This window comes from Scomber japonicus, chromosome 7 (genome assembly GCF_027409825.1).
Source record: "Scomber japonicus isolate fScoJap1 chromosome 7, fScoJap1.pri, whole genome shotgun sequence".
Lineage (NCBI taxonomy): Eukaryota > Metazoa > Chordata > Actinopteri > Scombriformes > Scombridae > Scomber > Scomber japonicus.
Window position 1 is genome coordinate 30,234,849 of NC_070584.1, and position 72,089 is coordinate 30,306,937.

At 42.3% G+C, this 72,089-nt stretch overlaps 2 protein-coding genes across 2 annotated transcripts; one reads left to right on the plus strand and one right to left on the minus strand.

Moving 5' to 3' along the window:
- Positions 1-15,210: 15,210 nt before the first annotated feature.
- LOC128361512 (insulin-like growth factor-binding protein 3) lies at positions 15,211-38,455 on the plus strand. The gene is made up of 4 exons (XM_053322001.1): positions 15,211-15,574; positions 18,248-18,498; positions 24,405-24,524; positions 38,296-38,455. Exons 1-4 carry the CDS (start codon positions 15,211-15,213, stop codon positions 38,419-38,421), a joined length of 861 nt encoding a protein of 286 aa, XP_053177976.1. The 3' UTR covers positions 38,422-38,455.
- Positions 38,456-42,828: 4,373 nt separating this feature from the next.
- LOC128361513 (insulin-like growth factor-binding protein 1) lies at positions 42,829-45,768 on the minus strand. The gene is made up of 4 exons (XM_053322002.1): positions 45,223-45,768; positions 44,869-45,038; positions 44,386-44,514; positions 42,829-43,954 (listed from the first exon to the last, which is right to left on the minus strand). The coding sequence occupies exons 1-4, from the start codon at positions 45,602-45,604 to the stop codon at positions 43,844-43,846; spliced, it is 792 nt and encodes a 263-aa protein (XP_053177977.1). The 5' UTR covers positions 45,605-45,768; the 3' UTR covers positions 42,829-43,843.
- Between the last annotated feature and the right edge of the window lie 26,321 nt (positions 45,769-72,089).

Genomic DNA, 72,089 nt, shown 5'->3' on the forward strand with positions numbered 1-72,089 from the left:
TCCAAGCATGTTACATTAACCCTTGTGTTGTCCTCCCGGGTCAAATTGACCCCATCTCTTTTGACTGTTCCTTCTTTCTTTCCTTCCTTCCTTCCTCCCTCCCTCTCTCTTTCTTTAATGTTTCCTTTGTTCATCCCCTCCTTCCCTCTTTCTTTGCTCCCTCACTTCTTTCCTCACTTCCTACCTTCCTTCCTTCCTCTTTTCCTCCCTCCTTCCTTCCTTTCTTCCCCATTCCTTCCTCCCTTCCTCTTTTCCTCCCTCCTTCCTTTCTTCCTTCCTTCCTTCCTCCCTTCCTCCCTCCCTTGACCTGAGGACAACAGGAGGGTTAATGAGATATCAGAATTGGAAAGTATAAGCAGGATGTTTTGTAGAGTCACATATCTTGTCCCACTTGATTTGCAATACAAGCACTTTTGAACATTTTGGGACCTTTGCACTTCAATATGCAATACCTAACTGTTCATCTCTTCTTCTTGGGAGTATCAGTGTACAACTCCCCTGTCAGCAGCTCTGCAGTCTTATAATGCAGAGCAGGTGGCATTGAAACACAACCGACATGAGGCAGCTCTTCAGAGAGATGTTAGCCCAGACGCTGATATTGCTTTCACTCCCGGCATCTTTATTATTGCTCTTCCACCCCCCTCACACTCCCTTACAAATCAAATGATATGATGCATGCGCTAAGCCCTTCTTCCCGTCTTCCCCCTGTCATCCCTTCCCGCCCCGGACTCCCACACAGGCTTCCCGACAGTGTAAGAGGACCGAGATGTGACCGTGCATGAGTTACACAAGATTAATCTGCCGTTTGATGGGAAACGTGTTGTTGTCAAGGTCTTGCAGGGGGAAGACAGATTTAAAAGCTGGAGTGAGATTACATTTTCATTCTTCTCTCTTTTTCCACTGCTGACAGAGGAGTATGGTGTATTTACTTTACCAACCTTTTACTGCCACTCACCCCGCCTCAACACACCACCACCGCCTCACTCAGCTCCTCAGCTAAGCGATAAGCTGGGGGGAGCCATTAATTTCTCCCCCCACACACCGTCACTCTCTCTTCACTTAAACAATCTGCAGAGCTGATTGTGCCCTCCACAGAATCACTGATAGAAGGAACACAGTTACGTGTGTGCATATAGTGCAGTGTTTGTAAGCACACGTACAAATCTAAGTCTCTTTTAAAAAAAGAACAGATTAAAAACTTGCTTGGCCATCAAACACTCAACAAAAGGTAGCTTTGAAAAATATATTTTGGATGGGCGGCAATTACAACCGACTCAAGAGACATCATAATTTCATGGTAATGGTGATACAAGTAAGAAAATCTATGTAAAAACTTGGCAAACCACTCCTGCATCATAACATATGTCTCCTCTGTAGATTTGCATGTTGACTTAAGGTTAACATACAACACTCCAGAGTTTGGACACACTTTTAGCTAGTAGCACCCATTTATTGTAGCTTGTTGGGCTGTTCGGCCTAGTTTTGAGCCAACAGCTAAACAGCTAATCACACTAATAGTTAACAGCAGTATATCAAACATATGAAGATATATTAGAAATTGTTTGCTAAATATGCATCTTTGTTACCAAAGCAAGCATATTTGCAATAGACAGACTTATAAGCTCTGCTAGCCACATTAGCGACAAAGCGTAAGCTGTGTATTTAGCCATATTTTGGCACCAATATGAGGAGAAATGTCTAATCTTACAGACTGATCTATTCCTGCTCCTGATTTTCCCACTTTGTGTAGACTGAATCCATTGTTAATGTAGTGAATCCAAACTGCCACTACTCTATAAATACTTTAGAGACTCTTTCTGAAGCCTATAAAGTGTGAGTGTTTGACACTCAAAACATGTGCTGTTGCTCTCTTCTCAACTCTGAGTTTTCTGCTATTCTCTGTTTTAATTGTAAATTGAATAGTGTACCATTGTTTGGAGGAAAAAAGCCATTGGAAAACGCCATCTTGGCCCAAGGAAGGCCTTCCACCACTGAAATGTTATAAATTACACAATTACTCGAAAAAAAGCGATAGGTCAATCAACATTAAAGTCCAACTCAAACCGTTTTAGGTGTAGTTTCCCTTTCACGGCATAGAATCTGATAAAGTAGGGGTCTGAGAGGGAGCTCCATACATCATCTCATATGTTGAACATTATAACCATCCATTAGGCAACAGCTAGGTGCTGCTCGGAGCAGCTGTTAGTTGCCTGAGTGCAGCAGCTAAGACGTGTCGTGGTGGAAGGACTCCACATCACGACCTAATCAGTCACCCGCAATCCAAACAGCACGTCAGTCGCACAGGTTGAGCAGACGGCCGGGTTCAGCCAGAACAACTCTGCAGCTGGTATGCAGGACTTGTTCCCTTTTAGTCCATTCTGGCACACATCTGCTCAGTGTCAGGTCAGGCTCCAAAATGTGTCCAAATATACAGGGGTTGGGAGTGTTACATTCATACATGATGTGCTGCACTGTGACCTTTGCAATGCTTTCTCTGCACACCTGTTCCTTTATCAGACAGAAAAGACAGAAAAGTATTGGTTTCTGTTCCTCATTTCCATTAACTGCTTTTACTTTTAATGACATTTAAAAGTTTCAGTTCACCCAAATGCCCACAAAATGTATTGGTGAGTCCAAGTCGCAAATCTTTAAGTACAAATTGCTAGTTAGATGCAAGTCTTTCAGGTTTTTTTAATGGTGATCATTAAAATTACACAAGTTTTTATTTCAAATGTGTTTTTAATATGTGTTTACCAGAGAAGGATGTCCTGTGCAAACATCTGATGATTTAACACAAAACTTGAGACTTAAACTCTTGGACACAGTCTGTGTAAGAGTACGATATATATCAGTTTGAGGCATGTCACATTGTGTGCTGAATACAGGGATGATCATAGGTCTACGATGTAAATATAAAAAAGCAAATGAAAGCAGAGACATATCACACAAAGTCACAATCTACACAACAATTCTGTTTCACTTCCAACGTTTTGGTTTTTGTGTGTCATGGATGATTAAGGAGAATGAGAATTTCCCCCCCTAAAACTTGATTATAAAAACAGCACTTACAAAATATCATGCTGGCCAGTAAATTCTTTGTCATTTAATGTTGTATCCTGATTGGTTTGTTTGTGGACGTGGGTAGCAGCAGTCACATTGTGAGAATCTCTTAAGTCTTAAATTTCAGAAATTTGCCTCAGGGTGTCTTTGGTCGCCAATGCTCCAAATCGATCGTTTGTGGTCATGTCTCACAACGCGATCTAGGAGCACTTCTTTGGATTGATGACCGAAGATTTCAACATATTTCTCTCATGACTGTCATCTTTTGTTTCAGACAGACCAAAATCACACAGTGTAAAACTCTGCCAAGACTTTATGGTGACAAATCTCAAGTAGGTCAAAGTCTTGTAACAGTCAGATCCAAGTACAAAAACTTGGACTCAACATACGTCTTCTACATATCTGCTATCTAGCTTAACACTGGAGTAATAGCCTCTGTACCCGCTGAAAACGTGTCATATCTTGGGTATAAAAAAACCCCCCAAACTATCTGTATGGATAGATAACGCCAAATAAGAGTGACAAAATATTGTTTTACGTTATTTTGGGTGAACCAATCCCTCTGTGCCCTGTTTCTTTCATCCATCTTTACTCCACCAATTGTCCATTCACAGATTCCTCAAAAGGATCTATTGACTTGAAACACATGCAAAGGCTCTCCGGAGGTGACATCAGTACATGTGACACGCTCTGTGCGGCTTCGGCACACCAAGATCCATGATCCAAGATTACCTCTCTCTGTGTCTCTCCCCCACTGTGCCATACTTTTCTTCTGTCTGCTCCTCATCCTCTTGTCTTTCCACTCTCAATTCCAATGCATCTCCTTTAAAAATCTATTATTTTCTACTCTATTCTACTCTGTTTGAACACAGAGTTGGTGAGTATGTATTGGCCTTTGCTTGCTGCCTACCAGACTTTGTGAGAGTTAAGTTTAAGATCTCAATCCTCTTAGTGAGGGCTTTGTCTTTGCAGTGAAACACTCTCTGATCCCATCCATGCTGCAGGGTAGCATGGCTTTTAAGAAAGCATAGAGGAGTGTTGGAAGCGTTTATGCCTGGTGAGCAGCGGGCCTGAAAACTTCTGAGTGGCGCTGGCTGGGTATGTGTATCAGGACAGGAAGGGGAAACTGATCCTCTTAGCAGCCTGGAATTGGCCCACTCTCAGGAAAGTGTCACTTGAGTTGGTCAACCTGAGAGCGCCAGGCGAGATTGTGTAGCCTTGTATCTTCTTCCCACAGCAGCCTCCGCCTCCTCCTCCGCCCGGCCGCCCGTGGGAGGACTGCTGACCTAAAGACAGCCAGTGACGGCGAGCACATGACTGTGATCTTTCCTCAGTATGCTGCTAAGTATGCCATACCTGGCCTCCAGGCATGAGTTCAATCCAAGGTGCCACACTGCCTCTTTGACCAATTAGAGTGAGCCTCTGCTGGGCAGGACTCAGACCTCCTGCCGAGAGCTGCCAGGCATATCTAACTGCAGCCCAAACAAACTGCACAGACTTCACCACAAACACATCATTACACACGCTCGAACCCTAACCTCGTCGTCTTCTTGTTTCTCCCACATGCAGCTGCCTTGATTAAAAACCTACAGCTAGTTAGCTTCTTTTTTCTTTTTTTTAGTTTGAATGCGAAATTTCTTCTGTCTTCACCTTTGTAGCTCCATGCATTCCTCCTCTTGCCTCCAGATGTTTCTCTAACCATGTCAGGCAGACAGTGACAGAGAGAAGTCAGGCCATGTTCATTCCATCAAATTATTGAAAACAGATATTACAGGAAGTGTTCATTCCTGTAGAGCAGCCCCCATTACAGCAATCAATGAATAACGGCTGGTTTTAAAAAAGCATGCGTGGCATTTAATAGATTTCAATAAAAACTACAGAATTATCTTTAGAAAAAGGGTGCCATTGTGTTACAGCAGCACAAACTTGTGTCATAAAAGTCACAAATGTTATAATGAGAGCACTTATAATTTCTGGAACATTTACTCAAATGTCAGCCCAGCACTCTCCAAAACAGTACATACCCAAGTCACTTTGGCAGCCAATGTGGAAAATGTGATAACTTGTGAGATTATCCAAGGAAAACACATAAAAACAAAACAGGATTATGTTGACACAGTTATTTACCTGCTTTCTATCCACTTAAAAATCTTAATGGAAATTCTAACTATTTCAGATACAGTTACAACACAAACTAGAGGCCCTGAACTCTCTGGAAAATGATTCAAATGTGAGTCCTAACCTCAAAACTGCAAAATTAATGAGGTCTGAGGACGGCGGTTAACATAGGCAGCCTACCACCCAAGTTTGCATCCAACACACTATAACATCTCATCCTCTTTTGCTTCACTGAAGTCGAAAGACAGTTGACAAGCATTAGATGGCAACGCTACAGTAGACGTCAATTTTAATTATGATGGAATATGTGTGACTTCCACTAAGTAGTCTGTACATTTTTGTACTTCGAGTTTACCAGATTTTACCACATAATGTACAACTTTCATTAAATGCTCTAAAAACATCCCAGATGCAACTATCCGCCTGCAGATATGAACTCGGCTTCATTAGCAGATCTTCATATCCCCCCATGACGGACGAGGCCTGTCTTCACTGTCAGCACCCCGGCTGAGTTAAGGAGCACCAAATGATTTTCCTCAACACGAAGTTGGCAGCGCACATTATTTATGCTTTTTCCCTCTAACCCACAGTCAACATCATTCAACAAAATTACATCTTAATCATTCTCCTGATGGGAAAGCAACCCAACTGTGTGCACAAAAAAAGAAGGTAAGATTGAAAGTGGCTGTGTTGGCTGAAGCAGCAAAACAAAGCAAAAAAAAAAAAGAAGTGCAACACAAAGCAAACATTTGGGTTGCGTTATGTGTGTGTTTACCAAGTTGGAATGGATTGTGTTGATAAGAAAGGTTGCTTAAAGGAATGCTTAATTAATTTCAACTCTGTTAGTCTCCTGGAATGTGCTGAATCCTGTAAGAAAATGTTTTAAAAAGAAAACTTGAAACAGGAGTAGGGAACGTTTGGGGACATTTCAGTGACATATTCTTGTTCTCACTGTGGTTTGAATTCCTTTTAGAGAGTAACACACGGCCAAATTAAAAATGTTAAAAGTGCATTAAAAATGAGTCGGGTTGCAGCCAACAAATAGTTTCATTGTTGATTCATCTGTCTAATTATTTTTCTGATTGAGTGATTAAGTGATAATTCCATTTTATTATTGTTTTGGGCATTTCTATCAATTATGGTAGCAATATTCATGCTGATACAAGAAAGAAGTCCTATGGGGTGAAGAAACAATTCAATACCAAACAAGCCCCATGGTTAGTCAGACATACTTGGAAGAGAAAACAAAGGTAAACCCAATTATTACCCATCTGTCAAAGCTTACAGACTCACTTGTACTACCATGATCACATATGGTGCTTTTCCACTACACAGTTCCAGCACTACTCGGCTCGGCTCGGCTTGACACGGTTCCAGGAACGACCTTTTCCATTACAAAAAGGTACCTACTCAACGTGGGCGGGGTTGTCATAGCAACGGCTCCGCGAAACTGCAGTGACTTCGTTTTATACGCGACGCAAACACAAACAATGGAGGCGATGGTGTAGGAAGGAAGGAAGGAAGGAAAGGACTAAGGAGGAAAAGCGGAAGGAAGGAAGGAAAGGAGTAAGGAGGAAAAGAGGAAGGAAGGAAGGAAGGAGGGAGGGAGGTAGGAAAAGAGGAAGGAAGGGAGGAAAGGACTAAGGAGGAAAAGCGGAAGGAAGGAAGGAAAGGAGTAAGGAGGAAAAGAGGAAGGAAGGAAGGAAGGAAGGAGGGAGGGAGGTAGGAAAAGAGGAAGGAAGGGAGGAAAGTGGGCTGGATTGGACCATGGAGGCGATGGTGTACTGCTGCTGTATGTGGCTTTCTGTCACACCGTATGGCTTGTGTAGGACGGCTCATGACTCTTCCAGCGACAACTCTTCTGACCAATCAGCAGCCAGCAGTCTGTCGACATCACATTTTAGTATCGGCTCGGCTCACTTGGAACCTCAGCAGAGCAGCTACTAAAAAAGTACCAGGTACCAAGTACTATCCCTATTGGAAACGCAAAAAAAAAAAAACGAGTCGAGTCGAGCTGGAACTGTGTAGTGGAAAAGCACCAATAGATGTATGCACACAACTTTCCTTACCTTACACTTTCAGTACTGTTCATACCTTTTTTTTGCCTATTTTGTACAATATAAATGGGTTAACATGCCGCAAAAGTTCCAATCTGGACTCCAACTGTTGACATTGCAATCACATGGTCAGCATCTTCTATAAAACCATCAAGAGGCCATCAAATGTGCAGATTTATCTCCAAATAAAGTGGAAAATAATGTGGCTCAAATCTTGCAGCAATGTTACAAGAAACCCACCCAAAATGTCAGTAATAGTCCGACATCTCACAGAACAACAACAACAAAGACAGCATGTCAAAGTTGAACCTGGAAGTTCAATATGATGCATGTTTACAACGTAGTTTGGGTTATAATTTGACTTTAAACTCCTGTTTTCTCTTACAAATAAGTTTGGATTTACCCATGTTTGACTCTGTTTGAATTGGAGTCCTGGCTCACCTGGAAGTGACAACATTTCCAGTTTGGGGGGTTTTGAACTAACTAACTTTTCCAATGCCGCAATGAATGATATAAGAAATACATAAAATCTGAAGTCCTGTCTTGATGAGCACAATCTTATCCTAACTGATAGAAAGTTATCATTTAATTGCTTAGTCTATATAAATATAACAATTGAAGTTTTCAAATTTAATAAAAATGTATAGAAATATGAAGCATCATATTAATACATATATCAATATAGTCAATCTTAATACATTTAAACTCCCCATTGTCCTTAATTTCATCATCTAAAGAAGTATATCAGATGATTCCCAAAGCTTACTATCTTGCTCTGTGATCACAAGTCGCACTCCTTATCTCAACTAGCGTCTTAATTGCTTAGTCTATATAAATATAACAATTGAAGTTTTCATTCTTACAAAATTAATGTGTCCAATTAGTGATAATAGGAGATTATCCTTCAATTAGGGGGCCAAATTTTCCTCAAATTACCTTTTATATAAAAGTATAACCTTGATGCCCACATAGGTTGTAGAGCAGGGGTCTCAAACATGCGGCCTGTGGGCCAGATCCGGCCCACTGAGGGGTCTGTTCTGGCCCACTTTCCTTATTCCTCCCTTCCTTCTTTCATGTCTTCCTTTTCTTCCTTCCTTCCTGTCTTATTTTCCTTCCTTCCTTCCTTCCATTTTTCATTCCTGTCTACTTTTCCTTCTCCACCTTCTTTTCCTTCCTTTCTTCCTTCTATCTATCCTTCCTCCCTTTCTTCCTTCCATCATTCCTTCCTTCCTTCCGTCTTTCATTCCTGTCTACTCTTCCTTCTCCTCCTTCTATCTGTCCTTCCTCCCTTCCTTCCATCCTTTCCTCCCTTCCTTCCTTCCTTCTATCCTTTCCTTCCTTCCTTCCTTCTATCCTTTCCTTCCTTCCTTCCATATTTTTAATGATCCGGCCCACGTGAGATTAAATTGGGCAGTATGTGGCCGTTTAAATGAAAATGAGTTTGACACCCCTGTTGTAGAGTAAAACATCATCGGCATATAGCAACACTTTATGGTTTTTGCTTACCCATTGGAATCTCCCAACCTTGTCATCTGCTTATCGTTCAATAGATATCACAACCAGGAGAAAAGAGCGGGAAAGCCCTGTCTTGTTCCATGACGGAGTGGGAAACAGGGAGAGTGCAAAGTATTTGGTATAACAAAAGCCAACTGTATAAACAAAATACATTTTTGAGCAAAACCAAATTTATCGAGGGTGTAACACAAGTAATCACACTCCATCTGGTTGAAAGCTTTTTCAGCATCGAGCCATGAAGCAGTCTCGGGATTGGAGTAAGAATAAATGCCTGAATAGATTGAAGAAGCCATGCCTACCCTTCAAAAATCCTGTTTGATCTGAAGAAATCATGGAAGGCATTTCTGATAAAAGTGGGAACGAGATTTCACTAAATACTTGACTGGAAAGCCATCTGGAGACTTTTTCACCTTGCATTGATTTGATGGACATTTAATTTCTTCTAAGGCAATTTGCTCTTCTAGCTGATCCTTATCATGCGGGTCTGAAGTAGGAACTGGCAATTTATCAAAAGATTCGTCAAATAACTCGGTCAGATTTATAAGGATTAGATTAGAAAAATTGAAAACTCATTTATCTTGTTAGGATCTTTGGTAATATATTCCAATTAGGTTTTTATTTCAGTGAATATATGGCTAGATTTTGAATTATGTAGCCTGTGGGGTTGAAAATCTTGGAAACTCTTCTCCATGTTCATACCAAGATCATCTAGACTTAATCATCTGTTCACATTCTTAGCTGAGAGTAAATTAAATTCTGTTAGTGAATTTAGTCCTTGTTTGTGGAGATCTGGAAAAGGAGTGGCTTGAATGTTGTCGATCCAACTGCATCAGTAGTATATTTGTTTTCAGAAATATGTCAATCTGTTTTGAATGTCCTGGATAGATCCTTTCCATTTCCATCGTAAGAGAGGGTTATATAGGGTTATATATTTTATTAAAGCCCAAATTACGAACATATATCCAAATTAAGCATAATTATGCCCCTTAATCTTATGCTAAAGCAAACTTATCAAGAAATCAAAGATCCTTAGTGGCTCAGCTGAGAACAGGAATCCTTCCCCTGAACCTTGAAGTCGGTAGATTTAAAAATATGTTGGAAGATGAAAGGTTATGTGAATTATGTGAACTCAATGAAGTTGAAAATGAATCACACTTTCTATTATACTGTCCCTTGTATGATGAATTAAGAACTCCAATATTTACTGAAATGTCTGTTTAAAAACCCAGAAATGTTTTGGTGCTCTGCTGATGATGACAGAATAGACTAGTTATTTAACTGTAATGTTTTTAAGTTTGCTAAATATGTATCTGAAGCCTGGAAAAAGCATCAGGACGGTCTATGTGTTTAGTTGCTATAATGCCCGTTACCTGGTTTTCATTTGTTATTATGTGTTCTTTTCTTTTGTTTCAGTGTCTTGTAAGCCCATTTGGTCTAGGCACTTTTGGTGCAAGACACGTTAATCAAAGAAATCAATCAATATATATTACGAGATGATTAAGATGACTATGATGGGATATTAAACTACTATTATGTGTGCACTTTGACATTGGATAGTACCTTTTTATCAACAAAGAAGTAGTCAACAGATGAGTATGTTTGACACAACGGAGACAAAAATTAGTATTATGTGGTCGATGGGAAAAGAAATCGCCAAGCATCAACAGTTGACATGACTCATATCATTGAATTTGATCCATGCGGTCAGATAACATTTGGAAAGTCAAGTAGAACCACACGATTAAATGATTTCATCCCCATTCAAGTTAACAGAGGGCTAACCGGAAGTGAGGCAGTTTAGCTAGAGGAAATCTCTGGGCGAACGTTCAAATAACCAGAGCAGGATTGTCCCGCCCAACATGAGATCTAAAATCTCTCTATAGTGTAAAATACAGAGAGATTTATCTGGTGGTGATAGACTTAATCACTGTTGAGTGAACTCATTTGGCAAAGACTTGAATGTAAGTAGGGCTGTAGGCTGTTACATCAGAGGCAATAAATGGAGTAGATTTCTGAACAAGGATTGCAGCACCCCTATCTTTACTACTGAATTTAGGATTGAACTGGATTTGTCTGACCACATTTTTCTCAATTGTGGGGTGGTCTGTATTTTCTAGGTGTATTTCCTGTGTTTCTAGGTGAACTTAACATGCCAGCTGATAGCGTTTATGTGGCAACCCTAACCCTCAAATCCAAATTTATAGAAATATGAAGCATCATATTAATGCATATATCAATATAGTCAACCTTAATACATTTAAACTCCCCATTGTCCTTAATTTCATCATCTAAAGAAGTATATCAGATGATTCCCAAAGCTTACTATCTTGCTCTGTGATCACAAGTCGCACTCCTTATCTCAACTAGCGTCCTTTTAATAAGTAGGCTTTTTGAACTGTTATCAATCAATGATTCAATTCACTGATAAAGTAAAAAGAAAGAAGCACATTTACTTTATAATGACCATCAGAACCTACAAGAGAGTGCCTGTCTTGATCACAGCAACGAAGTCAATCGTAATTCAAGTCGGCGTAAACATCACCCAACTTTACCGCCCAGAGAAAAAAACCCAGTTGCCCTTTAACCCCATGGCTTCAGTTTGTTATCATAGAAAAAGAAAAGTCATCACTTGCTGTGTCGAGGCTTAACAACTATCTTAATAAGCATGTAATCAATAGCACAGAAGCACAGCCTTTGAGAACATGAATGAAATCGGAAGTACACATTTCCCCTCCACAGTTAAATCCAGTTGAATGGGTCTTTGTTTCATGACCAAATAGTTTGTTTAACACAGTCAAACAAAAATCAGCAACGTTAGTCATATTATTTTACGGTACATTTTAAACTTATTTTTTCCCCTCAAACTGAGTCTGGACAGATTTTTAGTCATGATGAAGTCCTTCACTGCCGAACATCACTAATGGCACTTTTCCACTACACAGTTCCAGCACTACTCGGCTCGACTCGACTCGACACGGTTCCAGGAACGTCCTTTTCAATTACAAAAAGGTACGTACTCAACGTGGGCGGGGTCGTCATAGCAACGTCTCAGCAAAACTGCTGTGACTTCGTTTTATACGCAACACAAACACATAAACAATGGAGGACATGGCGGCAGTGGTGTACTTGCTGCTGTATGTGGCTTTCTGTCACACACAAAGCAAGACAAGAGAAACATATGACTGTTATGCTGTTGCCAGTATTTAAAAATGCCGGGTTTGATTCTTGTGTGGGACGGCTCATGACTCTTCCAGCGACAACTCTTCTGACCAATCAGCGGCCGGCAGTCTGTTGATGTCACATTTTAGTATCGGCTCGGCTCGCTTGGAACCTCAGCAGAGCAGGTACTAAAAAAGTAGCAGGTACGAGGTACTATCCCTAGTGGAAACACAAAAAAACCTGAGTCGAGGCGAGTCGAGTCGTGCTGGAACTGTGTAGTGGAAAAGCGCCATAACTGTCCATTGAAGGAGACCCAGACACGAGATGGATATAGAAGACCATACCGGACCCGCTCTTCTTACTGGAGCAGTCCTTTCACCTCATTGAATGTCGCTCTATGTCTGCCTATGTCAACACCGTAATCTGGGAAGATGAGGATCTACTTTCCTTGGAACCAAGAAGAAGTCTTCTCCATCTGCCCTTGTTGACTATAGACTGATTTCCTGAACACCACACATCATGTAAGTTGGGAGGTTTTTTTTTTTGACCTAAATATCTTTCCAAAAACTAAAATACTATGCACAAAAGTTGGGAACCTGTGGTTTACATGTCTACTCCATGACGCCAAATATCATTTTTTAACTAGAAAAAAAAAGAAGAAAAAAGATATCGTCACATTTGATAGAGTGGAAATGGAACCAGTGAATGCTTGAAATTTTTGATCCATGAATGACTTAAACATCATTTATCAATCAACTAACTGTTTCAGCATTACTCCGCAGATGAAAAACACCACAGCAGCCACAATCAAGATCCACTCAATGCATACTGTAGACCAACTGTAGCGCGCTGCAATGAACTTGAAAGTCGTCCAACTGACGAAACACTAAATAACAGTGCTGTCAACATGATCCATGGAGCGTAGCATGTAAAATGCCTGTTTTTTGTATGAAGTGATATGCAGGTCATAATGTGGTCAGCGAGTACGGCGCGTGGTGATGGTATAGCTCATATGCGAAGACAGCATATGTTGACAGGAAGAAAATTTGCTGCTCGAATCACTCGTGGAGGAAGGAAACAAATAAATCTGTCCAGATCTTTTCGTTCCCACAAACCTCAAATTATAAAGTGCATTGTGCCAGTGTTACTGAGGACCGTCACAGACTTTGTGCTTCCAATTAATGATTTATGGCCTGAAATGTGCTGCATTGTGGGAATGTAATGCAGAGGAATGTTGACTGGAGCAGAGACACTATAAGGAAGGGGAGATTAATAACGAGAGAATATCAGATTCCTTGAGGTGGAGAAGACAGAGAGGGTGAAGACAAAGACGCAGAAGCAAAATGAAGACAAGATCATTGAGTAAGATAAAAAGTATCTTATATTGCAGTTTGCCGAAACTGCAAGACGGTTTTAACATATGGTTTGGGGAAATGAGACCTGCAGGTTTGTGCCAGCAGTTATCTGAATTCATTTGATCTTTTTATTACACTCCCAACTGTCACGAGGCACGTTACAACATATTCCATAGCTATGGAAATGAAGTTCTGAAGTTTCAGTCTTGAAATTCATGCTATTTCTCATGTGCGGCATGATCAAGCAAAAAAAATCATAAACTTGAGAATGTTATCAATTTAGGGTCCTTACATACTGTCTGAAGACCAGTTTAGCAGCTATGTTCAGCCAAAGAAACAATAATGGCCCATCAGACTGAACACTGTCACTTGTAAGATAAGATAAATCCAACTGTATTCACACCAAGGGAGCACAAATTCCCAAAAAGGTGATTTTGCTGAATGAGTTTAAACTGAAAGAAAGAAAAAAGGGCGCTTTAGGAAAATCACACCCTGGACGGACGAGCAGACAATAAACAAGCCAAAGGTCAGAAGCTGAATACTTCAGACATGAAAAAATGCAGAAAGAGAGAAAAAAAAGTCAAGTAATAAGAAAACTAATCTTAGCCGGAGACGTTTTCTTGCTATTCCGGGGGTGTTTCCTTACTCTCTGCTTGTTTTTCATAATGCAGTCTCAACACTTTTTCTGCTTCTGTGGTGGAAATCACACAATGGCCAATACTGATTGCTTTATTTTCTCAGTGTGTACCCCCCTCTCGCGTTTGTTATTGCAGAACAGGAGGATATGCCGGACAGGGGGGCGATGCTGAGCCTGCAGAATCTGAACATTTTCTTTCTAATAATTTGAAATCCTGTGGGGTCGTGGGGGTGGGGGGGGGGCATACAGGAGGGAAGGTGCAGGGGGCCTGGATGCTTGCCGGTGGGGCTCATAGGAGATGGGTGTGGGGGGTGGGCATTGCAAAGTGCCAGATCACCAGGTCTGCTCAGGGTATGTGAAAGGTGAGCACTGCTTCTGAAACTATTTGGGCAAAAGGGTCAAGTATGCAGTCTGGTCTGCACGTGCTCGCTGGTGGCTGGTGTTCGGACTGACATGTGCACACTGCAACCGAATGCAGCAGGTTCTACAACCCAGAACAGTAAAGCAATACTTCTTTGGCTGCACCCACCACTGAGCATGTGGTCACACAGACACACACACACACACACAGATGATATATGCAAAGAAATTATTGTTTTAGTGAGTTAGTATGGAGGCCACCTACACACCTGCCCAGAGAAATGTTTTATCAGTATTGCATGTGGGGGGTATCACCAATGGCATTCACTCACATACCATTGATGCCAGCAGGGGATGTGGCCAGTGGTGTGGAAACCTCCAGAGGTTTGGGAACAGTCAACAGAAGGAAGCTTCACTGGTGCAGCTTATTTACTCTCAGAGCTCTTCTGGTGGAAATCTGCAGATGAGTATCTTATCTGTGACAAGAAAAGTATTTATCTTACTGAACAGTGAAGAGAAATGCAACACGTTAAAGCTACATGCCATCTGAATCATGTTACTTGCCTGTCTTGACACAAGAGGCCACATTTCCAGATGGAAACAAACACCTTTGCTTTTTTTCCCCCCCTGAACAGAGTGAGCATGAAAGCGCAGCAGATGAACAGACCTCAGTAAATGATTATAATGGATTAAAAGAGTTGAATGTTTGAGCAGCTCTCTCCTCAGACTGGATGCAGCGGTCCCTCATATCGGGGCTCTCCGTTTACATTATTCATACGGAGGAGGGTGTGACTTGTTGGCTCTTTTTTCCGCCTGTATAAAACGAGAAGTTCGCGTAAAAGAAAATACAGATGGAGAAGGCTAGCCGGCTCGCTGTGTCACAGAGAGTCCCCTTAAGCCTACGTGACAACTCACATACTGTCCCTTTGTGACCAGCTTAATCGGCAGAATGCCCGGTGTCTGTGTGCTTTGTCTCGCCGCCGCGCTGGCTGTGTTCACCCGGCTCGCCGACACCGTGGGGCCGGTGGTCCGATGCGAGCCGTGCGACGCCGGGGCGCTTCTCCAGTGCAAGCCGCTGCCGAAGGACTGCCCGGAGCGGGTGAGGGAGCCCGGCTGCGGCTGCTGCATGACGTGCGCCCTCGGCGAGGGACAGGCGTGTGGAGTGTACACGGCGCGCTGTGGCTCCGGCTTGACCTGCCAGCACCAGCCGGGGGAGAGCCGACCCCTGCAAGCTCTGCTGGAGGGACGGGGAGTGTGCTCCAGCGCTGCGTCCAAAAAACTCAACAGCATACTCGTACCGACGCAAAAACAAGGTAGGCAGCGGTCATTTTATTTGCGCTTTTCACGGTTTGCTGATACCTTGTTGCTTTTTTTTGTTATTCAGTGGCTTTGACAGGCGCTCTCTCATGAAGTGTTGCTCTCTGCTGAGCAGCTCTGGGGTATCCCTTGCTCATGAAAACACAAATTAAGTGCGTTTTATTGATAGTGGATGAGTTAAAGATGCTCAGATTGATCTACTTAAGGTATAAAAAATAATTCCCTGGTCTGTTATGCACCGTGCCACAATAGAAAACACCATTCCTGTCCGTGAGGTTTTAGAGGGGAGGTTTGACATTGCACAGTGATGTGTTCCACTGGGTAAAACTAATCCCATAGGCTCCTGAAAGTTTGAGTGGACAACACCAGCAATGGGGTTGGAGGTTTACGCAGCAATTAATCGTTGCTTCCACCCACACACCCCCCAGGCGGCCACTTTTTCCGTGTGCGCACTGCATTGGATCATCATGCGTAAAATGCAAAATAACATGTAAGAAATTAAAAGATTGTCGTTTGAGGTTTGCAGATTGTTTGTTTTAAGGAAGGACAACACTGCTCTCTCTCAGTTTCTCCTTCACATACACTCATACACACAACCTGGCTCCCTCAAACCAATACTTAAGGAATGCCACATACATACTGTAAGTATACAGTGGCTGAGCGCAGACCATGTCCTTGTCTTCTGTAATGTCCTTATTTTCCTACAAGTAAAGCTCATGGATTTTTGTACACAGCTTGAAAATATGTCCTGCAGCTTTCATGGTCCAGGATGTGGGCCAAAACATCTCGGGTGTGTACCAGAGGGGGGATCATTTCTCTGGGTTCCCTATAAGCAACCACCACACACCCACAACCCCATTATCAATAGGTCCAGACTGCACATTTCCCCTCTGCATGCTAGAATGACATTGAGAGACCTTATATGTATGGTGTTTTGTGTGAATGGATTCATGCTGCTCACACTGGTGAAACGGCACACATGCCACCTCCATGTGAATACACACTGCTGTGTGTTTAGGCACTGCTGACGTCAGGCCTCCAGGAGCCTCTGTGTGTGTTTTCTTCTTCCTGGTTATTTGGTTTGGCCACAGTAATGTGTGGTGTGCAAGCACTCAGCAGCCACATTGTCATACACGCACACACTTATGCATCCACCATCGTCAACTTGTCCAAACTGTTTCACTGTTCACTTGTTCTTTCATTGGCTGATATGAGTATCTATCTTTTTCTGTTATTGTCTGCCCCTGATGGTTACAGGTTTCTGATTTAAGGGACAACATATTATTTTAATGTGGAATAAAACAATTCATCTTCTTGCACTGTGAGCCACACAACAAGTGACAGCAGAAACACAGATATCAGTGCATGCTTATTTCCTGTAGCCTATCTTTTCTGCTGGAGATGCGGGAAAAAAAGGTGGGAAATGATCCTAAGCGCCTCTGTTGGTCAGAGTATGTAAGTGCAGCCTGGTGGTTTCTACCACCATCAGTCCCCAGCTCCAGAACAGCCTCTCCTCCCAGACATTAACAAGCTCTCCTCACCGCAGTTTGTGCTGTTTACCCCTGTGCCATTATACAAACAAATTGCGTAATGTGTTTATCTTAATCGCCCCAGACTTCCTAGAAAGGTTATATAAACGTTTATATTGACAATAAAAAATTATGCTTGCAGGAATCAGGGGCTCAATATTTTTGTCCTTGGTACTAAACATTTATGTGGAGACTGTATCAGGTTAAAAAAAACGTCTGCTGTCTTTTGACTGTGTTGTTGCAGTTAATTCTGCTGTTGACATCCCATGTTGTTATTCTAAGCTCTGGTTAGCCTGGGAGTCTGTGGAGCCCCACCACGTCACTAATTGATCAGGTGGTCACAGAGAAAGGGTGGGCTGCCAGCCTGCCTGCCCACATGAGCTACACCCCTACATGCCCGTCCGCCGCCCTCACCGCAGCGCTCAAACACAAAATCTGCTTTGAGTTAACGGTTTAAAACTGTGTTTGGGACTGTGTGAGCCGCTCCATGTGTGTTCCCATCGTCCCTCCGTTTCTTGGGGACGTTTCTGAGCTCAGTTAGCTCCCTAGACTGTGGCCTTAGGGTGGTGTGAAGTTTGGTCCTCTCCTATATTAGGGAGGAGTGTTTGGTGCCCCCCTCCTCTCTTCCTCTCGGTCAGATCGTCCCTGCACCGTTCTGTGTTTAACGATTTGACAGGAATCTTTGCCAGCACCACAGGCTATTAATATATCTGCTCCCTCATCTCCCGCTTTACCTCTTACTGCCCTAACCACCTCCTCCTCTTTTAACCCCCTTTTCCCCACCCTAGCATACACCCACATAAACAGCATTTTTCTTCTCAGCGTCCTTAAAAAGTCTTGTTTACACTCTGCTCATCTTTGTGACGCTATCTCTTGGTCTGCATTCTGTGGAAATTTGTGGATATGAAATCATCATGTTTCTGTTTATTACTTGGCTTCATCTCTGGCTCCAAACAGCCCACAAGGCAATGGGCTAACTTTATTTTGTAAGTTTTAAACAGGCCTCTTTAGGACAGTCAAGAATTCTCTGCTGGCTTGAGTGTAGCGAAGTGTTTTATTAGAGCTGTAAACTAAAACAACTTTGTCAATATAAAACATTTCAAACATTTTCTTTTTGACAACTTACCTTTCCCCACACAGAGAACGCTGGAAATCAGGTAGACGAGGGCTGTGCCAACGTGACCGCAACGATGACGGTGTTGCCCGGTGTGGTGACTGTGAAGGGCGGACACAGTCGGGGGTCAATGGACACCAGGCCTCCACTGCACAACAAACTGATCCAGAAAGATATGAACAGGAAGACTCAGAGCTACAAGGTGGAATCAGTGTCAGGAGGAGCCAATATGGACATTCACAACTTCTCCCTGGAGAGCAAGAGGGAGACTGAGTATGTAAGTCACACCCAGAGGCAATGAAAATCTGGAGGGAAAAAAGAAATGGCAGAGGTTCATGAAGGCAGCTGATGACTGTGATCCCACTATGATACAATTAACATTAGCTTTAAACTCACTCTTGTACATGAAGTGACAATAAAATAATTGACCTGTTATCTATGAAAAAAAGCCCTTGTCTGTGCCGCCAGCCATCTTTCCTGAACTGGAGAGAAGAGAGACTGTTAGTGGCTGAAAACCGTTAGCTTGCTTGCTTGTTTTGCTGGTTAGGTTTTTTGATAGCTAGTCAGCTCTACAGCTACCTTGTGTTTTGCAACTACTCAACAATATTTACTTTTGAACAAATTACAATTTATGTTGTTAGCTTGTAGAAAAACTGACATTTCAAAGGCTGACAAGAAGAAAACAAGAAAAATGAGTGGCTGAAAACTGCAAGCCACCTACAGTAGTTAGCTTGCTCGCTTAATTGCAAGCTAAATAGCTTGCTAGGTAGACGTGGCTTATACTTTGTATATTGTTTACCTTTGAAGAAGTTCTGGTTTGGTGTCAGTACTTTGGCCTTTCAAAAATGCAGCCACCTTATTTCCACAGTGGTCTGGGAAGGAGTAGGGTGATCCCATGTATTCGTGTCCAGTCACCAAACAGTATTGGTGCTGTAATGTCGACACATCTGCACACTGAACTATAGGATGGTTCTGTGTCTTAATGAACCTCTGCCAACTGAATTGAACCATGTCTTGTTGTTATCATAGTTTAAATACTTGCATCGCATGGTAGTGGCTCAGTGGAGTTTTAATTGTAAACAAACACAGTTTTTATTACAATGTTTTACATGCTTGACACCAAATTGTAATGTGTATCTTTAAGGCCTCAGTAGGCCTTGAACAAACTATGTTAATTGTCATCCAGGCATGTCAGTTTGAGCCACTAGGTTGCCTATTTAGTTTGTTTGCAGTTTTTACACATTTCTATTTCTTAACTTTCCACTGTGCATCCATCTCAAATTGAAGGGTTGCTCACAAATCCACACAGTCAGAAGAATAATTAACTTGTCTCTCCAAGCCGACATGAATAATCCTCCTTCTTACACAGCAAGAATGTGTTTAAATAAAATCCTTCTGTAGGACAAAATTATACTCTAAAGGAGTATCCAAAAAAACTACCACAGAAAGGTAATCCAAAATATTATAAATTAATGGTCGAAAAAGCTGTATCAAGCCAAACTAACTGGAAGAAAAACTCCTTCCTTCACTAACTGCTGACTAATCAGCTCTTTACATCTGACTTCTGGTTTATGACACTCGGAGGCGCACTTTACCACGAAAGACTTGGTAATACACTCACAGTACAATAAACATCAGTAACTAACAGCATAAAATATATAATTAGTCAACAGTTAACATGTAGCAACAATCACAAATTATTTGGCTCTTACATTCCCAGCCCCATAATTACATATGGAGCAAACATCCCAATTATTCAGTACAAATGTATCCATACAAGCCAAACTTACAATAGTCCCAAGAAGATCATAATAATAACCTTTTTTATGCATCTGCCTTATGAAGCAGGCACAGTTTGTCTATTGTTCTCTCTAGTGTGTTAGTCTTTGTCTTGACGAGAACCTTGCAGGACCCTCTGGCATAGTTTTTGAGACTCTGCCCATGACCCATGAAATGTAGGGCCTCGTCTCCTCTGTGATGGGGACAACATCATTTGTTGAAAGGTTTTCTTTGGTTCAAAACCACTTTTTGCCATTCTTGAAGAAGTGGAAGATACTCTTATGTCAGATCAGCCCTGAAGGTAAGAGGGGTTGTGTCTTCATCAACAAGTGATTGAGGTTAATGGCTCAAGGTCTTTGGGGGGCAGTTGTGATGGGTCTGGCATTAATTAATAGCCTTAACCTCACATAGCACCCTTTGGAGGCCTTTACAGTGTGGATTTGCTTCTCCCAGACTCTACCACTATAAGAGCCACTAGGTAGGTTAAATATTCAATCCATCCCCTTTTGTCTTGGATTGGATTAGTTCCACTGTTAATTGACTCACGCAGCACTAACTTAGCAGATTTAAAGTTAGTGCCATTCTCTGAACAGATTACTGTTAACTTGCCCTCTTCGACTCATTAATCTCCGCATTGCGTCTATGCATGAGTCTGTGCCCTGGACTGTTAATGCACTTGTAGTTTGTCCATAAGTTCTCATGATGCACAGTCTGCAGGGTTGAGTGTAGACTAGCTTTGGTTGTCTTCTGCTGTCGTCCATTGTACAAACGTTATACAGCTGGGTGAGGATGTGGCTCCAAAAAGATGTACAACTGTTAGGACTACAAGAGGCCACTACAAAAAACAAATCATCTAGCATCCTGACGTGGTGGTACATTGTTTCAATGTCAGCTGTCATTGCAGCTTGGTACTACATGAGACGTGTGAGGACTCTGAATAAGGTAGTTAGCTAGGCCAGACCTATAGCAGTATGTCATTTAGTGAAGTGCCTTGAAAAGGTGCTGCATAGTCAGAAAACACACAACTTCTTTTGGGGGATGGTACAGCCCATGGTGAGGGACGTACCAAACCCCAGATACGTTCACTGGATAGATTTTCTTCATCATTTTGATGAGGGCCTTTTACTCCTCATGGAAGTCTGGTTGTTTTAGGAATTTCTTCCTCAGATGAAGTGTATATTACTATTTTGTTATCTGGCGTGGTGAAAGTTAACGTAGTAATGATCATGTTGACATTTACTCTTTGATTCCCATCTGTCTTTGAACAGGAATCTTTTGGTTCTCTCAGGGGGGCATTTAATACCCATCCAAGAGCTGGGTTTTCACAGCATATGGTCCACTGTCCTTGCTGTTTATCACTCTCCATGGCTTCATAGCTTTATTTGCGTTGTTCCCTATCAATAGACCCATGTGAGCGTTGATATATGGTAGTTTGACATCATTTAGATATGGCCAATTTCCACGTCTTTCTGCAGAGGAATGTTTGTTTTTCTCACCAGTATGTCTTTCTGTGTGAACACTTTTGGCAGATATATAAAAGTGCAGTCCCCTATACCATTCACTTCCAAGTCAGTCAACAAGTGACTGTCAATAAATCTCCTGTAATTTATGGTGGCCAGAAAATTTTTTCTGTCTCTGATTTAGTTGTCTGGCTAAATCCTATATACAAAACATACCAGAGCTTTCGGGGGCAATGAAGGCAAAAATCTCAATCATTTTGGGTCTAATCTTTGACTTGACTCAAACAGGTACTATGGTGAGGATGCTGTCACCATCTCTGTCCTCTGTAGATGAACTTTGTACATGTTTTCCTTGTGCACTGATGTAAGAGCACTGGACAAATCCTGAGCTTCTGTCTCATCATTGCTTGATTTCCTGATGTTACTGTCCTCAGGTCTTGTGGAATTAAGAAGTCTTGGATCTCTTTGGAAAGAAACATGGCAATGGATTTTTCTTTTACAATCCTCATTGAGATGTCCTTTGACCAGACAGCTAAAACAAAGCCAAGACTTCCTGAAAAAAAGTCTGTCCTTGTTTACAAAGTCTAGAAAAGGGAACACCGAGAGGAGCACCATGGACCTTGGTTTTAGGTGTCTGAAATGTAGACTCCTGTGCACAGTTAATGTCTGTTGCAACACTGCTTCTTGTGAGTCCATCTCCTTTTGCAACTTGTGTATTGCTCTACATAATACAGATTATCTACAGGGTTTTCAGTCCTTGTTTCAATGGCATGATTGAATTCCCTTAACAAGGAGCTCTGTAATGTTTTTGCATTATCCTACAGATGTCTCCCAGGTTATTCTGTCCATTTTCATGTGGTGCCTGACTAGGCTGTTGAACATGGGTGACATACTGCATTAACTTAGGGACACTATGTGGAAAAGCTGACTCTTGCAAGTCTTGGTATGGTAGGACCATGCATATCCTCCTTTTTTTAAGTCACACCAACATTAATCCCATCTCTGTGAAGTGGGACTTCCTCATACACCCTTTATTCTTGTAGTGGCTTCTGTTATGGCAGTATGATGAAGTAATGTCCTTCTTGACATGGTCATGATTACAGCTGGAGGACACATCATACAAACAAGGTTTCTGCTGCCACAACTCAACAAGAATTACTTTGTTGGAGTAACAATACTTTCAATCATTGATTCTTCATTGATTGAGTCATTTCACGCTGCATTCCTGTTGATGTGTTGTTATGACTCTCTCAAAGTGCGACACAGGACTACCATTTTGGAGCCACGACTAAAGATATTTCCAAGTGTCTTCCATGTTAGTCATTTTACATCTGGAAAAGCCCAAACTCATTAAAACGTCTTAAAACGTTTAACCTTTAGATTTAGCAGTCAGCTGCCTAAGTTTGTACCATTTTGCTTTGATCTGCTTTGGACTTTTGTTTCCAGACTCATTTCGGGGGCCTTGACAGCCTCTTTTGGCCATCTTCAGTAGCTACAGTCTCTGATACAATCACTGCAGCCATTACGTCCTTGCCAAGTTTCCATCGATAAACAAATCGTTTGTTTTAACTTAAACTTTAGCTTCAGTCTCTTATCCACAGAGCAGAAATTGTTATCAGTAACGTCCGTCTGTTTGTATCCACGATGCACGTAGCTTTTTTGACTTTGACTTTTTAGTTTTAGCCACTTGCTTGCGTTATTTAATTTGTCTGTTGTTATGATTCATATTTATTTCTTAACTTAACCATTGTGCATTCATCTCAAATCGAAAGGTTATTCACAAATCCGTAAGAGGAATAGTTGATTTTACTTGTCCAAGGAAACATGAACAATTAAAAGTATGAAGAGCAAAATTTAAAGGTGTATCCAAAAAATGGTATTCCACAGAAAGATAATCCAAAATACTCCAAATTAACGGTCAAAAAATATGTTTGCAAAACTAACTGTAAAGCAAACTCTTTTTTTCACTAACTGCTGACTAATCAGCTTTTTATATCTGACTTCTCAATTATGACACTAGGAGGTGCACTTTACCACTAAAGGCCTACTAATACATCCACAGTATACTAAACATCAGCAACTAACAGCACAAAATGTACAATTAGTCAGCAACTATCATGTATCAATAATAATAAAGTATGTTATGATGACTTAGGCACTTAAAATACTGAAGCCTTTAAGATCGTGCACAAATGTTATGCACATTTTTGAACCTCACGTCACGTGCAAAGCCTTTCAAAAATGTTGGTGGTCTTCTCCTGCCTGTAGTAGAAATGTCATCTCCACTTTTGTGATGTAGAGCACAAGATACAAACAATACTAGGACGGTATCATCAAAACATTGCCATACAGCGCAATTTGTGGTCAAACCCTCCACATTGTACCTTTAGCTTAGGTTATCTTTAGGTTATCATTGAAATAACACCAGAGTTGATTACATGCTGTCTAGCATTTTCTAAGGGAGGGTCCCAGTTTTTTTTTTCTTCAGAAAGTTGACATCTCAGTTTGGGATTTAATCTCTTCAACCTGGACCTAACAGTGGATTCACCACTGCTACACAATGATGTTCAGACAAGCATTGTTTAAATTTACAGGACTTCAAAAGCAGAACGTTTCCAAAAATGCCAAATATGTCATTTGGTAATTTGGGGGCTTTTCCATGAACTGATACACAAGTCATTTAAAATTTTGACCTCAGTTTGAAGTATTTCTCTTACTTTAATCATCATATCACTTGACAGATTTTCTTGAATAAGCAGATACTGAAAAACCTTCTTGTTGGGCACATTAATGGGACATTCAGGGTTCAGGGGTTAACATTTATAGACTGTGATGTTCAACTATAACACTACATGAATATGCCTGATGTTCTTCATGTTCTGTCATTGTGTAAGGGTGAATGTGTAATATTGGTGTTGTTGGGGTGTGTTTGCTGTGTCGTTAGGGCCCGTGTCGGCGGGAGATGGAGAGCATCCTGAACAGTCTTAAAATCAGCAACGTGCTCAACCCGAGAGGCTTCCGCATACCCAACTGTGACAGAAAGGGCTTCTACAAGAAAAAACAGGTGAATGGCTCTCTCTGCTGTTTCATCTTTCTCTTTTTTTCTGTTTCACACACACACACACACACACACACGCACACACACATGCACACACAACTGCTGACCTGCTAAAAGACCCACCACATGCCTGAACACTTCCAAAGAATCCTCAACGACCCATCCCACCCACCCACACATGCACAATCCCCTTTTTTTCTGCAGCTCAGGTTGTCTTGACAGCGACATCAACACTATATTATCAGAATGGGTAATAACCATGTATTACTCCGGTAAATGCACTGCAGCCGTCTGACTCATGCCTCACAGGAAATGAAGTCGGTCAGGTGTGTTTGTGGGTGTGTGGTGTGGGAGAGTGTGGGGGGTAGGGATGTAAGAATGTGGTCTGGGAGTGTGTGTGGCACGGTAGATGTGGCGGCAGGGGAGTGTATGTATGGCGCTTGTTTGATGGCGGTAGTTTTGGTGAGGGTGGAGGTGTGGGGTGCTGTTGGTGAGGTAAAAAAAACAAACAGGCTGTCACTGGTTTAGTTTTTCTTGTCCATGTACAGACTCGGGCCACCCATAGCCTGCTCATTTGTAAGACCAGCGGGGGGAAAAAAACCAGGAAGCTAAAATTCGTTTGCATACAGTGGTTCCTTGGGTGACGTGCTGACCTGAGGGGAGGAGGGGTGTGCACGGGGTTGGTGGTGGATGGAGGGTAGGGCTTGTGGGGAATTGCCAAGACACACAGCGTGTCAAATAAATGCCACCATCCTATTTCCTGAGGTTGGGAGTCTTATCAGAGGGATTCCGCGGAGCAAGAGACCGTTCTGAGAAACACATGAGTCACCATAAAAAGCCCCACAAGCACCATGAGTCAGAGACCAACTTGAGCCATAACAGACCCCCCCCCCCCCCCTGCACATACAATCACGTGCCGAATAAAATCATCCTCTCAATTTCTTAGCTCGCTCTTTCCCCAAAGTCTCCAAAGTGTGGTTTCATGGCTACTTTTATTAAAATTAGACTCTCTCTTGTTCTTTTCCTGGATTGCATCAACAAAATATCTACCAGGAAAGTGTCAGTTCTGGTCTAATTGTGTGTGTCAATGTGTGTGTGTGTGGAGCAGTGTGCCAGCCCTTGTCACCCTTTTCTCAGAGGGCCAGTGGGGTGCAGGGTGTTGTGTTAAATCCATCCGAGGGGATGTGCCTTCACGGTGTGTTGCAGAGATTTATGACCGGAAACACAGCGAAGAGGAGACCGTGTGAACCGTCTAGGGTGACAATACTGTGAAAAGAAGGGAGCAGGGGGGAGGAGATGGAAGGGAGGGAGGGTTTAGGGGTAGGTGGTAGGGGTGAAGGACAGAGCATAACCATACACATGATTCAGATGCTGTCTCGATATCTTGAAGTGATACTCCACCCAAAAATCTTTTAACCTCTTAGCAGACACCTCATATTTGTGCACAGGCCCAAAAATAATGCAACCAAAGTAAAAAGGGTTACTGTTCTACAACCCTTTTGATTACAGTCATATTTCGAGTCTAATTTGAAAGGTAACTGTTTAAATTTTACAACTAAAAGTCTGAATGATTATAATTGATCCTGCAAGTAGTGCCACCAAGGCTAAAGCCCCCACAGGTGGGACAGTTTATATCAAATACTCAGCTAGCTGTTGAAAGGTGGCTTGAAAAATCTGCTAGTTTCATCTTACATATAAGCTTTTTTTACCAGGAATTAGATCAGGAACTAACACGCCTTTTCGACCAAGTAGTTCCCGTAATGAAGGAGCAACAGGAAGTAAACTAGGACCTACTGTATAAGTCCCCTTTGTCCATTCTTTGTGTTTCAATTGCATTTGACCGATGATGGATTTAAAAAAGGAGGGCAGTGTTTGAGATGCACTTTTCAGTTTTCACACACTATGAGTTATCATGTTAGATATGCAGAAGCGAAAAGGAGACTCAAAGTAACGTTAATGCTAATTGCTCAATAAATTAGACCACCGTTACAATTCAGCGACATAACTCCAACATGCATCTCTTGTCTCTGAATATTGACACCAGTGCCAGCAGCTTCTTCCTACAAAGTTGTGGCCGCAATTGAGACTCGTGATTAGCGAGTCATTGAGATTCAGAACAGCAGATGCCACCCTGTTGATTCATGGACTGAACCGCTGACTGAAATTCTACTTGCAGAACAGGGATTTTTTTTTTGTAGGGGGGGAGGGGGGATGGGGTGGTGCACTAAAAAGCTTTCTGGGTTCCTGGAAAAGTCTGTGCAGTTGAAAAGCGACATCAGCGTGGTCAGTTTCAGATTTAATGTCAGTTACAATGGCTTCCAATGGTGACGGGATTTCATAGCAGAAAAAAAAAAAAAAAGTTCATGGAAACTTGTTGAAACCCCTCCTTGCCTCCCCCACCATCTGTCCGTCTGTATGCTCATTATGCTGCAAACACACATTTTTCTGCTCGTATACACCAAAACATGGCTGGATGATAATCACTTGTGTTTGTAGTTATTTACATTTTTTTGCTTCAGTCGGTCGTCAAGCTGCAAGCTGCAAACTGCACAAGCTTCAAAGTTGGGTTGAAGTTTAGAGATGTGACGATACATCACAGGAGATGACTGAAATTTGTTAACACTCAGACATGTTGCCATACTGTTTATGCCAGTGCAGTTATCCAATCAGTGTGCCTGGTTGGATTAGTCCTTTGTAGGCAAAGCTGCAAATCATTGAGCCGGACTGAATTTTATGTTACATCATTGTATTGAAGTATTTGAATATATTTACCCATACAGATGGAAAGCAGAGGAGTGGTTTGAGAAATTGCTTTATTTTATTTTATTTTATTCTAAGCATTAAAAGTTTAATTTAATCATTAAACTTAGATGCCTTTTTTCACCATTAAAAAACTTCAAGTTGCCTACAGCTTCTGTTTAACAATAGAGAGAAAACTGTGAACATCCAAACCGACAGAAGGTGAAGTTTTTGTCCTAGAAGGAGAGAGGTGAATTGTGACTTAAAGGGTCAAATGTAATCCTAAGCATGTATGTTTGTGTGTCAGTGTGTGCGTGTGCGTGTGTATGTATGTGTGTGTGGATTTCTGTGTATATGTTGCTGGTAATGTGAGTGGCTCAGGAGCAGTCTGAGCAGTCTGAGCGGTGCCCTACCTTGGCTGCACAGAAACCTATTTTTAGTAACAGTTATATGAATTGGCTCAGTATCCTGGTTGAGGCCATGCATGCCCAACACTGACCCACTCATTACACCCCTCAATGTCTCTCACTTTCTCTCTTCCTCTCACTCGTATTCATTTCAGCCACTCATCATTACCCCCATTGTGCCCTGCCTACAGTCATCCACTCGTCTTTTGTTCAGCCTGTCCGCTCCATCATTCTGTCCATCCTGCCCTTCCGCCCACCTGGCTTTTCCTTCCTTGTTTGGCCAGGAATCACCCCGCAGAGGGTTGTGAATGGGACGACAGTGTCTGCGTCTCTCTCTGTGTGTACTCTTTCAGAGTTTAGTGTGTGTATTGAGAGGAAGAGGAGGAGGAAGAGGCAGTGGGTTAAGGATGCGAGCCAGGTGCCTGCATACTCTTATCCCTCCCTCTCTCCCTCCCTCGCTGGGTCCTGCCAGTGCCAGGCCCATAAGGGCTGACTTATTGAGCGTGACTCAGAAGGATCTGTGAAAACGTACACACCGACCACAATGGCTTTATAATAACTGGCCAACCTTCGGGGACCCAGACAGCTATTTTCACTCTGTCTCTCTCGCTCGTTCTGTTCCCTCCCTGGATTTCTAATTCACCCCTTGTTCCTTTTGCTCTGGGGGATGTGGAGTCTTTTTTTTTTTGCTGTTGCATAAAATGTAGGGCATTGTACGATATCTGTGTTTTATTGATACCCAATAAACCCATTTTTCAATACTTTGTTTGAGAATATAAACTACAAAATCCTTCTTTCATTTCGCAGCATATGCAAAAAGTTAATGCATTAGTGCAGCTGCATAAGAGGTTTACCTACATCTACTAAAGCAACCGATGCTGAATTTGACTACAAAATGATTTCTGATACTGGATTTGAAGGACATGTTTTGGTTGGAAGTCGAGGTTGATTGAGGTGACAGCCAGAAGTTTAATCTGTTGATTTCTGTCTTGTGAACTGTTAAGACGCCTCACAAGATATGACAAGAAGAAGCTTCAGCTAGTAAATTACTTAATTGGTAATCAGATTTGCTGCTGACAAGGCAACATTATCACAAGGTCCGTTTAGTAGCTGTTCTGGAGCTTTTGATCATGTCACATGATCCTCCTCTCCACATGGAGTTTCCTCTGATCAGTTGTCATGTAATTGTAGATGTTCAAGTCCCCATTTTTCTGTGTATTCTAAGAACTTCTTGTCCCCGTTAAAGGTTGAGGTTCAAAGTACAAATCTTGGATCTTGGAAACAGCAGTTGACAAAACAATTTCAGCACAGAGTCCATTTAGTAGTTCTTCTTAAACTTTCAGTCATATCACATGATTTTCTTCAGATCGAGATCAATTTCAATCTGAACTTTCAAGCCAAAATGAATGAGAAGTCCTTTAAGGAGGATGACCATTGTGTGATACAACTAAAAGCTCCAGGATAACTACTAAATGATTTGTTAACAAAGAACTTTCATGGATTAACCCTAACTAACCCTAACCCTGGATGTTTTTTATTTTATTTTCTGATGATATGATCTGACAATATTTTCCTATTTAAAAAAGTGGACTTCCCTTTTTTAAAGTGTTTCTCCTCATCCAGTCATTATCATTAATCACACCAGGTCCAGTCTAGCCCTGCAACATGAGGCTCTATCTGTTTCTTGTAGGTTGCAAAACTTGTCAAGTATTATTTAGGCTCCTATTTTAACATTTGTGTGGCTCCATTCTTCTAAAACAAACACAAATTATTTCGGAGGTGAATTAACCAGGACCCTCATTAAACTATTTTTTTTTTTAGAAAAAGCAATATCCTGCAGTAATGTGCAGACCAGCTACTCCCAATGCACTTGCAAACACAGATGCACCCTCTTTTTACACAAATACATATACATGCGCCCCTATACACAAACACACACACATTGCATTTTATGAGCTTCTGTTTATCCTGTGGTCAGACCGGGCTCTTTTTAATGTCCGTGAAGCCCAGCGGCGCTGCTATTAGCTATAAAGACCGGCATCACAAGAGCACGCATTCATACGCACAACACACACGCATACACACCCCATAAAGGTAGCATTATGAATGTGAAGGTGTGTAGGGCTCCGCAGATGAATCAGTTCATTGTGGGACAAACTTCACTTTATTTTGAAATGTAAAAAGTTACACCTCTCCTCCAGTCACTTCCTGTAACTGTAATGTAATGCTTATGGATCCTCCTCCAATCACAATTGGTCAGTGTGACCTATGACCCTCCAAAACGTCACCAGATTAATAAAAGGGGTCGGCTGGTCTTTGTTAGTTTCTCTTTCTCCTCGCTGTAGCTGAGGGAGCAGCTCAGCTCTCTGCTCTCACGTGTGGCCTGCTCCAGGCGGATGCACACAGATCTCTTTCTTGACGGCAGGAGACGCAAGGGCCTACCTGATTCAACACAAAGCACAACTGATCAAAAACCAGCAGCAAGACCAGCCTGTACGCCACCAAGAAGCTACACAATCTGGCAGCCCTCTGGACTCAACAAAAGAGCGACCAGCTACCACATCATTCAGCACCAAAAACCTTCGCTCACTTACAACCGATAGCATCGCCAGCTCAGCACAGCAGCAAGCCAAAGCACCTCTTTCCCCCTAAAGACTGGTAACATTAACCCTCCTGTTGTCCTCGAGTCAAGGGAGGAAGGAAGGAAGAAAAGATGGAAGGATGGAGGGAAAGGAGGAAGGAAGGATGGAAGGGAGGAGGAAAGAATGAAAGGAGGAGGGATGCAAGGAAGGCAGGAAGGAAGCAAGGAAGGAAATCTGGAAGGATAGAAGGAAGGAAGGATGAAAGGGAGGAAGAAGGAAGGAAGGATGGAAGGGAGGAAGAAGGAAGGAAAGCTGGAAGGATGGAAGGAAGGAAGGGTGAAAGGGAGGAAGGAGGAAGGAAGGACAGAGGAAAGAAGGAAGGAAGGACAGTAGCAGGAAGGAAGGGAGGAAAGAAGGAACAGTCAAAACAGACGGGGTCAATTTGGCCCGGGAGGACGACACAAAGGTTAAACTGCTGAGCTCTATGGTTAGGGTTAGGGCTCTATTGTTACGCCTGTTAACAGTTTCTGGACTTGTTCCCACTCACTGTCTTCTGTCCGAACCTGTCACCGTTACCTCACACACACTCTTCGTTAAACACACATGTGGCCTCAGACGTCACACGCAACATGATGCAGTTCTGGCGGCCATCTTTGATTGGCCATCTCGTTAGTTTTCCTTTGTCACCCATATTGTTTTTGCAGTTTTCAAAAACACACGTAATGCAGCTCCAGTTGGCGTCTTTTTGCAATTCACACACTCACCTGACACACTGACTCACTCACTCATTAGTTATACATATTTTGTGCTCTTATTCCCTTTAATCCTTTTAAATAAATGCCTTTCAATGTACTTGCTTGTCTGTTTAATGTTGTACAAGAGTGAATTTTGCTGACCTCTTCAATGTAAATCTAGCTATTGATATGATAATTCCTGTTGTAGTTAAGTTAATTATTAATGTGGCGGTGTTTAGCTCAGTGGGTAGAGCACCCGCCCCATGTGTTGAGGCTGCAGACGACCCAGGTTTGAATCCCACGCCGAGTGGTCCTGTCCTGCGTGTCATTGCCCTCCTCTCTGCCTCCCATTTCCTGTCTCTCTCTACTAACCTGTACATTAAAGGAAAAAAAGCCCCAAAAAAATTTACTTTACTTTACTAAGTTAATGATTAATTAGAGTTACAACCTGAAAACAAAAAATTAAATGACCAAACATTTCCTGGTCAACCTTAACAATGAAGGCAATGAAATGGATGGGAAGTAGATTTAACTTTGCAAACAAAGTGTTCGGAGCAGGTTGAAGCTCTGGCTTTTTCTTACACGTGTTCAACTCAAGTTTAAAAACTATGACTATGTTCACCATAGATATCCAACATTATAACAGTATATACATGACAGAAAATCACAAAAAGCATGTATTGTCCCCTTTACCTTAGTCAGCTACATTCCCATTAGCTGTCAGTTGCAGTTAACTCTGCAAGCAATGAATGAAAGTTGTGCACCTGCTGTGTTGTTTTCACCAAAACATGCTGAATCATGGCCAAATACACAATTAGCAATAGTGTAGTTGTGAGAAACAGAAGTAGACAATTAAAGGTGTGAATTCTGGCAAAAACATGAATGTGTGGATCACATTGAAAATACAATTTCAATTCAAAATATGTTATTTGTTCCTCAAGGGGCAGATGGATTGAGGGGACGTGGAATGTGCAAGACCGGTTTGAAAAGGACATTTTGTTCAAGTTTGTCGCAGTAGTCACATCCCATATGTACGTTCAAGGAGTTATTGGTCAACATAATTATTCCTTCTCTTCACACAGGCCATGGAGCAACCCGTTCCTAGTCACAGGCCTCCAACCATACAATTGTAAAACACTACATAAAAGCCAGACGACTAAATAGAGCTCTTTTAGCTGAGGAACAGCTAAAGGAGAAGAGCCAGAGGATTTGAGGGGCCTTCCAAAAACCAAACGCGTTTCTGAGAGGTGGTCTGGTGTAGTGCCTTATAAACGAATAAAATCACTTTAGAATAAAAATGAAAACGAACAGTTAAAATAGTCATGAATTGTGCTATCCTTATGGTCTTAGTCAGTACTTGTTCTGCATAATTTTTAATAAAGGGTAGTTGATTTATTATTTAGAAAGGAGAGTTTTACAACAGTCCAGTTTGCTAGTTATAAAATCATGCATCAGTCTCAGAAAGAGAACTGGCCTCACTTTGGAGATGAAGATGCTGTACAAATGATAAAATGCACTCCGCACATGAGCATTGGAAGTAAAATCAGAATAAAAAATCCTTTGTAGATTTTTACTTCTTGGCTTGGGTTGAGTCCAAGAAGTGTAGTTTGGAAGGCAGTTTCCTCCTCTGAGCCTTTGAACCAATGATCAGCACTTCTGTTTTATCCTTTTTGAGCTATTAAAAAATCTGACATCTAGGCCTTTATTACCGAAATACAGTTAAAAAAGAAGTGAGTTAAAGGGCCTTATAGAGCTGAGTGTCATCTGCATAGCTGTGGAGACAGATGCCCTGCCTCCTGATAACACTGTCCAGGGGCAGCATGCAAAAATTTAAAAGTAATGATCCTAAAATTGATCCTTGTGGCACCCCATTGGTAACCTTATGATGTTTGGAAGAGTGGTCATCTATAGATACAAAGATATGAGGTAAATATGTTCAAACAGTTCCACACAGGCACACACTTAAATCTACTGTGGTCCACAGTATGAAAGGCAGCCCTCAGGTCAAATAGCACCAGAACTGAAGGCTTGTTGCTGTCAAGATTTATCCTGATATTGTTCAATACTTTTATTACAGCTGTCTCTGAGCTCTGTGTGATGTCTCCTTAAACCTAACTGAAACATTTCAAATTTAGCGTTTGAGTTTAAAAAGGTACTCTTGAAATCCCTAACCCTCAGAAATAGCTGGGTGTTAAAATATTCAGGTTCCCTTTCTTTAAAAGAGGTTTTACTGAAGCAGTAAATCAATTGGAAATGACACCAAGCTGTAGAAACTGACTTATTGTTGCAAGATGTCTTCAAATGCAGAATTAAAAATAGTTTTAAAAAAGGGAGGTAGGAATTGGATCAAGGGGACATGCAGAGGGCTTCAGTTCTGTTACTGTTTTCCCGATCCCGAGAGTTTCAGCATCAAGCAGGTTAAAATGTTCCAACCTGACATCAGCTTGTACAGAGCATGAAGGTAAAAGTGCAGTGTGCGTGTTCTGCTGGCAGAGACAAGATCTGATGTTGATTATTTTCTGCCCGAGGTAACCGACAAACTCTTCACATTTAGCACAGTACTGTAGTTAATTGTGGGATTTACCACAGAATCCATTGTACTAAGAAGCCGTCTGGGACTGTGAATGTTGGTGTTTATCAGATTTGAGAAATGTGCTCGCCATGATGTTCGAATTGCCTCGTTGTCATGTTTAAGTTTTTCGGTAATTATAATGTGATGTATTACTAACTTTGCTTCTCACCATCTGTGCTCAGCAGTTCTGCAGTCTCTTTTTAGCTCCATGGTTTGAGTGTTTTTCCATGAGACAATCCATTCTCCTGGTTTTAATTGGAGGCACTGCAACAAAGACTTTTTTTTTCTTTCCTATTTTATGATTAAAATCATTAAGTTTTCACAGGATGGCAGTATGACGTTATTTACATTATCAATGCAGGGATTATGAGAAAGTAAACAAACTTGATTGCATCTTCTTTTAAAGGAAACCAGTGCACATGTAATTATAGCAACAAAAAGTACAAACACTGAAAAAAGTGATGACCTCTGTTTAATACTCCTTAAACTAGTACTTAAGTCTTAATTAGGGAACAGCAAAGTGACATCCAGTCTGGTGGATGTTTGGCTGCCTTAGCCTTTGTCCTACAGTATGTGCATGTGTGTCTATGTGTGTGCATGCGTGCGTGTGTGTGTGTGTGTGTGTGTGTGTGTGTGTGTGTGTGTGTGTGTGTGTGCAGATTGAAGCAGTAAAGAAAGGATCGCTTGACATGACTGCTAATAGTTCACAGATGAAAGAGAGACTGAGCGGAAATTCAAAGGTAGCCAAGCAACAGGGGAATGCACACATGCACATTTTGCTCTTCCTCTCCCTTCTGCCTTTCCTTTGGCTTTTCAACCCTCTCATACACACGCACACGCGCACACACACACACACACACACACACACACACACACACACCAGGCACATACAGGACTCTATCATCATTAACCAGAGCAGAGGAACACAATGTTAAGCTCCTCTCCACAGTCTCGTCGCTGGGTCAGGGCTAAAATAGAAGCTGGCCGCAGACTCAGACGATGGCACCGTGAGGGGGAACGGAGGGAGGAGAAAGAGAGAGAGAGTGAGAGGGAGAGAGAGAGAGAGAGAGAGACAGAAAACAGAGTGAGACAGAAAAGGAGGAGGAGGAGGAAGGTAGGAGGGAAACTGAGTTCACCGAAAAGAATCCCTCGATGATGTTAGTGTGTGAGAATGGGGCGTGTTGGGCTGCGTACTTGCCCCCAGACTGCTGCAGTAGTTGTTGGCGAGGTATTTTAATAGGCCTCTGTCTCTATAAAGCTGCCTTTGATCATGCACTCAGGCTGCACGTGGATGTTGACTACGCCGGAAACAGACACCTGGTCACACTCTAAAGCCTGTCTGTCTGCCTCGCTGTCTGTCTGCCTCTTGCTGCACAGCCGCCCACAATGCAGTCTGTAAGTATTAGGAGAGTTTTGTTTTGGCTCTGCACTCCTGGGGGTTGGAATTTAACTTAATTTTAAATAGTTAGTGCCATACATGACTGTTCCAAAAATGAGCTGTATGTAGGTCGAGGGTCTGGGTCACAAACTACCCGCGTGATGTTGCAGAAATGATTGTGATCATAGTTAAAAGGAACCAATGTTGATCGCTGCGAAAAAGATGCAACGTTGGGGTCGATGGTGTTGATGTCACACACCTAACAACCCCAGACTGGCTTCTTTGAAGGGCAACACACACCGACAGCAGCTTGTTGTGATCTATCCGAGCCCACACACTGGTAGTATCTTGGGTCAATCGTCAGATTAGACCACTGTCCTGTTTGCCAGTGTCAACGCGCCTCAACTCTCCAGAAAAGCAGCAGTTTTACCACATTAGCTCCCTGGCTTTGCGTATCCTTGTTGCTGGACCTTGACTACTAATTTTGTCTCTGTAGCACATTGGGTCGAGTATCAAATGACAGTGTTTAAGGCTTTATTTTAATCACTACAGCTGTATTCATCTAGGCTGCATTTCAGTTGCACATTACACACGTAACTGCAGCCTGAAGAGTCTTTTTAGGCCTTTTTATGCGAGTAACTACAGTGATTATGAATTTGCGACCTCCGCAGCAGTACTGTGGCTGAACACATCCTGTGTACACACTGATGAAACACTCAATTTGTGCTGCTTTCATTATACAGCCTAGGTAGAAACAATGTGCGAACAATATCTTCTTATTCTTCATTTTGCTTGTTTGTCATCAAGATTTTGTCATGAAGTTTTGTTGAACTCATCAAACAGTTGCTTATTTCCACATCTAGCAGTTACAAAACAATGTTATCATTCATTAGGAGTCATGTTTCTGTCCACCTGGTGAATGTAAGAGCAACATTCACTCTCTTTTAGCTCTGTTTTAACTTTCTACCTCTAGCTCCTGAGGGAGATATCTGGCTCTTTAGCTGCTAAATGCTCCACTATGTTCACCAGCTAGTCTACAGCTAACTGTGTCTGTTTGCTGTTTGGTGCTGAGCAGGTATTGTACAGTGGCCTTTTTTTTTACAGCTTTTTCTCTAAAAACAGCTGCCTGCTGTGGCTGAAAACAACTCTATGAGAGCGCTGAGAGTGAACCAAAACAGTAAAGTTGCAGCCAGACAGCTAAACAATGAGCTGAAAGTTTCTATAAAACCCTTTAAAGCCGAGGGGAGCTGCAGAGTCGCTGATGATCTCTGTAGGTTCATCACTATGAGTGACACTACTCACATTACACATTGTAATATAATACATTGTTATTATAAAGAAAACATAATTTAAAGCAACTTTTAATTCCAGCCTAATTATATAGACAAGTATTAAACTAAACCCAGAATTAACTGTGAGGTACAGTAGTAATGGTTAATAGTAAATACATTAAAACATGCAAAAAATGTTGGTATGGTCCTTTAATGATGAAAGTTTCACCTTAAAGTAACTGGTAAAAGTGTGCTGGAGTACAGAGCCAAACACATATTTAAATATACTAATAGACTGTATTTACAGTATATTCTGACAGACAGGCAGAGAGACAGACAGGTGTGACTCGGCCCTCACTGGTCACCTCACTCATCTGTCACCACTCTTCCTGTGGGGAGATGATGTGTAGGAGGATTATTCTGAGCCACAGTTTAGCCTGGCCCGCCTGATTGTGTTGTGTACCCCAAATGGAGCTCATAAAGTTGCCACTCCACAAAGCCCGGCCCCCTGTGGGACATCTGATATTACTGCATGCATGCGTGTGTGTGTGCACATGTGTGTAAGCAGGTGGGGGGTATGTATACTTGCAGTACATACACAACTCTTGTTTGTGTGCGCCTACATGTTTGCCGATGTGTGTTTATGTGCGCACACGCACGCGGGCTCGTGCACTTGCAGGCCATAATCAGCTCCAGATGATTTTGAGTGTCTGCCAGCTTCCCAGAATAGCAGCGCTGGTTTCCCTGCAACCCTCCAACTGGCCTTGGCAAATATTTTAGCAACTCCATGTTTACCTTCACACTCCTTCACTCTCACTCACTCAGTGCGTTCCTCATTCCCTGCCCCTCTCTATCAAAAATAATCAGCATTTTCATCGTTTACACCCACTGGTCAGGAGCACATAAATAAACCTAAATGGGACAAAGTCGATAGCAGCTTTGCATGTTGTTCATGCTGGTTGCAGGCGGATGCCGAGTGGGGTTCTCCCGCTCTGATCTTGCAGGGCGTACTCACTCCTAACTTGTCACATACAGAAGAAGCTTGGTCAGGACCCCTCGGCGTCACTTTCTCATGCACTGGGTAGCCCTTTAGCATCATTTCTCAACATGCTGGACTCTCCAATAGACTTCTATAGACTCCCACAACATCTGAAATAGACATCATGAGACCGATAACCTAATAATAATCTATATAAGGTGACAAATGTCTATATTCGGAGGTGGCGGGCTGGCTGGGTGGATGTCTGGATAAATAGATGGTAAAAACAGGACTTTGCTTCAGGAGGCCGCCGTTCCCTTCCTGTTTCCAACTGTGGGTCAGCACAGTTTTTAACCCAAACCAGGATCTTTCCCTAACCATAACCAAGTGGTTTTTATGTCTAAACCTTACCAGACCTTCACCACGGCGTTCTCACACCATAAAACATCATTATGTTTTTAACAGTGAGTGCAGCATGTTGAAAAAATGATGCTAAAGGAAGGGGTACCCAGAATGTTAAGTTTCGGTATGTGATGAGTTGGCAGTGAGAACATGTTGGATCTTGATACACGTATTATCGTCTTTCAGGAGACATCATCTGTGTGTTTATCTCTGATAGTTTCTGCACATAAAAACTCTCAGACAGTTCCAGGCAGCAGGGCATTCCTCTCCATGATCGATGACTTGTTTGTCTTATTAAGAGTTCTGCTGAGGCATGACTTGGCCTCCTGACAAGCATCCAAAATCCGAAAGCCAACAAAGAGACTGTTATTACAATACACACATGCACACTGACGGTGGTGTTGATAAAGCTGTGTCAGGGTAAAGCCTCACCTTAGAAACGCTAATCTGTTTTTCGCTGCGATAATTCCTACACTACTTCACTGTCTTTTTCTTTATCTCCATTTCTCTTGCTCCTGTTTGCCTCCCCTGTCTCCAAAACTAAAGATGGAAGTCAGAGCTTGTTGAGTTTGTCCGTGCTCTGCTGGTGCCACCTATCTGTGCAATCCTTCATGTTTAGGTCTGCGCATGTTAATCTTCAGATGTGCTTAGTGTAAGCAAACAAGCAGCTTTGCACGACTAAAAAAATGTTCTTTCGCTCCACATCTTTGCAGTGCCGTCCATCCAAAGGCAGGAGGCGGGGATACTGCTGGTGTGTGGACAAATACGGGCAGCCTTTGCCTGGCTACGACGGCAGGGAGCGAGGTGAGACGCAGTGCTACAGCCTGGAGAGCAAATGAGAGGACGGAGGGACGACGAGTGGACGGAGAGAGGAAGACAGAGAATAAAAGAGGGGGGAGAGAGAAAGAGAGCCTTTGCTCTTGCATGTAGTTATATGTAAACATTTGAAGGAGCTCTGGACCTTTGATTTCAGGTCCCATTTCTTTGGGAGAGGGAGGGACTTTGGGAGAGAACGGGAGGGGGAGGGGTGAGGGAAGGGGTGGAGCACCGGCCGAGCCTCCTGTCCATCACAGCTATCTGTCCTGTGCTTAGGGAGCCTCTATCCTTTCTAAAAAAAAAAAAAAAAAATGATAAAGCTGAAAGCTGAGAGAGAAGGGGAAGAAAGAGAGAATCCTATCATCTGCACTATTCTGTTAGAGAGAGGAAGGAGGGACTTTTCCACTCACTTTAAAGAGGACTTGTTTGTGACTGTGACCCCAAAAACCGCACCACCACCGTTTGTTTCTATGTGTGTCTGTGAGTGTGTAACTGTGTGTCTGTGTGTGTGTGTCCTGCATAATGTACGTGTGCACAGCTGCATGTCTGTGTGTGTGTGTGTGTGTGTGTGTGTGTGTGCGTGTGTGTGAGTGCGCTTTCCCAAAAGTGTTTATTTGTGTAAATACTGTATGTCACTAAGCTTAGAACGCCCATCCCCAGGCCCTGCTCCATTAAACAATGCAGAAAAAAAAACACTCTCTGGCTCAGGGTCCATTTTGAAGTGAAGGATTATGGGACGGCAGGGCTTGGACTTCTTATCCAGCACGTTGGCCTTCAAGGGCCTTCTTTGCTGCCTCTAGCTTGTCCCTCACTCTGCATCATTGTGCATGAGGAAAGGACTGGAGGCAGTTACAGTGCCTTAAAAACAGACCTTTCCACACTTTCCCTCCCCTTCACCCTCCATAGTCCTCTATTAAAGGAGTACATCGCTGAAAATCTGTCTTTTGGGTATCAAATACTCTGAAATGTTTGTAGGACAGCAGCTTGGATTCACAACATCTACAAGCGATGTAGAGGGCGACCCAGAAAAAACAACATAAAAACATCCATAGAAACATCTGAATCCTGCAACGTTTGCTGCTGAGGAGTTTGCTGATAGAGTCACAAATAAATGTAGAAGTTCTTCCGGCAGAGTTTCTGAGCAATGAAGTGGTGATAGTTTGACATGGAAGGCATGTATTTAGCAGTGTTTTGGAGAACTAGGAGTGTTTGGAAGAGACTCAAGGAACGAATCAACAGCCGAGAAGTGGTTAAGCCTGGTAATATAAATATTAGCCTGGTTCCAGACCTCTGAATCGCTGCCCACATTTCGTTTTGGTGTTGTTCTCATTGATGGCTGTTTCTCTGGTCATCTTCCAAAATGAAAACTGGCGACAGAGAGAAAAAAAAAAAAAAGCGCAGCTCTACAGTTTTGTTGTAAGTTGACTTTCAGGACACTTTTTTAAAATACATATTTTTCGGGCATTTTTAAGCTTTTATTAAAAAGCTGAAGGTAGAGAGTTGACAGGAACTAGACTAGAGATGTTGGGATTCATAATCTGCGCTTTATTTACAACTTTTAGAGGCTGGAATAATATGTTTTTTCATGAATGTGAAAAACGTTAAGTTGACTGCTCCTAGAATGGAAATTACATTGAATAGATACTAATTGGTTTATGCAAAATAAAATCCGCTCCTAAAGATAAATCAGCTAACATGAACACATTAATTTGAATAATGAAGTCAACATAAAATAGCAGTGAAGTCTGATTATCAAGCTACTCAAATCTGGCTAAATAAACAAGTGCTATTGACGCTTGTTGGCTGTTCACATCGGTTTTAACTGTGGTAGCAACCAGTGGAGGCTTCGTATTTTGACGTATTTTGGCGACAACATCTGGAACATACTAATCAGATGAACGCACATGGAGGAGTTTCTGTGGATGTTTTGGTACTTTTTCGTGAATCCAAGCTAGCTACAGCTGCCGTCATCAATGAAGGAACAAGCTACAAACTCTTCTAAGACGCCTTTTAAAACATCAGTATTTGCTACTCAAAAGCAAAACTGTCAGTAGCATGTTTCTTTAAGGTGTTCACGTGTCACCCTGCAGTCTTTAGGGATCAGTTTAGTTAGATTAGCCTGTCCTCTGCCTCCTTCCCACCACCTACTATTTCTGTTGACATCCATGTCCCTTTTTCTGTGTCCATCCTTGTCCATTGTCCGTCATGCAGCTCTGGTGCTGAGGTCCTCCAATCCCTCCTGTCCAAAACTTTGTCCTTGTCTCCGTGCCTAATCCTATCCCCATGTCCGACCCACTAATCCAAGCTGTTTGTCCCCCCCCTGCTCCAGCACCCTGACCACCTCCGGTCCTCTTCCTGTCAGTGGTGCAACCTGGTGTAGGCTTGTTTGAACTGAGCGAGCCTGTGACTGGCTCGTCCCACCGCAGGTGCCAGCTGCCCCTATGCTTCAAGCCCAAGCACAAGCACTTAAAGCACTTTAGCTGCGCCGCTACTCGTCAATGCATGCAGTTAAAGACAATTGGACCTATCTGCATCTGCATACCTTTCCTTAGAGGTAATGTTAGATGAAACAGTGTGATACTGTAAGAAAACAATAATAACCCAGGGAGGAAAAAAAAGAAAGAAAAGAAAAAAAAAAAAAAACGAAGCTACACCAGGACTTCTGACAGCGAACTTAGCGAACACCCCTCAGAAATTTTCCATTCAATGCAACTATTTTTCTTTTTTGTTGTTGTTGTTTTTGTTTCTTTGAAAAATGCTTGTATGATCGTATGCCAACAAATCTCCACAAGGTGGACACAGCACCAAATATGCATTCACACAAGTGGTAGGGGGTCTGAGGGAGGAGGCGTGGTCCTCCCCGAGGAGCTTCCTGCCCGATGCTCTCCCACATCCTGTGTAAAGACTTGAAAAGTGGAGAGAGTGCCGACAAAGAATGCTTGCCCAGTAGCTTGGTAGCATGGAATCGGCTGTACACTTCCTTTAATAGACAGCAGCAACTTACAACCAGCCTGTTGGTGCTATAACCCATCTATTCAAAGACTTGATGTAAGGGGAGGAACATACATAAAAATATGTTTAAGCTATTCCCTCCCTAATATTTGTAAGTTTGTCTTTTTATATATATTATTATTATTATTTCCTGGCCAGCTATGTGTCTGACTAGACATCATGTACAGTACTTAAAAATAAAAATTATTTATCTAAGAAAGAATTATAAGCTGATCCAAACTAGGTTTTCTTATGAACAATTCAGTGACTCACCGATTGCACAGCAAAGTCTATATGATTCAGTGTATTTTGGGGAATATAATCACTAATGAATGTTTTATTTTTTAATGAACCGTTTCCTTCTGTTGCTCAGCAGTGTCATTTGTAAGCTCCGTGCCCAGCGGGCGGGTTTTTAGCCGCGGGCAAATCTGTGTCAGTCAGGCACTCAGGTCTCTGGTCATCTTAGTTCACTGCTTCTTAAGGCCAGTGAACCTCTCACCTCTCAGTAAGTCACTTCTCTCCATGCACACCCAGCCATCCCGCCTCAGTCTGTTAGTACAGAGCCAGGGTCACACTTCTGTAACGTCACTTTTTATTTTGTATTTTTTTTTCCCTGCTGGTCATGTTAAGAATCTCTCTGTTCACGGGTAAATGTGTTTTGTTTTTCAAGTTTCAAGTTTATCCTTCAAAGAGTTTTTTTTTTTGATTCAAGCTTTTCATGATACTAAACTAGAAATCACACAGCTATTATTTTCTCTGAGAAAGGAACTGATTTTGATTCAAAATATAATTTGTATTTAATGTCTTTTTTTTTTAAATAAAAAGTGAACACATTTTAAGATGCCGTTTCTGATGTCTGTCTTTGTCTCTTCCATGATTAATATCTCATATCACTGAGCAGGAACAGGCTGGTGTTGTCATCAGCAGCTAATAATTCGATCATCCTCTCAGATTAATTTCTGCAGGCAATCAGGACACAAATTTGCTCCTGTTGAAGTCCTTGAATGCAATCAGGCTCCCCTCAGTCTTGGAATGTGTCAATAAGGATAAAGCAAAGGTTCAATTTGTAAAGAATAAAAATAAATCTGGTGGTGCCAGGCAGGCTGGCAGTGGGCACAAGAGGTTGAGGCGAATTCCTGTGCCCGACCAAGGCAAACAGAGAGCGGGTCAAAAGGCAGCGCAGAGCTGCATGTTCCGGCGAACTGTCTAAAGTTAGACAAGGACCTCCACTTTAGATCACTGTGATAACACTACACGCACACACAAACACACTGAATATAGAAAATGTGGTCCAGCAGTGCATCTACACAGAGACTTTCACAATCATGTCCTGATGAAGCAGTTATGATTCTCACCTTTTGCCACCTATGGATGTTTGTGCACAAGAAAAGCTGCACATAACCCGCCCTGAGGTGAAAGAGAGGCCAGGAGCGCATAGCTGAGGTTAATGTTTTTATTAAATATATCACCTTTTTTTCTTACATTACATCTCAATTACAAAAGTGTACATACACACGAGTGAGCAGTTAGTCACTTTGGAATTCACACAAACAATAAATCTCTCTCCAACAGCAGCATGTAAGTAGAGCGGAGCCATCACCGGTGAATCATGTGATGGTTCAGATACATCAACACAACTGACGGCAGACACATAAATATTGGAGGTAGGTAAATGTAGAAATACCCGTCTGAGAAGCGGCGCGTGCAGAGGCGCCGCCTGTCATGTTATCTGCAGCCCCATGGAACCATGGGAAATGTTTTCTGAGACTGTTTAAGGATTCCCGACTGAGAGTTTTGCATTCACTGTAAAGAGCTGATCATGTGTCACATCAGGAAAATAAAAAAAGAAGACATAAACAATGGCAACAATGTGAAAAATTAATCATAAAAACAACATTTAGAAATACTTCTAAATGAGATTTGGTCACTCAGTGCTTTTGTTCTTGCTTGGTTTGTCATAAACCAAACATCCAGACAACTCCTTAAGGGTAGAGCGAGCTCAACTCAGCAATGGAGTTACTCAGGGCAAAGATACATATATACACTTTATACATCCATAAAAATAATAATAATAATAATAATAATAATAACAATAAGGCAAAAAATGATATAAATACTCATGAAATAATTACAAATAACAAATAAAATGCAATAAAATTGAAATAAATAAGGCTGAAGAGTAGAAGTAACTGCATCAATATTAAAATCTCCTTTCAGAAAAACAAAAATAGATTTTTTTCTCTTTGGGACGGGTGTTTAAAGAGGAGGGGGTAGGTTTGGGGAAGGGGGGATTCAGGGTGGCTGGGACCCACAGTTCCACAATGACAGTGTACCTGAATTAAACACCACCATGGACAAGATCAATAAATAAACAGTTATCAAAAAAAAAAAAAAAGGAAAAAATCAGTGGCTTGCTTCTTCTTTTGTGAGATCTTCTTCAGTGGTTTGATCTCTTTAAGGACACTCGGCATCTGCAGGCAGGTCAGTCAAACCTAAAATCTTCTTGCCGTTCCAGGAATTCACACACCAGCATCGACCCCTCTGCCCGTCCAGAGAGGATTCACACTGCAGGAGGAGAGAGACAAGAAATCCTTTCTTTAGTTTAAACGTCTCATACTTTTAATTCCATATGTGATGACACACTCATGTACAGTCATGCAAAGCACACACACAAAGAAAAACGTGGATGACATCACACTCAAACAAAACACACTCCCAAAGGTGCAAACACTGGTGCAAGCAAGCTGAACAAATCCATGCCTGCAACACACACACACACACACACACACACACACACACACACACACACACACACACACACACACACACGCAGGCACACAATAATTTTAAAGCTGTGGTTGACATAATCTTGGCTACACGCTCGCACACACAACTTGGTGAGATTCTTTCATGCTGAGTGGAGTCATGAATCCATCCCACCAAAAAAGCCAAAACACACACACACACACTCACACACATTTGCTGGAGGTACCAACCTGTTTGGGTTCGTAAAGCCCGTGTTTGTCACAGTTGGGGAGGTAGAATCTGGTTAACTTGTCTCCTAATTTCTGCTGGGATTTGGCAATCTTGTCCAAGGCTCTCTGCAGCTCAATGTGACATGGACCCTGCACAGAGAAGAAGAAGAAGAAGAAGAAGGTGAGAAAAGGGTTAAAGTGAAGCTCTGGTACCTTCACAGTGCCAACACACAGAAATAATAATCAACACCGCTTTATTATCAGCAACCACGTGGGCTGACATCAAACTGCATATTAAACTTGTAATAACAAGCATCCCCATTCTCCCTCTGACTTCCCCTCTCTCTTATCATTTCAAACAGCACACGAGCTCCCCCTTGTGGCACAGCAGGCTTTCTCCCTTCCCCAACCCCCTTCTCTCAAAAAAAAAAAAAAAAACTTTTAGCAACTAAGGGTTTCACATGATTCACACCATGGCACGCACACTCTGGGTCCGGGTCTTACCTGCTCAACAACTCTCTTGCGGTTGGCGATGAGTTTGGCTTTCATGCTCTCCTGAGCGTCAGCAGCAACCCTCGGGTCGTAGGGCTTACTGTGACCGGGGAGGTAGAGGCTGGAGCCGGGGTCCGAGACGATGGCTTGGTTCTCCATCTCAGCTTCTAACTCTCCCTGATCTGCAGAAAGAGAGAGAGAGAAAGAGAGAGGTTGCATGAGTGTGAGGTATGAGTGAGTGGAAATGGACAAGTCAAGTGTTTTTTGGAGGGGGGGGGGGGGGGTGAGAGGGTTGTGCTCATCAGGATTTGCTGGATGTGGTATAAAACTGATGCGTAAATAAATGTGGAGGTGCATAGGCCTTACCTTGTGTCTGGGGCTCGGGGGTCGGCTTGGGCTCTGTGCTTTCCGAGCACACGGCTTGTCCCCTGGTGAGGGAGTGCAGCGGCCGGGGGTCGCCGGGTCTCGGGGTGCACCTCAGTCCGGAGCCGCACGGCGCCGTGTAGATCCCGCACAGCTCTCCAGCTTTTAGGGCGCAGGCGAGGCAGCATCCACAACCGGGCTCCCGCAGAACCTCGGTGCATCCAGGCGCCACCGCTGGACACTGGCTCAGCTTCTCCGGAGTACACGGGGCGCATCGGATCGGCCCTGGCCCCACTACCGGGGACCCCAGCGTCCCTGTGGCCAGCACGGAGCACACAGCTGCCACCACGACGTGTTTCAAATATAATCCACCCATGGCCAACATAGTGAGCTGCTGGATACTAAATATAAAAAAATGTAGAGCAAGGTAGAGAGAATAATGAAAAAAAAAGGTAAGCAGGATTTCCCACGCTTTCTTGCTCAGTTGTGTCTTTCCTTTGATTTTTGGGAAAATGTCTAACGGCACAGTTGCGCGCAGCCGTATTTATAGTCGGGTCCTCTGTGAGTGTTTGACGCATCGGCGTTATGAATGATTTCTGAAAAGAAGGTGTAATGATACGATGGGCTGTGATTGGCCCGCCTATGTCCGGTCTGGCAGCTCATTTGAATACAACAGTCACGTCAGTATTTATTTTGGAACAGCCAGTGCCTGCACGTATCTCCAACCAGTGACGACACTACTGTTTGATGTTGCAATCAAGAACCCCCCTTTTCTCACACGGGTGCTACACTAAACTAGGCTTACTTTGTCCCACGCTGCCAGCATACAGTAACAACACAAAGACTTTTGAATCAGATGATTTTTTTTGAGGGGGGATGTTTTTACGAGTTGAAATAAGAATATAGAAGTTGTCACGATTGCACTGGAGAGCTGATTTTAAGGTGAAACAGTTCGTTGTTTCCCCCGCGGACACAAATGAGCCCCTCTCTTTCGGAACAACGTTGCCTATTCATGAAGGGCTTTTCATTAATTGTCCTACCCGAAACTTCTTACACAACTTTTTTTTTTTTGGTTGAAACTTATTAATGAGCGCACATGGGGACTGTACGCGCGCCCACGCAGCCAGCAGAGAGCGTGGGCCCGATGAGAGCGAAGCACCGGCTCTGATTTAACATGAGAAAGCATCTGTGTGTGTGTGTGTGTGTGTGTGTGTGTGTGTGTGTGTTGCAGAGGGTTAATAAACCCCAACATCCAGAAATAGCTGCGTAAATGAGGGTCACCGTTTACGCCATTGAGTCAGGGGCTCGGGACTCTGTGGTATGTGATCGCTCTCTGTCCCCCCCGTCCAGCGCGCTTTTGGGCTCGGGCCAGGAGATGTCCCGTTGTATTTACCCGTTTCCTGGGATAATAATAGACCAAAGCTTGAATGGGGGGATACGCTGACATGACCATAGACACGTCCATATCCTCGCCACTCTCTCTCTCGAGGACGGTCCCACGGTGGACAACATGCACGTTTTTCACGACTTGCTGCAAGACATATGGTGCTCCGTCACTGCTGACTCCAGATCTGTCTGAGATAATGTTCCCTCCATTTGTAGAATGACAAAAGAAGAAAGAAACACTCGGTAAAACTTTATTATACGGGTAAATATGCGCTTAGTTGACGCCTGTCTCCTGATTATTTAATGCATGGATTGATACATGCACGATATATCTTTAATTCCTGCATGTTTTTATCATTTATCATTAAAAAGGATAAAATCACAATGACTTGATGTGATTAGTTCAAACTTAAAACACCTAGTTGAGGAATTCACAGTTTCTTCATTCATTAAACTTGATTTCTTATTAAGATCATTAAGTAATAAAGAACACTTCATGTGTCAGTTGTCAGTTTATTGTGCAGGTTTTTTGGCACTTCTGCTGAGTCTAAACATGTCTGATCATTCTCTGATTCATCAATTGCCCCCTACCCCCACCCACACCCCTGCTTGATGGTGCATCTTTCTCTGCCATGCTACACTCCACTGCTTTCATCAATGACACAAAAACTCAAACACTTTCATCCACTATGTTGTAAATGTGTCAAACATACCACTGGGTGTAGTCTCATAGCAATGTGAAGCATCAGAGAGGCTGACCAAGTGTCCTGAAATTAACTTTTTTTAAAAACAATTTTCAGTGGTGAGCAACAGGAGTTCATGATACATCCTGCTCAATTCATGCATTAAAGCATCATGAGTCATGCAGTTTTATCTCAGGTAACCTTTATTCAAACGAGGAGGACCATTGAGAGCAAGCTTCCAGGAAGTATAAAAGCATGTGAAACATTACGTTAGATTAACCACAAATCACATATAACAACAATACAAACCATAAAAATACATTAAAAAAAACAATAAAAACACACAAAATACATTATCAACAGATTATCCAAGCAAGAAATAAGCAAAAGACATAAGACATAACAACATAAGGGACAACATTAATGCTAAAACACACGCATTCACACCGCTCCATGTCAGTCAAAGGGGATTTAAATTGATTAAAAGGGATTAGCTCCTCTAATTTTACAAGCTTCTGCAGATTGTTCCACTTGTGTGGAGCATTTGAGAGCCAGTTTCCCAATCTCAATACTAACATGATGATATTCAAGGACTAAACAGTCTTGGGACCTTGAGCAGCGTGACATTGATCCGTAGTTAAAAAAGACACATGAGATTCCAGGACGTCTGCCAAGCAGTGCTTTGATACATGATTTGTATCCTCATAATAAAGTGTTACCCAAAACCCTGATCTCATGAACTCATACCTCTTTACCCCCCCCCCCCCCTCCCCCCTTTCTCTCCTTCTCATCTATTTTCTCTTATTTCAGTCCGTTCCCACATCTGGTGCAGTGTGCAGCATTGTGTGATTGGCTCCATGCAATTGCCTTATAGGATTGCATCATCTGTCAACTGGTCTTAACAGTCACTCTCATGTGACGCCCAGATTTGTATTCCTCAAAGCCCTTGAGCTAAATAAAGCTTTTGGAGTAATCTGATGTGGCGTGAGACTGTTTTTCAGACCCACTGCCCCTCATGACATGCTGACATCTTTATCAGGTGAATCCAGCCTGATACTCACCTGTAGCGCACGTAACTGACTAAAGTAACTCAGTACATTTAATCAAGCCAGGTACTTAGTGAGTGTTCATGCATGTTTCTATGCAATAAGCCTACTACTTCCTGCTTCTACTCTACTAGATTAAACAGAAATATACTGGACTAATTACTGGATTTACAGTCAATTAAGAGCCTAAGTGAATAAAATATCATATTTCCTATACAATATTCTACATATAATATAAATAGGAGTTAAATCTCATTCCGTCTTACTTACATGTTCATGCATTTATAAAAATACTCCAGTTATTTAATATTACATACAGTAAATTATTGAGTATTCTTATCAATATGCTTTTATGATACTAAATTAATGAATTAATCTTTATTTTTGTGGCACACAATAACACCACATAAATAATGCCTGGAGATTTAAATGGTAAATGTATTATGGACTGTAGATAGATAGAGAGAGAGAGAGAGAGAGAGAGAGAGAGAGAGAGAGAGAGAGAGAGAGAGAGAGAGAGAGAGAGAGAGAGAGAGAGAGAGAGAGATAATTAGGTGGATAGATATAGATAGATAGATAGTGTGAAGTCCCTCTCTCCCTTTTTCCTTGGGCTTCTTGGCTCAGGAGCCAGTGGGTGGGACTAGAGGACGTCAGGGAAACTACCTACACCTGTGTAGTTTAGGCCTCAGCCTATTTAGCTGGCTGCTTTGTAATTACTTGTTCTCTTCTCTTCCTTCCAGGCCTCCACCAACCAGACGGGGTAGACTTTTGGTTTTGGTTTTGTTGGCACATATTGCACCACACATTTCACTCATCCACTTCACTCATCCACACACTGCATTCATGACGCATATAACTGATTAACATTGTTATTGAACTGATACGTGTTGTCATGTGTGATTCCCATTTCTGTTATGGACTTTGGGCCGGTTCGTAACAATAGACGGACGGACGGACGTTAAGAATTTTAAAATGTGAGCGTTCATGATAAAAAAGTGTGTGTAGTGCAGTAGAATAAATAATAAAAAACCCCATGTTAAAGTGCCCAGTGCTGGAGTGGGGGATGAAGAAGTGGGGGATGAAGGGGCCCCAGTCATCAGATGGAGACTAACATTCACACACACATTCATACACCCGTTGGCACAGACATTATTGGGGTTAAGTATTTCATGTTTCAAATAAAAACAGATCATTGCTGCAAGCCATCGTGTAACACACCCGCCGGTCCACACAGATAATGGAGAGCAGTTTTTCTTCTTTATGATCAGACCAAATACTTACAATGAGCAAGAGTTTTCATAAGTTCAACATCTTTCATAATAAAATGTGTCTGTTCTAGTTTTCCTGAATAACCTATTTTTGGACACGCCACACAAAATGCTTTTAATCTTCCGCTTCGTTTAACTCTCATTACTGACAATAATTCAGCTGATAATACTGAACTACTTCTGCTTATGTAATGTTTGGAAACAGGACTTTGTCCCGTAATTAAACTGTGTAAACTGTGGAGGTATTAATACTCAAGCAAAGAAACGTTGTATTTACTCCACCACTGGTTATGGAGATCAAAACATGCTTAAAGGGCTAATCCGTAATCTTTTTTTTTTTTTTTTTGATTAATTACAGATATGATGTAAGAGTTGTAGTTCTGGGAAAAATGATAAGTGGAAATTCAGATAATGCTAATACAGACTTTGCTGATAATATGTTGTTCTCCATTGTAAGAGTAATATGTGTATTAACCCTTGTGTCGTCCTCCCGGGTCAAATTGACCCCGTCTTATTCTTCTTTCCTCCCTTCCTTCCTTCCGTCTGTACTTCCTCCATCCCCCTTTCTTCCCTCCTTCTTTCCTTCCCTCCTTCCTCCCTCCCTCCTTCTCTCTTTCTTTCCTCTGTCCTTCTTTCCTACCCTCCCTCCTTCTCTCTTTCTTTCCTCTGTCCTTCTTTCCTACCTTCCTTCCTTCCTTCCTTCTTTCCTTTCCTCCCTTTCTTCCTCCCTCCTTTCCTTCCTTCTTTCCTTTCCTCCCTTCCTTCCTCCCTCCCTCCTTCTCTCTTTCTTTCCTCTGTCCTTCTTTACCTTCCTTCCTTCCTTCCTTCCTCCCTCCTTTCCTTCCTTCCTTCCTTCCTTCCTCCTTTCCTTCCTTCTTCCTTCCTCCCTTCCTCCTTTCCTTCCTTCTTTCCTTTCCTCCCTTCCTCCCTCCTTTCCTTCCTTATTCCTTCCTCCCTTCCTTCTTTCCTCCCTCCCTCCTTCTCTCTTTCTTTCCTCTGTCCTTCTTTCCTACCTTCCTTCCTTCCTTCCTTCCTTCCTTCCTCCCTCCTTCCTTCCTTCCTCCCTCCTTTACTTCCTTCTTCCTTCCTCCCTCCCTCCTTTCCTTGCTTCTTTACTTTCCTCCCTTCCTCCCTCCTTTCCTTCCTTCTTCCTTCCTTCCTTGACTCGAGGACAACAGGAGGGTTAAAGAAACACTCAATTAAATCAATTTAACAGAGAAAAACATGTCAAAACAATACGTTGATTTTTTTTTTTTGGCATTGTGCCTTTAACAAGAAAGTACATCTGGTCCATCCTGCCAATAAACATAATGTGTGCTCATCTGCAGCCTACACAGTGTGTCCGACAGGAAGTCCAAATGTTTGTTGTTTCTCACTCTCACTGAACAGGAAGTCCTTTAATGCATAACTGAGTCATCGTGAAAACACTTGTTAACAGCAGCCGAAGCCCATTTACTCGAGTCGACTGCTATCCTGCACGATGTCGGGATAGATTTTATATAGACCACCCCAACAGGAAACATAGTTATTATATATTATTTAATGAGTAATAAATCAGATTATCCACTAATATAAATTCAAATTACTTGCACCTCAACCAAACTATACTATTTACAATATTCAATATAACACTGAGGTGGAAGGAGTACTCAGTAACTATATAAAAAGTGAAAATACTCTATAATACGTTAAAGTATGAGCTCAAAATGTTAGAATCATTTAACATTTTATAGAAGGGGTGTCAAACATGCGACCCGCGGGCCTGATACGGCCCGCCGAGGGGTGCAATCCGGCCCACTTGCCATCCAGTGCTCTTTTCCTTCCTTCCATCTGTCCTTCCTACCTTCCTTTCTTCCTTCGTTCCTTCTGTCCTTCCTTCAATCTGTCCTTCCTTCCTTTTGTCCTTCCTTCAATCTGTCCTTCCTTCCATTCTTCCTTCTGTCCTTCCTTCCTTCAATCTGTCCTTCCTTCCTTACTTCCTTCTGTCCTTCCTTCCATTCTTCCTGCTGTCCTTCCTTCCTTTCTTCCTTCTTTCCTGTTTCCTTCCCTTCCTTCCTTCTGTCTGTCCGTCCTTCACTATCTCTCTTTCCTACCTTTCTTCCCTCCTTCCTCCTGTCTTTCCTTCCTTCCCTTCTTATTTCCTTATTTCCTTCCTTCCTTCCTTCCTTCCTTCTTTCCTTCAATCTTTTTAATGATCCGGCCCACATGAGAGCAAATTGGTCTGTATGTGGCCTTTGGACATATAGAGGCGACCGACCACACACAGATACTTTTACGTCCACAAACTGTTACAAAACCAGTAGTCTGACCCCAACATAAACGTTACATAACTGATCCCCAAACGAGCTTGTTATCAAATAGTAGTGCAACAAAAACAAGAGCAGGGTAACCGAGTGAATCCTTCAGCCTTAATATGTCAGAATTGTGTCTTTTTTTAGACGGCTGACCTTTAATAGATTTTTTTAGAAGAAGTAAAAATAGAAAAAAAACAACAAATAAACTAAAGTTAACTACAGAGATCTTATCAGCTAAATGTACTTATATATATCAGTGTTTAACCCTCCTGTCGTCCTCCCGGGTCAAATTGATCTCTTTTATATGTTCCACCTTTCCTTCCTTCCTTCCTTCCTTCCTTCCTCTTTCTTTAATCTTCCTTCGTTCTTCCCCTCCTTCACTCTTTCTTTGCTCCTTCCTCCTTCCATACTTCTTTCCTTCCTTCCTTCCTTCCTTCCTCCTGTCCTTCCTTCTTTCCTCACTCCCTACCTTCCTTCCTTCCTCCTTTCCTTCTCTCCTTACTTCCTTCCTTCCGCCTTTCATTCCTGTCTACTCTTCCTTCTCCTCCTTCTATCTGTCCTTCCTCCCTTCCGTCCTTCCTTCCTTCCTTCCTTCCTTCCTCCTGTCCTCACTCCTTTCCTTCCTCCCTTCCTTCTCTCCTCACTTCCTACCTTCTTTCCTTCCTTCCTTACCCCCCCCCCCACCCTTACTCCTTTCCTTCCTTCTTTCCTTCCTTCCTTGACCTGAGGACAACAGGAGGGTTAATAGAATGGACATTATGAGTGACATTATTGTGTTATTATAATGATTATTGTATGATTATTATTGATGCCTTAATGTGTAAGCAGCATTTTTTTTGTCAGTGTTGTGGAACACTAACTCTAACCCTAACCAGTGTTTTTTTTTTTTTGCACTTAAGAAGGAGGGAGGAAGGACAGAAGGAAGGAAGGAAGGACAGAAGGAAGGAAGGAAGGAAGGAAGGAAGGAAGGAAGGAAGGAAGGCAGGAAGGAACAGTCAAAACAGACAGGGTCAATTTGACCCGGGAGAAGATTTCACTATTGTACTCCTTCTTCATTATTCTCTATTTCTCTCTATTTTTTTTTTACATTGCATAAACGCTACTTCTTCTTCTTCTTAAGTAAAGGATCTTGTAAACAGCTTCCATAACTGTTCAAAGCTTATAGACTACATAATATAATCTGAGTGTTATAAGTTCCAGCCTCACAGCTCCAGCCTTATACAGCAGTCACATGTCTCTGGACAGATGTACGCAGTATGTTGGGCTCAGTGTGTCCTCAGCTGAACTGTGACTTGAGGATGACGCCTGCAGTCTGCGTCCTCATGAGGGAATGTGGACTCCAGGGTCGCTGGGAGCTGGAACATGAATTGGATACTGCATTGACGTTTATTTTAAGTTTTTTTCTTTTTTTTTTTTTTTTTTTTTAATAGAGGACGCTCCATAACCCCCAAAAGTCTTTTAAAAAAAATAGTTTGGAAAGTAAAAAGTAAAAGTTTTCTCTGCTATGGTTCAGAAATAATGCTCTGGTTCCTTTTTCCTTCCTCCATCCCCCTTCCTTCCTTCCTTTCTTCCTTCCTTTCCTTCCTCCCTTCCTTCCTTCCTCCTTCCTTCCTCCCTCCCTCCTTTAATTCCTTCCTTCTTCCTTCTTCCTCCTTCCTTTCCTTCCTTCTTCCTCCCTTCCTTTCCTTCCTTCTTCCTCCCTTCCTTTTTTCCTTTCTCCCGCCCTCCCTTCCTTCCTTCCTTCCTTTCCTTCCTTCATTCCTCCATCCCTCCTGACTTCCTTCCTTCTTTCCTCCGTCATTCCTTCCTTTCCTTCCCTCCTTCTATCCCTCCTTCCTTCCTCCCTCCTTTCCTTCCTTCCTTCTTCCTCCTTCCTTTCCTTCGTTCTTCCTTCGTTCTTCCTCCCTTCCTCTTTTCCTTTCTCCCCTCCTTCCTTCCCTCCTTTCTTCCTCCCTCCTCTCCTTCCTCCCTTCCTTCCTTCTTCCTCCTTCCTTTCCTTCCTTCTTCCTCCCTCCTTTCCTTCCTTCCTCCTTCCTTTCCTTCCTTCTTCCTCCCTTCCTCTTTTCCTTTCTCCCTCCCTCCCTTCTACCTTCCTTCCTCCCTTCCTTCAGTAAAACGCAGCATGGGATCATTTATGTAATTACCAGGTTGATGTAAAGGGGGAGAGACATGAGGGATTAAAACATGTGAATTATTCTCATGTGTTAGTTGACTGGCTGTGCTGCTGTCGGATCAGAGAGGCGGAGTGGTCAAACAAAAGCAGAGTTATCTCAGGTCAGGGACAGACCTACTTTTTTTCAAAAACACATGTGCACAGTAGGATTCAACACAGATCCCGAGACCTCGACCAAAACCACAAAGCTGCTGGGTTTGTGTTTGGGAGAGCGGTGATAAGGTTGTGTTGGTGGTGGAGGTGGAGGTGAGGGTGGTGGTGGGGGTCCATCTCTTTCAGATGTCACATGATGGAGATCAAACGGTGCTTGGCATTGAACGTCCCAAGACTGGAATGTTTACCTTTGACAAGAGCACCAGGAAAAACAGTGTTGTTGTTGTGTCAGGAATTACACACACACACACACACACACCTACACCTACACACACACACACACACACACACACAGCTAAACACACCTACACACACACACACACCTACACACACACACACATACACACACACTCATGGCTACACACACACACACACTGCTACACACACACATACACACCTACACACAGACACCTACACCTACACACACAGACATACACACACCTACACACACACACACAGATATACAAACCCTCCACGTTCCATTGATGATGATTTAAACCTTGCCCTTCAGAGGGCGTCAGAAGGGGGGTATCTACGACAGATGAGCTCAGAAAAACAGGTTTGTTTGAACTCACACCCTCAGAAAGAATGCACACCTGTGTGAATACTACACAGGCCGAGAGCTCCTCTGATCTTAACGTACAGTGTCAGTCAAAAGTTTGGACACACCTTCCCATTCACTGGAGATGAGAAAGTGTGTCCAAACTTTTGAACTCTCTCATTCCTTAAGGAGAGATTCACTGGAGTCAGGTGTAACTCTAGAAAGGTTATTAACCCTCCTGTTGTCCTCAAGTCAAGGAAGGAAGGGAGGAAGAAGGAAGGAAGGAAGGGAGAGAAGAGGAAGGAAAGGAGAAAGGAAGGAAGAAAGAAAGGGAGAAACTAGGAAGGAAAGGAGGGAGAAGAAAGGAAGGAAGGGAGAAAGAAGGAAGGATGGAAGGGAGGACGAAGGAAGGAAAGGAGGAAGGAAGGGAGGAAGAAGGAATGAAAGGGGGAGGAAGTAGGGAAGGAAGGAAGAAAGGAGGAAGGAAGGAAGGAAGAAAGGAAGGAAGGAAGGAAGGAAGGAAGGTAGGAGGGAGGGATGAAAGAGAGAAGGAGGGAGGGAGGAAGGACACACAGAAGAAAGGAAGGAAGGGAGGAAATAAGCTGTTATGCTGCACACAACTGGAACAAACTACCAACAGAACTGAAATCAGCCCCAACTGTGAACACTTTTAAATCCAGGTTAAAAACACTTCTCTTCTCCTGAGCTTATGATTGAGCTCTTTTAAAGCACTTTACATTTTAATCTTTCATTTGCACTCTATGTCCTTTTAATGAAAGCTAATTTATTATTTTATGCTGCAATCTTATATTTAATGCTCTATTCTAGTATTTTATTTCTCTCTTTCTAGCTTTCTGTACTTTGTTTTTATTAATAGTCGGGGGGGGGGGGGGGTAATTGTATGTTTTAATGTTTCTCAAATTACATGTTTTTCTGTTTTATGTAAAGCACATTGAGTTGCCATTGTGTATGAAATGTGCTATATAAATAAAACTGCCTTGCCTTCTCAACCATATAAAAAGTTGAGATTGAACGCTACATGCTGACTGTGGTGATAATAAACACAATATTTATTCATTTCAACCCCTTAAATGAATAATTCTAGTAAAGAGCTTCTGATTATCCAAAACTGAAGTTCACCTATTAATAATTTAGCATTTATTACCACAGACCTGAAGTAAAAAATAAAATGAATGAACATTTACAACTTCATATCTGATGGTTTATCATAAAACCATCAGGAACTCCAGGCTATTAATTATCGACTTACACGCCATCAAGTCTGCAGTTATCAGCTAACATGCTTGAGGCTTGAGTCACACTTTGGTGAGTTAACCGCAGAGTGAGGTGATAATTCCTTGTGGGTTTGTCACCGCTTTGCATTTCACATGCAAATACTGTACAGTCACTGGGTCCCATTGGAAAGGTATTGACCTTTCCAATGGGACCCAGTGACTGTAAGATAAGAGTTTTAAAGGGGAATTCCAATGATTCAGGTGTCAGAGAGCACTATTGGATTTGTTTAACCCTCCTGTTGTCCTCAGGTCAAGGAAGGACAGGAAGGAAGGAAAAGAAGGAGGAGAAGGAAGAGTAGACAGGAATGAAAGATGGAAGGAAGGAAGGAAGGAAGGAAGGAAGGAAGGAAGAAAGAAAGAAAGAAAGAAAGGAAGAAAGGAAGGAGGAAGGAAAAGAGAAAGGAAGGAAAGGAGTAAGGAGGGAGGGAGGAAGGAAATAGGAGGGAAAGGAAGGAAGGAAGCAAAGAATGATTCAGGTGTCAGAGAGCACTATTGGATTTGTTTAACTCTCCTGTTGTCCTCAGGTCAAGGAAGGACAGGAAGGAAGGAAGAAAGGAAGAAAGGAAGGAGGGAGGGAGGGAGGGAGGGAGGAAAAGAGGAAGGAAGGAAAGGAGTAAGGAGGGAGGGAGGAAGGAAATAGGAGGGAAAGGAAGGAAGGAAGCAAGGAAGGATGGATGGAAGGAAGTGAGGAAAGGAGGGGAAGAATGAAGGAAAAAATCAAAGAAAGAGGGAGGAAAGGAAGGAAAGAAGGAACAGTCAAAAGAGATGGGGTCAATTTGACACAGGAGGACGACAGGAGGGTTAAAAAGTAGTGTAAAGTCTGTGAAATCGGATGAATCACTTGGGTCAGTGTCAGTTGGGGCTGAAGTTTGAAAATTAAATAAATCTGGAGGCGTAGCGTAGAGAAGAAGTGCGGTTACTAGACCTCTGTCGCCTGTCTCTCATCCCTGCTGGAGGTTAGCAGCTCCAGGCTACATTAACCACACCTAGCACCTGAATCTGTGCAAGGAAATAGAAACACTGTCCATTGTGAATTTGACAGATACTGTTATTGCGCAATCCTTGGTCTTTGTGGTTCAGACTTGCTTTTAAATACTTAAGACTTGATTTGAATTTGGTCAGAAAGACTTCAGATTGACTCCCTATCAAATCCCGCCTTGATTTTAAGATTCTGCTCCTCACTTTGAAGATCCTTCACAACCTTCGCACCATGGTATCTCTCTCAACTTCTTCACATCTACACACGTTCCTGCACTTTCCGATCCTCTTCTGCCATCCAGCTCTTTGCCCCATCTGCCAATTTAACCACCACCATGGGGTCAAGAGCTTTCAGCTGATCTGCCCCCCCCCCCTCCCCCGCCTTTGGAGCTCTCTCCGACCAGGCATTCGCACTTCTGACTCCGTCTCCACCTTTAAATCCTGCCTGAAAATGCACCTATTCCCAGTGGCATACTCTGTCTCACACTGGCTACGTAATCATCGGCACGCAGGTGGTGGAGTGGTTAGAGCGCATGCCGACCCCGGTTCAAATCCCGATCGGAGGTCCTTTACTGCATGTCACCCCCCCCACCCTCTCAAATGTCAGTCTACTGACTTGACTATGTAATCATGTTCTTGTTTATCCATTGTACTGTTGCACTATGTACTCTCATTCATATTTATTAATTTATCTTTGCAAAACTTCTACTAACTTCCGAAACAATGTTAGCTGATCTTTAATTTTATTTGACGTATTGTTGTTGTTGTTTTATGCGTGTCTTGTAAGGTGTCCTTGAGTGCTCCTTTAAATAAAATGCAATATTATTATTGTTGCTATTAAGACTATACATGGTAGTTATACATACAACAGCTGCTAATAAGTCGCTTTTATGCTCTGTTACTCTTTTCCAGGTGGTAAGTAGCCAACTGTGAATTGGAGGGGTCTTCCTGATGGGCAAAGAGCTAAATATAAAGTCAACAGGTCATGATGGAGGTGAATAAACACCAACCGAAGGATTTCACCCAAAAGGTATCAGTATAGATTGGAAAGGTTTCCGGACTTGTGCTTTAGATTTACTTTAAAATGTAACACCATGAAACAAGTGTGATGATGTGTCTTCTGTTTGCTTGTGTTTAAATGCACAGAGTTGACTCTGAGAAGGAACCAGCGTTGTCTCCGGTCCCAGGACACTTCCGCGGACCGGTTACCCAGTGTCCTCTCCCAGGGCTGAGAATCAGCAGCGAGGAATGTGATGTGAGTGGGCACAATGACGCTAATCCCCAGCAAAGTTGTTCTTTTTCTTCTCCTCTCCTTCTCACAAGATTTCCTTAATCGGATAATCCATGTCTTATTAAACAGGCAGCGCAGATCATAGATTGAGGTCTGGGAGAAAAACACTGAAACGGAGCCAGGGTCATTCATGATGGAGGAGTCTTGGGACACTCTCACTGCTTTAATGTGTTGAATGGGTAAATGGATTTATCCGTTAGACCCCGGCGTCTTGGCATGTTTCAGGATGGTTCACATGTGTACGCTTGTGTGTGACAGTGTGTTTCGGTGTGTTTCCGAACAAGTGTATATGTTTGTCAGCTTGTGATTGTACACTTGTGTGTGGGAAACCCAGGAAATCCAGGCTCCCATGCGCCAGCATCCATTGTGTTTAGTTTCCTCCTCTCTCTCTGTCTCTCTCTCTCTCTCTGTCTCTCTCTCTGTCTCTCTCTCTCTCTCTTTCTGAGTGACTGTGTGTGTGTTTAGCTGCAGTGCTTCCCTCTCTCGTTGTGGCTCTAATGAGAAGTAGGAGGAAGTCCGAGCCAGAGGATTGCACTTGGCAAAGTTAACTGGAAACAATCTCATGAATGGGTCAGGGAGCTGTGTTGGTAGGATTTGCTATTATTATGTACCCATGCAAGAAAATGGAGTTTTAGTCACCCTCCCCTTTCCAGTGTGTGTCTGAGGATCCTTTCTTCAATCACAATAGAACACTCTGTCTGAAACATCCAGATCAAACAGGTCACTGGAGTAAATAAAGACTGAAAGATCATATTCTGTGAGGTAGAGTTACACAAGTATAAACACTGGTCTCCACCCTTTGTACTGTTGGCTGTATTTCCACTTAATTGTCCCCAAGAGGGTGAATAAATATATTCAGCACAGCATTACAGGTGATTAAAATACATGCATTCTTAAAAACAAAGTCAGTAAGTTAAAAGTTAATGATGTCAGTTAACACCTGAGCCTGAGACGCCCAGGTATAGTGCAGGGGGTATTTTGTACCTACTCAGTATTATAGGAATTATGCCATACATGTGTTATAGTATTGACTCATACATAACCCATGCTGGTAACTCACGATATATGACTGTGCTAACGAAGACCTTGTTGTGCTACATATCACAACTTCTTGACTTTGTCCTAAAGTTAATTATAAGGTAATACCAAGTCAGGAGGTTTAGATATGTAACACAGCGAGGTAGAGAAGTTTTGTGAATGGAGCCACATTCTGCACATGCTCAGTAGCGTCTTACACACAACTGCTCCCCTGAGACTGAAAATGTGATTGCTGTAATTAGATAGACAAAACTCTTCCTAATGGAGGACCATGCAGCGGTTCATTGTGGTTCATTGACATGTTTTTAGTAGTTTTTGGACAACAATGGAGGTCTACGGCACAGAGGAACAGGATATATCAGGCTTTGGGTACTTAAAGTGTAAGTAGGGTCATACATATATCATCGTTTAGGACATCTTGTAAACAATGTAGTGTTGGTGGGCTGTTTCTGGGTTGTGTAGCCCTCCTCCAAGACATGTATCATGCTATCTGAGGATAATAGTGCTGTGCTGTACCTGAAACAGATTATAATATAATATAAGTTATATCTGATTTACCAGTTTGAGCCAGTGCTTTACTAGTCTGTATAATGTTATTCTGGCCATTTTTCCATCACCATTCCCTTAATTTCCATTTGTATAGGTTTGCAGCCAGGTCATTCTGAGACATGGTTAGATTTGTAGCCTGCTAAGCTTATTTCTTCTACTGCTCTTTAAAAATGACACAGCATATTAAAAAAAAAACACACTGATGCTTTGACTGACAACATGAGGTAGCAAACTGTCTGCCTTACACCGAACTACTCTCCAGAGACTGAAAATGTGATTGGTCTAAGGCTATTCACAGTACATACATATATGATAATGGTAAATGGACTGTACTTATATAATGCTTTCTCGTCGTTATGACAACTCAAAGTGCTTTTACATTACATTACATGTCTCATTCACCCATTCACACACATTCATACACTGTTGCCAGGAGATACCATGCATGGTGCCAACCTACTCATCAGGAGGAAACTAACCATTCATACACATTCATACACCATTGGCACAGCAAAGGGAGCAATTTGGGGTTAAGTTTCTTGCCCAAGTGGACTGGAGGAGCCGGGAATCGAACACGACGCCTCTGCTGAGCCACAGCCGCCCCAATATTTATGCACACAGGCATGTACACGCATTCATGCATGGGTCTATCTAGATTTGAGTCATTTTTGCTCAGGTAAATGTTTATGTGGGATCCAGGAGCGTGAAGTTATAGCCGGGTGATAAAGTAGGTCATCTATGTAGAGTTAGTGCTCACGGTACTGTCTGAGAATTAGGAGTAGCTTCTTTCTCCTGTCTTGGATTTACCCTGGGTATTGGTTTTGTTCCTCTAAGTCCCCTTTTTTTTGTTTAAAATGTTCAAATGCTCTTTTTAGGCTCTGATGCATTGAACACCCTGAAAGGTTATATTATTGGCGATGTTGTGTTTCAGTTTCAGGGTCCATTGCTTAAATTCTCCTATTGGTTGTTCTGGGTTGTCTTAATAATAATAGGGCTGTCAAACGATAATTTTTTTTAATCGAGATTAATCACAGAATTTCCATAGTTAATCGTGATTAATCGCGTTTTGAATTGCCTTTTTAAAATCCTGTTATTTTACATTTCAAGGCAGTTTTAAGCCCATAATGTAAAGCATTTCTTACCAGTGTCTTAACTGGGAATCAATCACGGCTCTGCTGCGACTCCCACACTCCAAAATGGTCCTTTGGTGGGGCTGAGGCTCGCTTGGCTGCACCTGGGTGTTTAGCGTGGAGGTGCTAACTCAAACTCCACGTACTCCGGTGGTAGTTAAACTCCGTTTGACACAGGTTGCATTTTACTTTTGACTTGTCAACTGAACCGTCTGGAAGTTTTTAAAAGTTAAACAGAGAGTATGCCACTCTGAATAGGTGCGTTTTTCCAAGGGGGGGGGGGGCAGATCGGCTGAAAGCTCTTGACCCGATGGTGGTTAAGTTGGCAGATGGGGTGAAGAGCTGGATGGCAGAGGAGGATTGGAGAGTTGGAGAAGGTGTGTAGATGTGAATAAGTTCAGAGAGATATGATGGTGCCAGGTTATGAAGGATCTTGAACTTGAGGAGCAGAATCTTAACCCTTGTGTCGTCCTCCCGGGTCAAACTGACCCCGTCAATACTTCCATCCATACTTCCTTCCTTCCTTCTTCCTCCCTTTCATCCATACTTCCTTCCTTCCTTCTTTCTTCCTCCCTTCCATTCTTCCTTCCTCCTTTCCTTCCTCCCTTCCATTCTTCTTTCCTTCCTTTCCTTCCTCCCTTCCTTCTTTCCTTCCTTCCTCCCTCCTTTCCTTCCTTCTTCCTCCCTTCTATCAATACTTCCTTCCTTCCATCCTTCCTTCCTCCTTTCCTTCTTTCTTCCTCCCTTCCATTCTTCCTTCCTCCTTTCCTTCCTTCTTCCTCCCTTCCTTCCTTCCTTCCCTCCTTGACTCGAGGACAACAGGAGGGTTAAAGTCAATGCAGGAATTGCGGGTCTTGAGATTGTTCAGTTATTACTGTGACTATGAGATCCTGCAGAATCAAGGAGTCCTGCATGCTTTGTCTCTGGAGGTCCAGTATGGTTTCTCTCATAGTTTTGTTTTCCTACAAGATGGTTATCCACTTGTTGAGTGGGTGAGATTGAGCTCCTCATTATCCACTCGTAAAGTTGCGATTCGAGACTGGGTGCATTCAAGATTGTTTATTTAGGGCTTTTTTTATCTGCTTGTCAAATTTCCAGGATTGAGACTTTATAGTTAATGGATTCTAACTAACTGACCTTAAGGGTTGTGGTCTTGACGTAGGTTTTATTGGACCGGTGTCGTCATGGTTGACTCATGATGCACAGCGTGTCGTAGTACTCTTCCATGAAGTCTTCTAGGTCTTCTTGAAGGTTATCCAGAGTTTTGAGTGTTAATCTGGTGAAGATATCCGGTGGTGGTGGTTTATTTGTTTTTGTGGTTTGTTCTCCTCTAGCAGCAGGGTGCCGCCATGACGGATCTCTAGTTGTCTGGCGATGTTCTCAGTCTCACAGTGTCAACACCTCACAGCACGCCCATGACCCTCATGTCTAGCATTGAAAGGGTGGGAGAAATCCAAAGCTCTGATACAATGAAAGTCTACTTTATACAGCAGGACACCCATTAACCTATTGCCTTGTCCGGCTTTTACGGGATAATGAACAGAACATGCTGTTAAGAGTAACAGAATGTCCTTTTTTGTTGAAGGTCTGTGGATCATCATGAGAGGAAAACCAAGATGTTGTTACTGGAAGGATGTGTTGCTGTTGTCATTTTTTATTACGTTCATCAAAACAAATAAAATTCCAGTCTCCATTGCGGTCTCACCTCGATTAGGTTGGGGTGGAGACTGAAACATCAAAGACAAATATCTCAAAACCTGAGCAAATAAAAAGCCAAATTACACACATGGCTAGACATCAGTTAGGGGGCTAAGTAGAAAAATATGTTATTTTGGTGATGTGATCTGTCTGGTGATGTGCGTCGCTGGATCAAAGTGAGTCTGTTTTTCACAGGGTTTATCAGTTAACCTCAGGTCACCGTGATCCGCTCTGTTTTTCAGGTTATTATGACATTTTTTGCATGTTTTAAGGTGTTTCCTCACAGCTCGTCACATTCCATCTGCGTGGACATACAGAAGAGACCAAACATGCAGGAGCAGTAGGAGCGGGTTAGTAAGGGTCACTGCTGCTCTTACACAACATGGAGTTCATTGACCCAGTGTGTTTCTGTGCTGATGTACTTGCAGGGGAAAACATAACGTACAAGACAGAGAATAACACTCCTGCAGTGGGGAAATCCTTAATGAGAAACAATCTGGTGGGAGGATGTTTTTGATCTACTAATCAGAAAAGGGTAGTTGATGTTTTTGATTCTCCTTTAAGTGAATTTAAGTTCATTTTCAGTTCATTTTCAGCTCTGTACACTTGGGAGCATTTAAGAATTTAATCCTTGCAAATGGTTATGATTAAATCTTGAACTTAAACCTTCAGTATGAATCATGTGCTTTAACTCTCAGCCTGACGATATGAAGACTGGGAAGACTAAAAGTTCTGCTGAAGTTGATGGTGCAGCAGGACACCAGTACCCAAACTTGTATTTATTAATGGTTAAAATATTATTTAGTAATACTTAAAAACAGCTATAAGGCATTATTAGTGATTATATATTTTGGTTTGCAGTTATATGAAGCCACTAAAGCAGGGGTGTCAAACTCATTTTCATTCAAGGGCCACATAGAGCCCAATTTGATCTCATGTGGGCCGGACCACTAAAAGGAAGGAAGGACGGAAGGAAGGAAAAGAAGAAAGGAAGGAAGGAAGGAAGGAAAAGAAGGAGGAGAAGAAAGAGAATACAGGAAGGAAAGATGGAAGGAAGAAAGAAAGGGAGCAAGGACAGATGGAAGGAAGAGAAGAGAAGGAAAGAAGGACAGACAGAAGGAAGGAAAAGAAGACAGGGAGGAAGCAAGGTAGGAAGGACAAACAGAAGGAAGGAAAAGAGGAAGAAGGAAACTGGGCCAGATTGGACCTTTCGACGGGTCGGTTCTGGCCCACGGGCCGCATGTTTGACACCCCTGCACTAAAGGAACTGTTCAGCATTTTTGTTTGACTTTCTTTCCAAGAGTTAGATGATAGGATCAATACTTCTCTCATTAAGTACACAGCTGAATTCAGGTCAGAGTTAGCCAAGCTTGGCATAAACACAGAAAAGCAGCAAAACAAGCAGCAGTTTAAAAATCGCACCATCATTCAATCAACAACCACAAAGCTCACTAATTAACACGTCTAATCTGTTTAATCAGTGCACAAAGTGAAGTGTAAAACCTGCAGTGTGTTTATATTGAGGGAGTTATAAAGTATGTGTAATTATGTTTTATGAACAGTGACCAGTCTATTGTCTCTGCTCTGCAAAGCCATTGCAAGAAACAGATAACTCCCTGTACCTGTTGGTTGGTGTATTTTTAAACACGTCTTTATGCTAAGTTAAGCTGATTGTTTCCAGCTGTAGCTCTGTGCACTTACACTTATTCATTTGGCACTTTTTGACTTTTTTTGTCCACGCACGAAATGTTCCTGTTTTGGTTTTAAAAACTCATTTTAACCTCTTAACGCACGCTGTTCCGTCTACGGGACGGGACGGATGTTAGGAGGTAGCCACAAGTTCTTCTGAATGTTTTAAACACCAACCCTTAAACATATATATTCATGCCGTACATCGTTGGAAAGCTTAGATTGTCCTGATTCATTCAAGACCACTCACGACTTATATGGTTGCTCACAGCCGTAATAGTATTAGCGATTAGCTCGGCTAGCCCCTGAGCTAAGTAAGAAAAGCTATAATGCTACATACCTTCAAAGTCTTCCCTTTATCCACAACGATCATCTTATGACTCAGGACTTTCTGTACAGCTCGCCAAATATCCATTCTTGTGAAATATGAAATCCGTTTCCATAAAACCGAAATATTTTCCTCAATATGTCCATGTATTTAGTCCAACACGTAATGTAATAACACAAATAACAAAACATATACGGTCCGTTTACGTCATTTCCTGACCTGCGCGTCCATCTCAGAGTACACGTGACTAGATGTTTACAACCGTGAGCCTCTTCCGCTTCTGACGACACCACACACAAGCCAATCGGTGTTTAGGATTAGGCAGTACATGTCTCCAAAGCCAATGAGGACATGTGACCGACGACAATGACGACATGGCTTTGATTGACAGCTGTTCCAGCCTATGGAAATATTCGGTGAAATGAAGTTGATAACCTTTTAGCCAATAGTCAGAGGTTTCTGTGCTGCTCACAACTTGGGCATGTCGTTTAGGCTAACAGCATAAAAAACAGGGGTGTGTGTTAAGTGGTTAAATCTTTCAGTAGTACTTTTCTTATCCCCTGAACACAATACACTTGTCCCTGATCTTTTCTCATTCATAGAAACATTTCTTGAAGTCATCTTTTTGTCACTGTGTCCAGAGCATCTTGTGTTTCTTCCTGTATTTCTTCCACGCTGGTGAATCGTCTCCCTTTAAATCACAGTTTTATTTCACCAAGCTGTATTTATACGATACCTTTCTGTCTTTTGTTTCTGAGCTTTCATTCACAACACAGTCGGACCGATGTTTTCTCTGAAAGGTCAATAGGTCTTGGGGTGGGATATTGGCATGAATATCGATATCTGTGCTGAATTCACACATGACCCCATGCAGGAAATGTTCGGGGATAGACTGCATATATGAAAGGTGCTATAGAGAGAGAGAGGAAGAGCATACTGGATGAGTAATCTCTGAAGAGGTATGATAGGTCTTCAAGCTATTTGTAAAGAAAGAGAGCAAATCGAACACCACTAAGATTGAGAGTTTCCCATGTATGATTGACTTTAAAAGCATACTAAGTGAACATAATGCTAGAAGATGATGAACCACTTAATAGAGGATGTAATGTGACTTAGGTCCTGGTTGGAAGTTGCTTAGTGCCTTCCTGATCATATTTCTCATATATGTTATTATCAACTTTTCTATAATTCTGTCATCTTCGTTTCTTATACTGTCATTTTGCTATCTTGGTCTATTCTGTTTAGTCTGTCCTGGAAGAGGGATCCTTCATTTTTTGGGGGGAAATTTTTCCTCATTCAAAACGAGTGTCTGAGGGTCTGAGGATAGAGGGTGTCATACGCCACAGTATATAAACTGTGTCACCCCTCGGGGCACCTTTTGTGATTTATTATCTCGGCCTATATACGCAAATAAAACCCTTGACTGGACTTGTCAATCATGGCTTATAAATGCTCCATGCTGTAAATCACCTTGTAACTCCTGGCTGGGAACCACGGGCCCAGTAGACTGCAGCTTCTGTTATTTCCATGGCGAGAAAGTCCTCAGTTTGTTCTCAGGTACATGCTGCAGACGTAATACATGTTTGATGTTGAGCTGCAAGTTCACCACTTGTTTGGCGTCACACACACACAAAAATGCACCTCCTTTAAAACATGCATACAAACACATATATACAAATGTGCACATATGTATGTATAAGAATTAAGTCATGGAGTCGCAATTACGCACATAAGCTCTTGAGCAATAGAGCTGTGTTTTTCCTCTCATGCTCCAGTGTCCAGATTCCAGCGGCGTTTACTGTAAGGGATGTTATGACACACGGGGTCAATGGGTAAACAGTGCGAGGGAGGGCCCGGGAGTAGTAAAGCTGTAGTTAACCCTGCAGAGTGTCCTGGTCGGCTGCATCATTGCCTGCCACCCACCTACCCCCCCCCCACCGCCCCCCTCCCCTTCTCTGACTCAGGCTGCTGATAGATGGCCGTTCCGCTACACCACGGCTGTAAATGAGGCCCAAAAAGGCCCGTTTCCGTTGGCTTATCTCAGAGTGTGAGTGTTTACGTTGGCACTCCTGAGCCGGGGCGTGTTTGATCATATCAGAGCATCCAGCAGGTGGTAAACACACATGCACACACACACACACACACGCACACAGAGTGGTAATTTTTTATCTATCAACAGAAAGTGTAGTATTGACATCCTCTGTGGTGATTGCACACAATCAGCATGAATCACAGAGCTAATAGATGAAGACGAGGGGGGGGGGGGGGGTGAGGGGGGAGGTGGGTGGTTGGTTTATCATTTACTCACTGAAAAACACAACCTTGATGGTCTCATGTCAGGGCATGATCTTGTTGTGTTGCCATGACAACCTGTCACTCAGGATGCTACACATGCCATAGCACTTCCAGCTCATTTACTATACACACACACACACACACACACACACACACACTGTCAGAAAGCAAACACACACACACACACACACACACACACGCACACACACACAAACACACACGCATATACATTTTCACATCGCTGATGAATGTTTGGAAGCCGGGTCTTCCTGCAACAGGACTTGAAACATCCCTTCGCACTCAACTCGACACACAAACAGCCACAATGATAAGGCCTCATGTTTGTTTTGCTTTCTTTTTCCTCTGAACACCCCACCCCCCCCCCCCACACCCCACCCCAGTTTGTTTGTGGGATTCTGTGTGTGTGTGTGTGTGTGTATGTGTGTTTGTGTGTGTGTGTGTGTGTGGAGAAGAGGGAACCAGAAACATGTATAACCCACAGACCTCCTGACACCTCAAATCAGCACCAGTTGAAACAGCAGTGGTAAACCCTGAGCAATCATGTGAGGAGACATACTGTGCCGCTGCAGTTTAGGCCGGGGGTTGGATAGTTGCCTGTACAAAATATTTGAGATGATTTCTTCCCACAGCCAGTCATGCTTTCCTTTTAACTATGAATGCGATCTTTCCCAAAACCTTTTTTTTACAAGTATTTTGGGGGCATTTGTGCCTCTGTTTTGATAACAGAAGCAGGAAATGAGAGGAGAGGTCAAAGGTCGTCTGTCATACGCAAATCTGGGACACTGACGTTAAATGTTCAAACTCACTACGCCTCTTGTTACACTAACCTTAATCAAGTTGTTTTAGTTGCATAAGCCTAATCAGCCCTTCTGGGATATGATTGGCAACAAGCAGAGCCAAACTAAGAATAAATTGGTATAAAAATACATATATATTTTTAAACTTTACTGCTCTGTGTCAGATCGTTCTGTCCTTTTTCCAATCCCATAATTGTGAGATATACTACATTTGTATTTTATCCTTCACTCTGCCTGAAAAAACACAGCACAATGAAATAAAGTCTGATGTTTAAGTGACAACATAAGGTTCAAATCAGGCGCTCCTTCATCTGATGATTTAAAATGATCTGTGTTTGGGTGCAGCCTCACCCATTTCTGGTATTCAAGCCTCAATAAACTTTATAAAGGGAAGAATGTTGAAAATATAAACTCACTGCAGGGATGCTGAAACTCTAAGCCTCCTATCAGGAGAGAAAATAAAGTTAGTCTGTGTTCTTTTATCAGTGTTGTTGTAATGTTACATCCAGCCAACAGTGGAAGCACTGAGCACAATGCTGTTGGGCTACTTGGTAAACAGATAATGTGATGTTTTAGGACTTAACATGAGCTCTACAGGTGTTTCACATGGGCACAGATGGTAGTTGTGTGGAGGTGCAGTTAGCCCTCCTGTTGTCCTTGAGTCAAGGAAGGAAGGGAGGGAGGAAGGAAAGGAGGGAGGAAGGAGGAAAGGAAGAAGGAAGGAAAGGAGGGAGGAAGGAGGGAGGGTGGAAGGAAAGGAGGAAGGAAGGAGGGAATGGAGAAGGCCGATTATTTAGAGGCAGAATGTTGCATGCATGAGAGCTGCAAGCCTTCACAGATAGAGGTGTGGTTACAGAAATTGTGCGTGGTTGGTGTGACCTGTGTTTGGTGGTGGTGGGGGTCCAATGTGATCTTTTCATGGGGGCCCAAAATCCGGCGGCACATCTGTTGAGGTTTGACAGAATTGCAATGATTTATAGTGAGAGGTATCTGATGACCGATTAGCTGGAGGCTGGAAGATCATTTGTCAGCTGTGATAATGTCCGAATTGTGATTTTGACAGCGTGTGAAAATTGGTGACAGGGAAGATAAGAACAGGAGGAAATGAGGAGAGATTCGGCCATCTGTAATAAAAGAAGAACGTGATAGAAAAGATCTTCTCTGCTGACCTTTAACCAAAGGTTTATTATTATTAATTATGACTGTGTGATATTGAAGTGTCATTTTAACTTCCTAATCTCTCCTCCACTGATTGTTGGCTGTTCATTATAAACTGTTTTGTTGTTAGTTTAAATCCTCTAAACTTAAATTAAAAGTTTTCCAATGTCCTCAAAACTTCCAAAGATACTAAACAAAACAAATAGGTAACATTTTGGAGATCTGTGTGTAAAATGACAGGTATATGGAATTCCTGGATTTGACCTTTTTTTTTTTTTGTTTTAAAAATTAAATTAGTGACATACCTTCCTACCTTCCTTCTCTCCTAAATTCCTTCCTCTTTTTGTCCTTACTCCTTTCCTTCCTTCCTTCCTTCCTTCCTTCTTCTTCTTTTCCTCCTTCCTTGACCTGAGGACAACAGGAGGGTTAAAGGTCTTTTCAGATATTTTATTGACTATATCATTAATTAAAGATATTAAACAATCCTGAAAATAAGCCTCACTATCACTTTCCTTTCAACATTCATAACAAACTTTATGAGCACTGATTTACAGAAATGGATGTGTGGTTGTCAGCTTTATTCTTACACTTGTTATCTGCATGTATTTCATCATATCTGCTCTCTACACTTACACAAGCTCTCATATGGTGTTTTTAAGGTAACAGATGTGTGCATAAACATCAGCGTGAGTCTCCTTCTGAACAACACCGCTGCACTCAGGCTGACATTGACCCCGATGTTGCTCTGAACTTCTTTCATCAGCTTTGTTTTTCCACTGTTATGTAACGTTATTACTGAGTTTGATGGCCTTTCCATATGTGGTGTGTGTGTGTGTGTGTGTGTGTATGTAGGTGTATGTAAGTAAAAAATGTACACAGGAAGAGTGCAGTTTGCTCCAGGAGAAACGTCTCCGCTGGCTTTATTTTTATAATACGTCAATATCATCGCAGTGCAAACACTTATAGTATAAAATATCATCTTTAACAAAATTTACATTCACATAAAACATCTCAATAAATACATCTTCAACAAAAAGAACTTGACAAATATCGGATAATTTATAATATAGCTCTGAAAAAGACTCTACAATGTACAATAATAGCTAGTAATACCTACATATAACAATTGAAACCCGTATCATACAGTATGAAAATATCAAATTTACAGGAAAAAATATTGTACATAACTCCTTTCCATCAACTTTCCATCGACTGTTTAAAGCAAGTGTATAAAAATCCTCATTTTGAACCTCTTAGAAACATAAAGTAAGCATTCAAGCTACTATATAGACTTTAAATCTGTTTTAAATATGATAAGAAGAAGTACAACAACATCATTTCAGTCAGGTTATGATGTCCAAATAAATCTCTTCAAAATCAACACTTAACCACCATTTGAGTTACAAAACTGTTAAAGAAAACAGCTCAAACAGTAAAAATACAGGCATTCAACAAAAGGAAATCCACAATAACCGTAGCCACACATTCAGTTGTGCTACAGCTCAACACCAAAAAAGTTTGATATGTTTATGAAAATAGGTTGGCACGTTTGAAAAAACAGCTACCTGTTGACTACAGCAGGAGCAGGAAGGAGGAGGAACCCCGGCCTGATGTCAAGCTGTCCTGAAATGTCCTCAAAAAAAAGGTTCCCACACCAAAGAGCTCATGAAGAAGACACGGGTCAAAAAAGCACCTTACATTCAAGAGAGGACCGCTACCTTTAGCGCATGCATGAGGACTACATTAAAACAGAGTCACTGTGTGTCCACTGCTCGGGCTGTATTAATGTTTCATCAAAGCATGCATGTAAGAGCCACAGGCTTGCAGGCAGTGCATGCTAGAACAGATTAGAGAGTTCATGGCTGTGGTAAGCCTCGCTGTGAGTAGCATGCTATACCATAAAATAAATCATCTGAATTTGTATGAGGAAGCCAGACACGGAGGTTTGTGTGTCTCCTCTTAAACAGCGGTTTTATTTTCTCTACCAAAGCAGCTTTAAGTTCATAAAAATAGTAGAACTGAATATTTTAACAATAGAAAATATTTCTTAGTAAACAAGCACGCAGAAAAAACGTCTTCTTTTATATAATTCAATGAGGAATGAGCCACACTCGCACAATACAGAAAATAAGTTTTCTAAGTCATGCTTCAATTTCCACAGAGATACAGACTTGTGTGGCTAGCTATGCACACTCTATTGGCTACATACACTATCAGGTCAAAATAGGATCCAGCTGGCTACAGCATGCAAGGGTGAAGAGGCTGAGAGAGGAGACGAACCGCTTTATTGCTACACTTTGACGAGGAAGAATCTGGAAGTCAAGCATCACAGGGAAACAGACAGCACACATGACTGAAATGCAGCAGTGGCATCATGCACTTAAAGACACTGAGCAGCTGGGCCCAGGGAATCAAGAGTTTACCTCATGTGCTATAAGAGGTTTAGAGTGAAAGGGGCCCGTGCCTTAAACGTACGGTATCACTGACCCCAAGATGATTGAAGGCAATGCCCTGTTGTATTTTGGCAGGTTTGTACTATAACTGCCACTTATAATTACACATTTGGCTTCATTGGCTTTAAAAGCATCTCCTGGACAGCAATGATGCCTGTGTAATTACATTATCTGAACTGGTCTCCATTAAATCAATAAAGGATCTAGAAAGGCAACGTAAAATGGCAGGAAACTCATTCTGAGGAGTGGTCGCTAAGGCAACAGCACTGATTTGGTTTTACACTGAGAGAAAAGGGTCGGCTAAAAGTTGTATTTATCCAGATGTGGTTGTTGTGAGATGTTTGTGTGCTACACTATATAATTATGCATTGCAATGTTTTGTTGTTTTTTTTAATGCTGATTTCGTTTCTTATCGTTATGGAAACAGTTTAAGGAGTCTACTCTGAAATCCTGGAGACGTCCTTGGCCTTTGATTGATTACAGAGCAACGTGGCTAAAGCATCCTGTATCCTGTCCATGACACCCTGCGGTGTGAAACAACAAACAGGGCTCCTCGAGTGTGGAGGGAGAGTCCGATTGAGGCCACCTAAGACTCCCGTGATCAGT

What these genes read in the sequence shown, in the direction of transcription:
- LOC128361512 (XM_053322001.1), top strand. Translation starts at nt 15,211, where the DNA reads ATGCCCGGTGTCTGTGTGCTTTGTCTCGCCGCCGCGCTGGCTGTGTTC. An exon ending in CGTACCGACGCAAAAACAAG is followed by an intron (nt 15,575 to 18,247) that starts GTAGGCAGCGGT and finishes TTCCCCACACAG; the next exon opens with AGAACGCTGGAAATCAGGTA. An exon ending in GCAAGAGGGAGACTGAGTAT is followed by an intron (nt 18,499 to 24,404) that starts GTAAGTCACACC and finishes CTGTGTCGTTAG; the next exon opens with GGCCCGTGTCGGCGGGAGAT.
- LOC128361513 (XM_053322002.1), bottom strand. Translation starts at nt 45,604, where the DNA reads ATGTTGGCCATGGGTGGATTATATTTGAAACACGTCGTGGTGGCAGCT. An exon ending in CCCCGAGCCCCAGACACAAG is followed by an intron (nt 45,039 to 45,222) that starts GTAAGGCCTATG and finishes CTCTTTCTGCAG; the next exon opens with ATCAGGGAGAGTTAGAAGCT. An exon ending in GGCTTTACGAACCCAAACAG is followed by an intron (nt 43,955 to 44,385) that starts GTTGGTACCTCC and finishes CTCCTCCTGCAG; the next exon opens with TGTGAATCCTCTCTGGACGG.